This window comes from Macrotis lagotis, chromosome X (assembly GCF_037893015.1).
Source record: "Macrotis lagotis isolate mMagLag1 chromosome X, bilby.v1.9.chrom.fasta, whole genome shotgun sequence".
Lineage (NCBI taxonomy): Eukaryota > Metazoa > Chordata > Mammalia > Peramelemorphia > Peramelidae > Macrotis > Macrotis lagotis.
In genome coordinates, this window is record NC_133666.1 from 14,209 (window position 1) to 86,297 (window position 72,089).

At 39.6% G+C, this 72,089-nt stretch overlaps 1 protein-coding gene across 2 annotated transcripts; it reads left to right on the forward strand.

Moving 5' to 3' along the window:
* The first annotated feature begins 13,033 nt into the window (after positions 1-13,033).
* LOC141497951 (BRCA1-A complex subunit Abraxas 1-like) lies at positions 13,034-44,795 on the forward strand. Of its 2 annotated transcripts, none has more exons than XM_074200835.1 (9): positions 13,034-13,314; positions 21,679-21,769; positions 34,901-34,937; positions 38,745-38,811; positions 40,782-40,975; positions 41,647-41,766; positions 42,712-42,796; positions 43,394-43,508; positions 43,930-44,795. In XM_074200835.1, the coding sequence occupies exons 1-9, from the start codon at positions 13,087-13,089 to the stop codon at positions 44,499-44,501; spliced, it is 1,509 nt and encodes a 502-aa protein (XP_074056936.1). In that variant the 5' UTR covers positions 13,034-13,086; the 3' UTR covers positions 44,502-44,795. The 2 variants fall into 2 exon arrangements, with proteins under 2 accessions (XP_074056936.1, XP_074056937.1); XM_074200836.1 differs by lacking the exon at positions 13,034-13,314 and adding an exon at positions 15,205-15,359.
* Positions 44,796-72,089: the final 27,294 nt, after the last annotated feature.

Below are 72,089 nucleotides of genomic sequence, written 5' to 3' on the forward strand. Positions count from 1 at the left end.
ATGATTCCTTCCAGTCCTTATATTGTGCTAAAATCCCATTTCTTCAATTTTCCTACTCAATCTCTATCTCCCGCTTTTTCTGTTCGAGTGCTTCCCCCAAACAGACATTCCTGTTTCTACAATCTCATCCTGTTTAGGATTTCATGATTATATTGATTATATTTCAGGATTAGGATTAGGATATACTTATGATTCCAGAGCTCCATCAAACTTAGATATTTCAGGTTACAAGTCGAAGAGTTGTTCCAGAATTTGCAATTCACAGTCTATGCCTAATTGTTCAGAAGGCCTTAACAACTTGCTTTGAACTTCCAGCAGTAATCTTTACTGAATAAATAAATACATAGAATAGAATTGATGTGGGCCAGTGTTGTGATTTAGAGGGTTTGGTTTTGGATTTGGAGGGGGCAGTATTCTCAATCATTCTCAAATTGACTAATCTTGCAAAAGGGTCACTGAAGATAGAGGGGTTTGGGTTGTTGTTTTTAGTTTTTCTTATATAGCATTGATACTAAATAAAAATCATATTGAAAAAAAGAAATGAGCTATGGAAAATATCTCCCTTCTGTGTTTTTAAACCCAGTTAAAAATGACCAATAACTGCAGCCACAGAATAGGAAAAGCAATCCCCGTGAGTTGTAAGATTTTCCACTCTGAGGCCACATTTCCTGGTTGATTTCTGTTTCTGAATACCTCCACCTAGAGCACATCCAGTTTTCCAGAATACTGCAGCATCTGACTTTTGCTATCTTAAGGGCTCACTTTGCTCTGAGGTTCCCTCTTCTATGGGCACTATGAAGTTCCTTCCTTTCCTTTTCATGGCAATTCCCAGGCGTGACACTCTATGTGCTCCTGTTTGTGAAAGTGTCTGTTCCCAGTCCCCACACATCTACCCCTTCTCTCTTAGAGAAGATTTTCCACTCTCAGACCCATTCCAGAGCAGATAATTGATAGGCCGTATATCCCATAAAGTGAGTTTTGGGACACTAAAAATTCCAACCTTTGCTATTCTAAGAAATGACCTCTTTCTCTCTGGATATTCCTCCTTTTCATCAATCATTCTCTTTTCCATTGGCTCTTCCAGGTCTTGTTATTCTCTGTGATCAAATTACATTGCTTCTGACCATTTATCACCCCTTTGATAACTCTCTCTCTCTCTCTCTCTCTCTCTCTCTCTCTCTCTCTCTCTCTCTCTCTCTCTGCTAGTATGTTTTAACACTGACTCCCCATCTACTTCAGGGTTCTGGATTAGGTCCCTCCTTCTAGTTTAAACATACCAATTCCTATGTGCCTTCCATGATCTAATTCTTGGGTTTCACTTTTCATTCACAATTGGGACCTTCAGAAGGAGGCATGGAGAGAGAATATTTTGGAGTCTTAAGCTCTCAGTCACTTCCAACATCCACATTTAATTATAAGTGGAAGCCTGGATATACAGTGTTGTAAAGACCTTCCAAGTCCTGACATATTGATTTCAAAGACAGCCCTCTCCAATGATCTATAATGGTTTTTATTTTTAAAAATGGATAGCATTATTAATTACAACACAGAGAAGCATTACAAAGCTCCTGATTTTGAAATATATGTCTTATCCTTATTATAACACACCTGGTCTTTTTGTGGAAAAAATCTTACATTCATTAAATTAGTAATATCAAGAATTTGTTTTAATGTACAGGTTCTGAGAGTTTTTGATGTTGGGGTTGGATGGGGTGTTTAGAAGGAGGGTGTCAAAAACAATCAGTTTTTTCATGATATCCTTTTGCCTTATATTTAAAGATGTGAATTTTTTAAAGTATAATATCAATTCAATCAGAATAAAAGTTATCTAAGAAAAATCTAAAATTGCCTTGTTTCTTAACTTCCTTCAAACTGGTCAGTGCTTTAGCCAAGAGTATACATGATCATAAATACTAGAATTCATGTTGTTTTCCATTCTAAAGCCTCTTCCAGACCACATGATTTCTGTTCCCAGGACCTTTCCATATTTGGCATATAGAAATTGTAAGGACAGTCCACATGTGTCCTTTTATGTTCTCCTGGCTCTGATCTAACTTTTCCCCACTGTGGCTACTTTTCTTCTGCTCTTCCCAAGGCTACTTTCAGACCTGACATTCTGTGTACTGAAATCTCACTGTTTTGATATATTGCATTCTCAGTCTATGAATGTCTCTTCCCCCCACACACTCTTTTTTGGAGATAATCAGAGTTAAATGGCTTACCCAGGGTCACACAGTAAGTATCTGAGTTCACATTTGAACTCTGATCTTCCTGACTCCACGGTCAGTCACTGCTCTTTCTCCTGTGCCCATCTCCCATTTTTTTCTGATCACTTTCTCTCCATACTGACATTCCAAATTTGACAGCCTAAAAAAGTCCCAAATTCTGTATCAGGGCTGTCCATCAACATCAGATGCTCTAGGTTCTAAGTAGCTTCCCTGATCACATATTCTGGATAAAACAGTTCAAAAAGTTATGGAGTAGAAGAATGCTTCAAAAAGCAGAATGGGCCAGATGGAAAAGAGATAAGAAAACTCTCTGAAGAGAACGAATCCTTCAGACAAAGAATAGAATTCAGGGAGATTGATGAATTTGCCAGAAATCAGGAATCAATACTTCAACCCCCCCCCAAAAAATGAAAAATTAGAAGAAAATGTGAAATATCTCATTGAAAAAACAACTGATATGGAAAACAGACTTAGGAAAAATAATTTTAAAATTATTGGAATACCTGAAAGTCATGATCAGGAAAAGAGCCTTGACATCATTTTCAAAGAATTACTACAGGAAAATTGCCCTGATATTCTAGAAGCAGAGGGCAAAATAGAAATGGAGAGGATCCATCGATCCCCCCGAGAAAGAGATCCCAAAAAACCAGCCCCTAGGAATATCATAGCCAAGTTCCAGAACTCCCAAGTCAAAGAGAAAATATTACAAGCAGTCAGAATGACACAGTTCAAATATCTTTTCGCTGCAGTCAGGATCACACAGGACTTTGCAGCAACTACATTGGAAGCTCGTAGGGCTTGGAATATAATATACCGGAAGGCAAAAGTGCTTAGAATGCCACTGAGAATCAACTACCCCACAAAGCTGAATGTCCTCTTCCAGGGAAAAAGATGGACTTTCAATGAACCAGGGGAATTTCAAACGTTTCTGTTGGAATGGCCAGAGCTGAACAGAAGGTTTGGTCTTCAGATACAGGACTCGGGTGAAGCATAGAGATTGGAGGAGTAGGGGAAAATATGAGGGACTTAATGATGATGAACTGCATGTATTTTTGTATAGAAAAATGACACTGATAATACTCATATGAACCTTCTCAGTTAATAGAGCAGGTAGAGGGAGCTTTTATAGTTGAAGCACAGGAGAAAGCTGAATTCGAAGATAAAATATGGTGTAAAAATTGGAGTCAATAGAAAAAAAGGGAAATGTAATGGGAGAAAGAAAAAGGAGAGGGGGAATAGGCCAAGATATTTCATATAATAATATTTTTCTTTATTATAATGAGCTATTGCAATGATATGGAAGCGGGGAAGGCAATCCTCATTCCCCCATGAGGGAAACTTTGCTCTCATCAGAGGTGGTTAGGAGAGGAAACAGCATATATACTCAATGGGGTATAGACATCTGGAGTAAGAAGGAGAGGGGGGGACAGGGGGAAGGGGTGGGGCTGTGAATGATGGAGGAGAGGATGGACCATGGGGGGAGAGTGGTCAGATATAACACATTTTCTTTTTTACTTCTTGCAAGGGGCTTGCATTGGATGACCTGTCTGGGACCACAGGGCCATGTGGATGCTAGGCCTAAGGGGTGATATGTGGGCTCTGGGCCTCTTGGCCCCTGGGCCAGGGATCTGCCTGCTGTGCCACTCAGCTACCATACAGCAGAGTCAGAGTGAAAGGAGAGCAAAAATATAGTACATGGTAGTGGAGAAATACCAAAGGAGGGAGTTGCAATAAGCAAAGGCAACGGTGGAAAAATATGGAAGTAACTTTTGCCATGGACTTATCCTAAAGAATGTGAGCCACCCACGACAGAGTTGTTGGTCTTGGAACAAAGACTCAAGCACATTTATTATTATTATTATTATTTTGGGGGGTGCAGGGCAAATGGGGCTGGGTGGGCTGCCTGGGGCCGCATAGCAGGGGGATCCTTTGGTGTCTGAGGCCGGATTTGGACCCAGGTGCTCCTGGCTCAAGGGCCAGTGCTCTGTCCACCACCCAGCCACCCCTACTATTATTATTGTTTTATTTTATTTTGGGTCTTTTTTTTCTTTTGTTTGGTTTTTGCAGGGCAGTGGGGTTCGGGTGGCTTGCATATCACACAGCTTGGTGATTGTTCGGTGTACGGGGCTGGATGTGGGCTCAGGTGCTCATGGCTCCAGGGCTGGTGCTTCGTCCATTGCACCACCTGGTCATACCTACAATTATTACTATTATTTTTTTTAATTTTAATTTTTTTCTCTCCCCTTTACTTTATCACTGAAGCAAGTCTATATTTATGGGGGGAGGGGGGTATCACGTTTACTCTTAAACAAGAATATTTTACTAATGTAAAAATAACATTAATTGTACAAAATGAGAATAGATATTAAATTAAAAAAAATATAAAGGTAAGGTTTCAATGCTCAGCTAAGGTCACCCAGCTAATTGTGTCAGAGCCAAGTGTGAACCTGATTTCATTGACTCCAAAGCAAGTACTTTTTTGTTGTTGTTGCAAGGCAAGCAGAGTTGGGTGGCTTGCCCAAGGCCACACAGCTAGGTGGTTGTTCAGTGTCTGAGGTCTGATTTGAATTTGGGTACTCCTGACTCCAGGTCCGGTGCTCTATCCACTGCACCACCTAGCTGCCCCCAGCAAGTAGTCTTAATCCACTATACCATACTTTATTCATTTTGTTTTAATAATATTAATATTTCATTTAATGGTGAATTTTAATTTTTAAAAATAAATATACTAACTTTGACTGTTTCTTGTTGCCTCTGGGCACACAATGAAATCAGCTCTTTTCCAAGGAGAATCCATGAATCAACTTTTAGGGGGGGGCCCAAAGTTTTCTTTTGTCTTCTGGATTCATCAGTCAAGACAAAAACACATTCCAGTAGTTCATTTCCATTTGTAATATAGTGAATATTTGGGACGGCTAGGTGGCACAGTGGATAGAGCACCGGCCCTGGAGTCAGGAGTCCCTGGGTTCAGATCCGGCCTCAGACACTTGGCCTTAGGCAAGCTACTTAGCCCCTTTTGCCTTGCAAAAACAACAACAACAACAACAACAACAACAACAAAATGCATTGAATATTTGGTCCCTGGAAATATTTGACATCTAGAATTATAATTGTACAATTCTTGGCACCCTTTTCCATCATTCTGTCACCATCTTTGTAGCTGTAGGGATGTGGAAGCAGAAGACCACACCATGCAGTTCTTTCTCTATTTCTGCTTGTTAATGGATTGACATTAAGAAATTCACAACCTACTAGGCAATGTACTAGCAATAAACCTTTTTTATGTTTAAAAAAATCGTATTGGGATAGCTAGATAAAACAAGTCCTTATCCCAATCCTCTGAAGTAAGCCTCAAAATTATAACTCAATGTTTGCTACTTGTTTACCAGTTATGAAGCTTATGTGTGCAATCAGAAGAATGCTGACAAAGATGTTTTTACTCAAATTCCACATACAAGCCCAGCATGGACAGAATGTATGGAAAAGCCTCCTAAATATGCTTTCGTTCACTTGGAACTGCTCATACCAACTCCTCTTGCTCAACGTGAGTAGGAATTCATCTCTCTTATGACGGCAGAGTCAAATAGTCATTGGAGAGATCCCATGCTTTGCCCAACCTGTAACCTACCCACTGATGTACTATTTTTTGGCTGTTGCATCATTTTTGGCCCTCAAAACAAGGTCTATTAACCAGTGAGATTTCGCATTTCAGGTTGCCTCTCAAAGGTGTCAAAGCATTGAACGTGGTATCAAACATGATAAAAACAAGGTCCTAGGGGCCATGGGTATCTCACCTCATGAGGAAGACCTGAGACCGACTCTATTAGAGACGATGTTGGACCTTGTAAAAAAAGTGCTTCTTATCTGCAGCTTTATCTCAGTCTTGCAGAGTGGACAACTTTAATACTACATACACATAACACTACAAGAAAGCCATACAGAAATAGTTGGAGCATCCAATTAAAATCCCTCTACCCTGATCTATTCCAATGTGTGATGAATGGTTGAAAAGGGGATGTGGATTGATGAGAGGACACATACCACCAATGACTATCATTTCATAGAGAATTTGAACTTATTTGCCACATAAAAGGGACCAAAAGGGTCCCGAAAAGTGCCGTATTAGACATTTGACATACTTTCCAAGTGGAGATAGCTTGCAGCCAAGGATAAAACGGATTTGAACTTCTTTGTCAAACCTCATAGAGAGAAACTGAATACTCCCATATTATCTCTCTCTAGAGAGAGATCTATATAAGTAATTTATATTCTGTGTGTTGATTGCTATATAGCTGTTGCTCATCTATGCTCTCCCCATATTCATAGATAGCTAAATACTCACATAGTCTCGATTCCTTCGTATGAATGCTAAATGCTCTCTCTCTCTCTCTCTCTCCCTCAATATTCATAGATATGAGTACTCATACACGCTCCATAAATCCATAGGAGTGAATCCTCATTTGTCCTCTCACAAGGACACTAGAAAAAGGTTCAGGAGATGTCCAGCAAAGGGAAGTCACAAAGAGGAATGCTAAAGAGATTGGCAGAGGTGTGACTTTGATTCTGATAGCTACCCCTGGCAACATGACTTCCTTTTACAAACAGGCCTCTGGAATATTTGTTTTCAATTTCTCCGACATTTGTCAGGCCCCCACTGCATGCCAAAGTTTGTATTAAATATGGGAACATGTACCCTCCAGGACCTTATCTTCCATACATAACTTTAACCCCAGACTCTTTCCCTGAGCTAGTTTAACTCAACAGGGTTCTTTCAGGCTGAAAGGAGGATGGATCAGAGTAGGGAGGGACTTGGGGCAAGCAGATTTACCAGCAGTCTATTATTGCCATAGTGCAGGCTTGAGGGATGAGGGCCTGAACCATGTTAGTGGCAGGGTCAGAGGAAAGAAGAACACATATTGGAGAGATATTGCCAAGGTGAAATGGAGAGACCTTGACAGCAGATTGCATCTGGGGCATGCCAGAGCCTGAGATTATGAGCCTGGTAGATTGGGAGAATGCCCTCAACAGTAAGAGGGAAGTGGGAAAGGAAATGGGTGTAGGGGGAAAGAATTTAGTTTTGGACACATTGAAATTAAAATACCTACTCAACAATCAGTTGTGTGCAATAGTGAGATGGAGTTGCAAGATCAGAGGTCAGCACAGAGGTTAAGCCAAAAGAGCTAAATCTGACAATCATCAGATTGAGATGACCATTACGTCCATGGCAGTTGAGGATATCACCAAGAAAAGTAGTATGTAGGAAGAACAGAAGAGGACCCAGGACAGGATAAGAATGTCGTGTATGTGGTTTTTTTCTGAACCCACATGATCCCTAATGTAGAATTGAGGCTGCATATTAATACTTATGTAAAATTTCTCATTCTAGACCTCTTATTTATTTGCATCATTTTCTTGGGCTGGTCAGAGAGAGGACATAGGTTGATGAGGAGAGCATAGCTTCCCTTTTACTAGAATAAAATTCCTATGTTCTCTAGATGACTTCTATTTTCATATCTACAGTATATGTATTATAGTGTGATAGATTCAGAATAAAAGGAACCATCAATGCCATTGAGTGTGAGACTATATGGCTAGTAAGCAGCAGGACTGCGATTCAAAAGTAAATCGATGGCCCAATTCTGGCTGCCAGCTATATCCGCTGCCTTTCTGACAAGGCCAAAGCACTTCATGTGTCAAATTGCCATATCCTCCAGCCACAAAATATCACATTTTCTACACCGTGCTCTTGTGAGGTCAATCTTCATGTGTCTAGAAAAGGGGACTCTGATGGTGAAAGAAGGGATAGGCCAGACGAGTTTGGTTATGGCAGGTTACTGCTTATGTTGGCAAAAACCACACTGAAATTGGCTATGACATTGATTTTTTCTGTGACAAATATCTGGTCATTCCAGTCAGTATTTCTTGTACCCTAAATATATAGGAAGCTATACTGCATGAAAGGTAGTGTGATCTAGTGGGGTGGGAAGGAGGGAGGTCAAGACAGAGAGAGGGAGAGGAGAGAGAGATAGAGAGACAGAGAGAGACAGAGACAGAGAGACAGACAGAGACAGAGACAGAGAGACAGAAAGAACTGGTTTGGGGAACAAGACAACCTGAGATCAAGACCTGTCTCTGACTCATCCTGACCATTGACCCTGGGGCTCTCGGTGATCCTTTAAGAATCTCAGTTTCAGAGAAGGCCCTGACCTACATTGGTAGAAGGAGTTTCCTTCTCTGGCATTTATTTTATTCATTCATTTCTTTATTTTTTTCTTCCATATGCACAGGTGTATTTTTAAGTTACAAAATTTCCTTCCACCCTCCCTTCCCACCCCTTCCCCTCAGTAGTGACCAGTCAGATTAGCATTGTACATACATATTTTTGATAAACATGTTTACAGATTAGTCATTTCCAGCATGAGCAATTAGGATTAAGGGAAAGAGATACATAAAAGATAGTATTTATAAAGTTTTCATCAGATTCTGAAGAGTTGGGGTTTTTTTGGTTTTGTTTTGTCTATCTTCCTCTGGATGGGGGTCACATTGTCCATAGGCAGTCTAATAAAATTGTCATAGCTCTCTGAACTGCTGAGAGGAGCTGCTTCCATCAAGGTTGATCATCTCACAATGTTGTTGTTCATGAGCACATTGTTCTCTTGATTCTGCTCCCTTGCTCATCATCAGATCCTGTAACTCATTCCATGCTTCTCTAGAGTCCGACCATTTTTGTTTTGTTATATAAACATAGTATTCCATAGTATTCATGTACCATAACCCGTTTAGCCATTCCCCAATGGATGGACATCCCCTCAATTTCCAATTCTTTGCCTCAACAAAAAGAGCTGTTATGAATATTTTGGAATGTGTGTGACTTTTCCTACTTTTTATGATTTCTTCTGGATATATACCAAGAATTGGAATTGCTGGGTCAAAAGGTATGAAGAGTTTTATTGCTCTTTGAGCATAGTTCCATGTTGCTCTCCAGAATGGTTGGATCCATTCACAACTCCACCAGCAATGTATCAAAGTCCCAGTCCTCCCACAACCTCTCCAACATTGATCATCTTCCCTTTTTCTCATCTTGGCCACTCTGAAAGATGTGAGGCTATACTTCATTGCTGTATTAACTTGCATTTCTCTAATCAATTATGATTTGGACCATTTTTTCATATGATTATATATAGCTTTAATTTCTTCATTTGAAAACTGTCTATTCATATCCTTTGACCATTTATCAATTGGGGAATGACTTGTATCCTTATAAATTTGATACAATTTTCTATATATTATAGAAAGGAGACCATTATTAGAACTCCTAGTTGTGAAGATTGTTTCTAAGCTTCCTGTTTTCCTTCCAATTTTGGCAGCATTAATTTTTATTAGTGCAAAACCTTTTTAATACAGTCAAGATCATTCATTTTGCAGCTTATAATGTACTCTGATTCTTGTTTGGTCATAACTATGTCCCCTTTCTGATAGAATATTTTGGGGTCTATTAATGTATCTATGATATCATTCTTTATGTCTGAATCCTGTACCCATTTTGACCTAATTTTGGTATAGGGTATGAGATATGGGTCTATGCCTAGTTTCTGGCATACTATTTTCCAGTTTTCCCAAAAATTTTGTTCAAATAGTGAGTTCTCAGCTCAGAAGCTGGTGTCTTTGGGTTTCTCAAATATTAGATTGCTGTAGTCATTTACTGTGATTTCTTAATCCACTCTAATCCATTCCTCTATTTCTTAACCCGTTCCAGGCAGTTTTGATGACTGTCCCTTTATACTCTAGTTTTAGATCTGGTAGAACTAGTCCACCTTCCTTTACATTTTTTTTTCATGTGTTGTCTTGCTATTCTTGACCTTTTGTTGCTCTAGATGAATTTTGTTATTTTTTTTCTAGCTCAGTGAAGTAGTTATTAGGTAGTTTCATTGGTATGGCACTGGATAAGTAATTTAATTTGGGTAGAATTGTCATTCTGATTGTTCATATATAAAAATGCTGATGATTTATGTGGGTTTAATTTATATCCTGCTACTTTTCTGAATTTGTTAATTTTTTCCAGGAGCTTTTTAGTTGATTTTCTCTAGTTCCCTAGGTGTACCATCATATCATCCGCAAAGAATGAAAGCTTTGTTTCTTCTTTGCTAATTCTGATTCCTTCAGTTTCTTTTCCTTCTCTTATTGCTACAGCTAGCATTTCTAATACTATATTGAATAGTAATGATAATAGTGAGCATCCTTGTTTCAACGCTGATTTTATTGGAAATACTTTGAGTTTTTTCCCAATACATATATTTGTTGATGGTTTTAAAAAGATACTATTTATTATTTAATGAAAACTCCACTTATTCTCAAACTTTCTAGTGTCTTTTTTTAATAAGGAATGGATGTTGTATTTCATCAAAGGCTTTTTCAGCATCTACTGAGGTAGCCATATGATTTTTGTTGGTCTTGCTAATGATATGTTCGATTACATTGAGTGCTTTCCTAATATTGTATCATCCCTGCCCACCAGATATAAATCCTACGTGATCATGATGTATAATCCTAGCAATAACTTGCCCTAGTTTCATTGCTAAAATTTTCTTTAAGATTTGTGCATCAATTTTCATTAGGGAGATTGGTCTATAATTTTCTTTGTCTGCTTTGGTTCTTCCTGATTTAGGTCTCAGCACCATGTTGGTGTCATAAAAGGTGTTTGGCAGAACTCCTCCTATTTTTTAAAATAATTTAGGTAGAATAGGAATTAATCATTCCTTAAATGTTTGGTCGAATTGAAACGTAAATCCAGCTGTACTAGGAGACTTGTTCTTAGTGAATTTGTTGATGGTTTCTTCAATTTCTTTTTCTGAAAGGGTTTTTTAAGAAATATATTTCTGGGGCAGTTAGGTTGTGCAGTGGATAGAGCACCGGCCCTGGAGTCAGGAGTACCTGAGTTTAAATCTGGACTCAGACACTTCATAAATACCTAGCTGTGTGGCCTCAGGCAAGCCACTTAACCCCATTGCCTTGTAAAAACGTAAAAAGAGAAAAATAAATATATTTCCTCACCTGTTCATCTGAGTAGTTGGTATTTCTGTAAATATTCATCCATTTCACTCAAGTTGTCAATTTATTGGCACACAGTTCATGAAAGTAGCTCTGAATTAAGTCTTTAATTCCCTCTTAATTGATGGTTAATTCACCCTTTTCATTTTTGATACTAGTAATATGATATACTTCCTTTTTTCAATTAGATTAACCAAAGGTTTGTCTATTTCATTGGCTTTTTCATAAAACTGACTCTAAGTTTTATTTATGAGATCAATAGTCTTGTAGCTTTCTGTTTTATTAATCTCCACTTTGATTTACAGAATTTCTAATTTGGTATTAAATTTAGAATCTTTAATTTGTTCTTTTTTAGCTTTTTTAGTTGTATACCAAATTCACTGCTCTCCTCTACCTCTATTTTATTCATAGAGGCATTTAGAGATATAAAGTTTCCCCTCAAAACTGCCTTGGCTGTGTCCCAGAAATTTTGGTATGATACTTCATTAGTATCATTTTCTTGGATATAACTTTAGATAATTTCCATTGTTTGCTTTTGATCCACCTATTATTTAAGACAACGTTCTTTAATTTCCAATAAATGTTTTGTTTATCTTTCCATGACCCTTTAATACATGGAATTTTTATTGTATTATGGTCTGAGAAGTGTATATTTATTATTTCTGTCTTTATGCATTTGATTATAAGGTCTTTGTGTCCTACTACATCGTCAATTTTGGTATAGGTGCCATGTATTGCTGAGAAAAAAGTGCATTCTTTCCTGTCCCCATTAAGAGGACTCATAGGAGAAGTGTTGCAAAAAAGTAGAAATGGTAAGATTTGACAAGCAAGTCGATATTGTGAAGTGGGTTGGAGTGGGGTGTCGAGGATGTTACAGAAACTGATAGCCTGTCTGAGTGGAAGGATGGAAGTGCTCTCTGTTGTGATAGGGAAGTTCAGAAACAGGGGTTGAAACACAAAGACAACAATCCCTGCCATCAAGGGAATTTGCATTCTATCTGGGAAAACAACATAGTCATCTATAACATGAGTTGGCCAGCTAGAGTTCAAGGGCCAAATCTGGCTGCCAGAGTAGCTGGCTCACATCTTGCCCTCTCATGCCTTTGACAAGTAAGGTTCATATCCTGAAAATCCCTCAGAATCTTAACACGGTTCACTGAGATGCTGGGTTTCTTTGTAACAAATATTGTAGAATTAGGTTAAGTAAAGGGCAAAAAACAAAAGTCCCTGTGTTTTGGATCAGCCTTGGATGCACATTGACTGAGACGAACCTGAGCAAATTCTATGATCTCTATAATTGGCTTTCTTCTATTTGTGTGCGTAGGGGGAAGAGTGGGAGAGGGATGCCCTCCATTTGTTTTGACTTCATTTGAAGACTTTTCTGCTACTTGGTTGTGGGGATCTAAGCAAGACTGGGCTATTCCCCTCCCATCTTTCTGAAGCAGCTGCTCCTCACCCCCTTGATTCTTCCACCTCCTGCTGTGGTGAACTCCTGACCTGCCCCCACCCCACGGGTCAATTAGCTCTCTTTCTGTCTTTCTAGTTGCCTTGTGTTGGAAAAATGGCCCACTCTCATCTTTTGTCAATTAGGATATGGGGCTGCGTTGCATCTGCTGGCAGAGGGCTCTCTGGGCTTTAGGCCGCTGATCGCGCCAGTGTTTTCCGGGTTCTCGTGCACCTGCGCAGAACGGGTCTTGCTCGACATCACCCGGAAGAGAAGGGTGCAGGAGGCAGATCCTCGTGGGAGACTGGTGGCGCAGGAGGCAGGTTCCTGGCGGGAGGCTGGAAGGGCTAGACGGGGCGTGCCAGAATGGAGTCTGGGCAGGAAAGCACCTCCAAGCCCAGTGGAAGTCAGATATGCAGACAGCTCCACAGCCGGACAGGCGCACGCCAGAGTGGTAGAACCAAAAGCGCAGGCCGGAAAGCCAAAGATAAAAGTCGCTGGGAGCCCATAGTCTTGGAGAGCGAGAAGGCTATACTGTCGGGCTTCCTGTTCAGCGCCCTCACTTTCCAGAGCCTCAACTCCAAGGATGAGACGGTGAGTCCTGGAGGAATCAAGGTGGTGGTGAGCCATTGGCAAGCCGCCAGCCGAGGCAGTGGCGGGGGGGGGGGGGGGGGGGGGGGAAGAGACGAGCAGCGGGGGGAGGGGATGCGGGAAAGAAAAAGGGAGGCGGGGTGAGGAGATGCGAGAGAGAAAAGGGGAGGGCAGAGGGGAGGGGACGAGGTTGAGACCAAGGGGGATGTGGGACAGACCAAGGGAGGACAATTGTGGGGGGAGACGTCTGACAGACAAGAAGGGAGGGCAGGCGGGGTAAGGATGGGAAAGACCAAGGAACGGCAGCCTCCCCTCTATCTGGGACAAGTCCTTCTGCCTGGCCTGGGTCCTTTTAGTTAGGGTGTGTCCTGCTAGCTGGGACTTGTCCCTCTACCTGGGATAAGCCTACCTGAGATGGGTCCCCCTACCTGGTGTGGGTCCCTCTATGTGGTTGGGTCCTTCTATGTGCGCTGGGTCCCTCTACCAGGGGTGAATTCCTCACGTTGTAATAGATCCCTCTCCCTGGGATGGGTTCTTCTATCTTTAATAGCACCCTCTTCCTGGAGTGGGTCTCTCTACCTGGGATATGTCCCTCTACCTGAGATGGGTCCCTCTACCAGGGACAGGTCTATCTACCTGAGACGGGTCCCTGTACCTGGTGTGGGTCCCTGTACCTGGGATGGGTCCCTCTATCTGCACTGGGTCCCTCTCCTTCGGATGGGTCCCTCTACCGGGGGTGGATAGATCCCTCTTCCAGGGACAAGTTTCTCTACCTTAGGTGGGTCCCTCTACCTGGGACGAGTCCCTCTACTTGCAATAGGTCCCTCTACCTAGGACATATCCCTCTACCTGGGATATATCCCTGTATGTGGGCTGGGTCCCTCTAGCTGGGCTGGGTCCCTCTACCTAGGGTGGGTGCCTCTACCTGGGACAGGTCTGTCTACGTGAGGTGGGTCCCCCTACCTGGTGTGGGTCCCTCTCCCTGGGATGGGTCCCTCTACCAGGGTAAATTCCTCAACCTGTAATAGATCCCTTTCCCTGGGATGGGTTTCTCTACCTTAGGTGGGTCCCTCTACCTGGGATAGGTTACTCTACCTGGGATAGGTTCCTCTACCTGGGGTGGGTCCCTCTGCATGAGACGTGTCCCTCTACCTGGGACAGGTCTATCTACCTGAGACGGGTCCCTGTACCTGGTGTGGGTCCCTGCACCTGGGATGGGTCCCTCTATCTGCACTGGGTCCCTCTCCTTCGGATGGGTCCCTCTACCAGGGGTGGATAGATCCCTCTTCCTGGGACGAATTTCTCTACCTTAGGTGGGTCTCTCTACCTGGGACGAGTCCCTCTACTTGCAATAGGTCCCTCTACCCAGGACATGTCCCTCTACCTGGGATGTATCCCTCTACGTGGGATGGGTCCCTCTAGCTGGGCTGGGTCCCTCTACCTAGGGTGGGTGCCTCTACCTGGGACAGGTCTATCTACGTGAGGTGGCTCCCCCTACTTGGTGTGGGTCCCTCTCCCTGGGATGGGTCCCTCTACCAGGGGTCGATTCCTCACCTTGTAATAGATCCCTCTTCCTGGGATGAGTCCCTCTACCTAGGATGGGTCTCTCTACTTGGAGCAGGAAACTGGACCTGTCCGTCCCCTCACATCCAATTTTCCTCCTCTGGGACACAGGGAAGACACCCAGCAGGCCTTCAGGTCCCACCACGTGACCCGATCAAGTCAGATGACCCCGAAACCATTCTGGCCAAGGGGATCTTTTATCAGTCAGGACATTGGGCTGCGGCGCGTTTGCCGGCAGAGGGCGCTCTCGGCCTTGCGCCGCTGATCGCGCCAGCCTTTTCCCGGGCTCTCACGCGCCTGCGCAGAATGGGTTGTGTGCATCAGCCGGAAGAGAAGGGGGCGGGCGGCAGGTCCGTGGCCGGAGGCTAGAAGGCCTAGGCTGGGTGCTGGCTGGAGCCATGGAGTTCGAGAAGACATCGGCCATGCTCTCGGGCTTCCTGTTCAGCGCCCTCGCTTTCCAGAACCTTAACTCCAACGGGGACGCGGTGAGGCCGTGAGGAGTCAAGGCCACGGCCGGGGAGCCATTGGCGAGCCGCTAGCAGGGGGCGGGGAGGGCATGGCAGCGGGTGGGGAGGGGACGCGGGAGAGAGGAAGGGAGGGCGCGGGGAGGGGGACACGGGAGAGACCAAGGGAGGACAGCGGGGGCAAGGGACGCGGGAGAGACCAAGAGAGGGCAGTGGGGGGAGGGGACGCCGGAGACGGGAAAGGGGAGGGGTAGGGGAGCCAGGGGAGAGGTCTGGGGGGCTGGGGAGGTGAACCCAGCTCCACCCTGCCAGGCCAGGATCCGGCCTCTTCTCCAGATTGAGGAAGGCCCAGCCCCCTCAGGGGCGGACCTCAGGAGCCTCCTCTGCACACCCCCTGCTCAGTGGGTCTCAGAGGACTCTCAGCACAGCCCAGGGATTCCGAGGGCTGCTTATTGATTTCGAAACCACACATGAGTGTCCTCGATGATTGTGTGTCTGCGTGTGTACGTGTTCATACACGTCGGTAGATTTTCATTTTCTTAAATATTTCACAGATGATGAGGGGAGGGTTGGCCACAGCATTTCCACCCACAGGCCCTAACCCCCCTTTGTTGGACTGGGAGTGTTATTTATTCAGTTGACTAACATTTTCTCTGGCCACCTCTCCCCAGTCCCCCTAAAAGAAAGAAACAGAAAAAAAATTGCTTCTCAGGGAAAGAAAAATGGCATTGGCCATATCCCCAAGTGTATGTCTAGTTCTGCATCTCAATCCAGAGGATGGCTACCTTCATCTTTGGTCCTCTGAAATGTGGACATTGCCCTGTCAGGGAAAAATCAAAATGATTTTTCTTGATAATGAATAATGGTACAGTACAAAATTGCTTCATCCACTCATTTCACCCAGGTTGCTCAAAATCTCATACACACGTTATAATTTGTTCAGCAGTCCCTTCGTGTCTATTTCCTTGCCACAAGCTGCATCCTTTCCCCCTTTTTTTGACATCTTTGGAAGTGTAGGTATAGGAGTAACAGCTCTAGTTTATAGGTTAATCACAGTTACTAGTGACTTTGGGACCATGGGTCTAAAATCTTTTCCATATTAGCTGCACCAGCCCACTGCCCCACCCAATGGTTGATAGATAACTTTGCCCATTTTCCTACAGCTCCTCCAACATTTGTCATTACCCAATTTTGTCCTGAGGTAGACTCTCAGTTGCTTTCATTTCTGTTGATCCATGCAGTGATTAGGAGAGGGTTTTGTTTCTTTTCTTTCTTGTGACCCTTGATTCCTTGGTTTTTCTGCCTCTGAAAACTGCTTCCTTGCCTCCACTGACCTTTTATCAATTGGCACATGGTTCTTACCTCACCTTTGTCATAGTCTTCCAAAAGTATCAGCAGTTCATCATTAGCATTGTCTCTCCTTTGAAGGTGATAATTCTAAGCAGCAGTCCAAATCACTTGAGGCTGGCACTTAGAAATACTGAGTTTTTCTTGATTTGTCAAAGTGCTACTTTTTTTTCCTGTTGGACAATGAAGAAAAATGCTTAAATAATAAAGCTAAGTACCTTAGTGCTATGGTAAAACACTGGGCATTGTATAAGGGTGAAAAAGTTTTTAGACCTATATATACATTTATTTTAAATTTTCAGGAGTATGCCTGCCTCCTTGATTAGAAAAAAAAGCCTAAAGAATAAAAAAAAACCTTTTAACCCATTTAAAATAATTGACTCCCATACCCATATTTTCTTTCAGACAACACATTTCTCCCAATCTCACCATCTCTTCCTCTCTTCAATCCACATAAATTAATCTTCTCCATCACTTAATTCTGTCACACCACTTCTCTGCTAAGTTTGATTTTTATGTGAAGGGCACCACTATCCTTCCAATCAACCCAGATTTTAAATGTACTCTTCCTCACACCCAAATCTTGAGAGTTGATGTGGAAGTGGAAGCACATACTGACACATTTAATTACAGTGATCAATTATAAATGATTCAAGAGAAGAGATTCTTTCCATAGGGGGGGCTATAGAATTGGAATGTTGTATATGCTCTTGCCAAATTAGCTGGTTTTATGACAATAATTTTATTTGTTATCAGGGTAAATGTGGATGGAAATGACTGACTTCAAAATAAAAGATAATCAAAAAAAGGTTTTTTCCATCTTCTCCCCTTCCCTCCCTTCTCTCAACCCCACCCCTTCCCCAATTAGTTAAAGACCTCTTTGGTAGATTTCTTACAGAAATTTCAGTAGCCTCCTGACTTATGGCTTTCTCATCTCTAGTTCATTCAAATAGGTGTGACCATGACTGATGCTCACAAAGTTTCAGTGGGATTTGAAGTCAAAAACAAACTCTTTAGTTTGACATATACAGTAAACTGTTAATTGACTTGCTTCTTCCTTCTGTTTCAAATTCCCTCCTTACTTTCACACAACCCATTTCCTGTCCTACTTGGAAAACTTCTAAACATCCCCTCTCCTGTCTTCACCTTTATATCAGCTGTCCCTTATACCTGCCTCTCAGAACCCCTAGTGCCCTTCAAAGCTCAGCTCAATCATCACTGTAATGCTTTACACAATCTCCCTCCCCCCAGCTCCTAGTTCCTCCTTCCTCCAATGCCCCAATTTTATTTAAGGCAAATACTGAATTTTCTTAACCACCCCCAACACAAAGTAGGTACTTAATAACTAGTTGTTGATTGATATGGTTTGACAACCTCCAATGAACCCTCGTTCCTCAGAGAATAAAGTTTGAACTCCTCTCAGCATGCAGATGTCTCCACGTTTTTAATACCTTGTACCTATATGCCAGGAAATTATACTTGTAGCCACAGTAGGCATCTTACCACCTCCTGACCCTGTTATCCTCATTCTTGATTCCCAGCCTTTGCCCATCTAGCTTCTACCAGGAATGTCCTTTTCCCAATTAGACTGGAAAGTCCTTGAGAACAGAGACTGCTTGTTTTGGGTTTTTTTAAAACTTTATTTGCATTCTCAGCACTGAGCATAATGCCTGGCATATGGTGGCTTGTGATTGGCAGTGTTTGATACTATGATAAATGTTGATTGACTAAATCCTCCCTTCAGGCTTTCAGTTATGGTCCTGCTGCAGTCATTCGTTCAATAAACATAAAGAGCTTTCTTTATGCAAGCACTGTGCTAGGACAAGGAAAATCAGTATTTATGCCTTGGATTGACTTTTAGTTTACAGGATGAAGCTCCCTTCTGTAGGAAAAGCAGTGACACAAACTAACATAGATGTTCTCTTAAGTCTAGGTTACCTAGAGATTTAGTAAATAAGTATATTTATATGACTTTTATCTTTTAAAGTAGAGTAAGACCTATATCTTTGTAGGATTAAAACAATCATAGGTATAGAAGATTCTTTTTAAAGGCTAAGTTCCCCTTTTTGGCAGCTGGGAAAAGGGAAGGGGTGACTAAAAGTTAAGTTCCTCTTTCCATTTTAAGTGGATAATGTTTTTTTTTTCCCCTTTAGTCTTAAGTCAAATAGAAACTTCCAAGGTTAGCAGTTTGAAGATTGGGCCACAGGGAGTGGGGTGGGACCAGGACATGACTTATAATTTTCTGTTTCCCACTTAAACTTCCTGGTTACAAAAAGGCCTCACCTGTAGGGCAAGGACTTCTGGGATAATCTCACTTCGAGAATTTGGCTTAAGAAAACCTGGGTAAAGTAAACTCAAATAAAATGGCTTGCCCAGTTGAATTAAGCTCAAAACAAGTTTCCTAAATTTCTTTTTATTCCTTTTATCTGTTATAAAAATGGGCTCCATACATCACTCCTTAGTCACTATTTCCTGAGGAATTAGTTTACCTGACTTAATGGTAACTTGATAGCCTTTCTATGAAATCATTTTCACTTGGAAACTATACCTCAGGATTATTTTGTTTCAGATAATTAATTTTAACCTTTAGGTGCTGGGTAGTTACAAAGACATCCAAAAAGCCCCTACCTTCAAACAGTTCATATTCCAGTGCAAACAGAAATAAAATACAAGACAATTTGAGGAGAATGCTTAAAAACAAGAGGAATCAGGAAAGATTTCACAACATATTGGTCCCTTAGTTGAGTATGGAAGGAAGCCAATCATTCTTTTTTTCCACAATTGATATATTATTTTATTTTTCCAATTATATGTTATAAAAGTTTGTCAACATTCATCCACTTGCATATTCATATTTTTAAATTACATAATTTCCTTCCCTACCCTATTCCCATCAGCAGTGAACAGTCAAGTGAATATTGTATATACACATTTGTGTTTAACATATTTACAGATTAGTTATTTTTGGTATGAGGAATTAGGATTAAGGGAAAAGAAAGAAAACCATGAGATATGAAAGAAAAAAAATGTTTAAAAAGTGAATGTGGGGGCACCTGGGTGGTTCAGTGGATATAGCACAGGCCCTGGAGTCAGGAGTGCCTGAGTTCAAAACCATCTTCAGACACTTAATAATTACCTAGCTGTGTGGCCTTGAGCAAGCCACTTAGCCCCATTGCCTTGCAAAAACCTTACAAAAAGTGATTAGAGTTTTCTACTCAGATTCTATAGGGTTTTTGTTTTGTTTTGTTATTTTCGTCCTCTAGATGGGGATGGCATTGTTCATAGACAGTCTTCTAGGGTTATCTTAGCTCTCTGAATTGCTTGAGAGGAGGTGCATCCATCAGTTGATCAATCTGTTGTTAATGTGGACAATGTTCTCTGGGTTCTGCTCCCTTCACTCACATCAGTTCTTGTAATTCATTCAGGGCTTCTCTAGAGTCCAACCATTCATGGTTTCTTATAGAACAATAGTATTCCATAGCATTCATATACCATACTTGTTCAACCATTCCCCAATAGATGGGTATCCCTTAATTTCCAATGCTTTTCCATTACAAAAAGAACTATGAATAATTTGAAATATGTGAGACTTTTCCCATTTTTAATTCTTCTGGATATAGGAATTGGAATTGCTTGGTCAAAGCATTTGATCAGTTCTTTTGTTCTCTGGACATAGTACTATATTGCTCTTTAGAATGGTTGGATCACTTTACAATTCTACCAACAGTGCATTAATGTCCCAATCCTACAATCTCTCCAACAGTGATCATTTTTCCTTTTTGTCATCTTAGCCAATCTGATAGTGTGAAGTAGAACTTGATAGTTGTTTAAATTTTCATATCTCCAGTATTAATTTGGAGCATTGTTTCATATAATTCCATTATAGCTTTAATTTCTTCATTTGAAAACCGTTCATAGCTTTTGACCAATTAACAACTGGGGAATGACTTAGAAACTTATAAATTTGATGCAATTTTCTGTGTAATTTAGGAATGAGACGAAGCTAAGCATTCTAGGTATAAAAAATAGCTTCCTCATAGGCATGCAGGTGAGAGATGGAATAATGAGTTCAGGGAATGTAGAGGAGGTTAGTGTATAAAATGTGTGTGACCTAAATCTGGAAAGGTAGTCTGGAGCCATTCTGAAAGGTTTTAAATGTCAAGTTAAGTTGGCATTTTTCTTTGAGGCAGTGGAAAACCTTTTGAGATTTGTGAACAGGGATTAGCACGATTAGATTTGTGATTTGGGAAAATGATTTTGGCAACTCTGGGAATGGATTGAAAACAGGAGCAAAGGAAGGGCGGCTAGGTGGTGCAGTGGATAAAGCACCAGCCCTGGAGTCAGGAGTACCTGGGTTCAAATCCGGTCTCAGACACTTAATAATTACCTAGCTGTGTGGCCCTGGGCAAGCCACTTAACCCCATTGCCTAGCAAAAACCTAAAAAAAGGAGCAAAGGAAAAAGGAGGAGGTGGATTAGATTCTAATGTGAGGGGGGAAAATATGGATAGAAAAGATGGCTGAGATAAAACTGAAAAGCCTGGGTGATGGATTAGAAACTTAAGGGGTGGCAGAGGGGATCGTTGATTCCAAATTGTCAAGTGTGTCTGAGAGGAAGATTGGTGGTACCTTTAACAGAAATAGGAAAGTTTGGAGAAAGGGTAGGTAAAAGGGGAAGAAAATGGGGTTTGTTTTGGTTGTAGTGAGTTTTGAGTTGCTTAAGAACATTAGGGAGCAAGAAACATGATAATCTCCAGCAATAGAGTCCATGTTAATCTTCCCCTTATCACAATTTTGACAATACTTACTCATACCATTCATTTTAACATACTGGCTTCTGTTATTTAACTAATGCATGCTTTCTCTCCAGCTAGGCCAAGTGAGGTTTCTTTTGTATCCTCTTTTGTATTAGCACATTGTAGGTTGGAATGAATGAGTAAAAATATCTCAATATTAGTTTATTTCATGTATTGCTTCTTTTTTGTATCTCTCTAGGAAGGTTTTCTTCTTGGGGAAATAAACGGTGAATTAAGCAGCTGCCCTACAGACCCTTCATTGAGTGACGTTCAAGTTGTTCAAACAATCAGTGAGTCTATACTATGTATTATCTGTGTGTCTAATCAGTATAAATTTTATTTTAAAGCATTTGTAAGATAATTTTAAAAATATTTTCAATGGAGATTATAGATAAAATGAATACCTTCCTTTTCCCTCACATAAACGTATTAGACAGTGCTTGGCAAAAGTAGGAAAAAACTAAAGACAAAGGCACAGAAAGAATTACAAATGAAAAGTTTGAGAGACTGTTTCTGGGTAATTAATAATCAATTTTTGAATTGTACTAGCAAATAATCAATAAATTGGGGTCAGTGACTTCTTTTGTGACTGGAGAACCTTGAATGTTTTAAATACCTTTGGAAAAGGGAGGTGTGCCTGAGGGTAAAAATCAACTCAGTTTGCTTAATAGTTAATGAGAGAATGAATATTTTAATGAGAGGTGAGCTTTTTTTTTTTAATGAGAGGCTGGGGGAAGTAACTTTCATAATGTCAGCATTCCTAGATCATTCTGCCTCCAGTAGTTTATACAAGAATCTATTCTCCATCCAGTCCTAGTTGAATTTGAGTAGTGCTGAGGATGCAGTAAGAATTTCACCTAGATAAGGTGGTCTGGGTGGGGGAGATTTGGAGGCTAGGCCAGAAATGTCCTTGGACTTTGAATGAGCAAGCAAAAAGATGGCTTTTGGGGTCCTATATTTAAAATTGGTTATTAATATGAAAAAATTATCATGTTTGTAATATTTTATACATTTTGTGGTCAATTTAAATGGGATTTCTTTATCTCTTCCTGCTGGGCTTTATTAGTAATATATAGTAATGCTAATGATTTATGTGGATATGTTTTATATTCTCTAACTTTGCTGATGTTGTTAATAGTTTCAATTAATGTCTTAGTCAATTCCCTACTGTTCTTTAAGGAAACCATCATATGATACGCCAAAAGCAATCATTTTGTTTCCTTCTTTGACTGCGCTTATTCTCTCACTTTCATTTCTCTGTCTTATTGTTGGTCCTAGTACTTCTATCACTGTATCAAATAGTGGGGCTCCTTGTTTTACTCCTGATCTTATAGGAAAGACTATAGTTTATCCCTATGATATGTAATGCTCACTTTTGGTTTTAGATACAATAAGTAAGATCCCCTTACTCCTATGATTCTTATGTATTTTGACAGGAATAGACATTTTACCTTGTCAAAAAACTTTCTTTGTATGGTGATATAGGCATATGATTTGTTGTTGCTACTGTTGTTATTCTTGTCAGTTATGTTTCTTTTTTCTCTGTTTTTTTAAATTTAAATTTATTTTTTATTAAAGATATTATTTGAGTTTTACATTTTCCCCCAGTCTTGGTTCCCTCCCCCCTCCCCCCCACAGAATGCACTCTGTCAGTCTTTACTTTGTTGCCATGTTGTACCTTGATCCAAATTGGGTGTGATGAGAGAGAAATCATATCCTTAAAGAGAAGTCTAAGAGGTAACAAGATCAGACAATAAGCTATCTGTTTTTTTTCTAAATTAAAGGGAATAGTCCTTGTACTTTGTTCAAACTCCACAGTTCTTATCTGGATACAGATGGTACTCTCCTTTGTAGACAACCCAAAATTGTTCCTGATTGTTGCACTGATGGAATGAGCAAGTCCTTCAAGCTTGAACATCACTCCCATGTTGCTGTTAGGGTGTACAGTGTTTTTCTGGTTCTTCTCATCTCACTCAGCATCAGTTCATGCAAATCCCTCCAGGTTTCCCTGAAATCCCGTCCCTCCTGATTTCTAAAAGAACAATAGTGTTCCATGACATACATATACCACAATTTGCTAAGCCATTCCCCAATTGAAGGACATTTACTGGATTTCCAATTCTTTGCCACCACAAACAGGGCTGCTATAAATATTTTTGTACAAGTAATGTTTTTACCCTTTTTCATCATCTCTTCAGGGTATAGACCCAGTAGTAGTATTGCTGGGTCAAAGGCTATGTACATTTTTGTTGCCCTTTGGGCATAGTTCCAAATAGCTCTCCAGAAGGGTTGGATGAGTTCACAGCTCCATCAACAGTGGAATAGTGTCCCAGATTTCCCACATCCCTTCCAACAATGATCATTATACCTCCTGGTCATACTGGCCAATCTGAGAGATGTGAAGTGGTACCTCAGAGAAGCTTTAATTTGCATTTCTCTAATAATTAATGATTTAGAGCATTTTTTCATATCCCTATGGATTGCTTTGATCTCCTCATCTGTAAATTGCCTTTGCATCTCCTTTGACCATTTGTCAATTGGGGAATGGCTTTTTGGTTTCAAAATATGACTCAGTTCTCTGTATATTTTAGAAATGAGTCCTTTGTCAGAATCAGTTGTAAAGATCTTTTCCCAATTTACTACATTTCTTTTGATCTTGGTTACATTGGTTTTATCTGTGCAAAAGCTTTTTAATTTAATGTAATCGAAATCATCTAATTGGTTTTTGGTGATGTTCTCCAACTCTTCCTTAGTCATAAACTGTTCCCCTTTCCATAGATCTGACAGGTAGACTAGTCCTTGATCTTCTAATTTGCTTATAGTATTGTTTTTTATGTCTATGTCCTGTAACCATTTGGATCTTATCTTGTAAAGGGTGTGAGATGTTGGTCTAATCTGAGTTTCTTCAATACTAACTTACAATTTTCCCAGTAATTTTTATCAAAGAGGGAGTTTTTATCCCAATGGCCAGGCTCTTTGGGTTTATTAAACAGCAGATTACTATAATCCTCTCTTGCTTTTACACCTAGTCTATTCCACTGGTCCACCACTCTATTTCTTAGCCAATATCAAACATTTTTGATGACTGATGCTTTATAATATTTTAGATCTGGTAGGGCTAAGCCACCTTCTTTTGCACTTTTTTTCATTAAGCTCCTGGCAATTCTTGACTTTTTATTTCTCCATATGAAATTTACTTAAAATTTTTTCTAACTCGTTAAAGTAATTTTTTAGGAATTTTGGTTGGTAGGGCACTAAACAGATAGTTTAGTTTTGGTAGAATTGTCATTTTTATTATATTAGCTCAGCCTATCCATCAGCAGTTGATATTTTCCCAGTTATTTAAATCTAATTTAATTTGTGTGAGAAGTGTTTTATAATTGTTTTCAAAAAGATTCTGAGTCTGTCTTGGCAAATAGACTCCCAAATATTTTATATTGTCTGAGGTTACTTTGAATGGGATTTCTCTTTCTAGCTCTTTCTGCTGTTTCTTGCTAGACATATATAGAAAAGTTGAGGATTTATGAGGGTTTATTTTATAACCTGCAACTTTGCTAAAATTGCTAATTGTTTCCAGTAGTTTTTTGGATGATTTCTTGGGATTCTCTAGGTAGACCATCATGTCATCTGCAAAGAGTGAGAGTTTTGTCTCTTCCTTTCCAATTCTAATTCCTTCAATTTCTTTTTCTTCTCTAATTGCTGATGCTAACATTTCTAATACAATATTGAATAATAGTGGTGATAATGGGCACCCTTGTTTCACCCCTGATCTTATTGGGAATGCCTCTAGCCTCTCCCCATTGAATATAATGCTTGTTGATAGCTTCAGATAGATACTGCTAATTATTTTAAGGAACAGTCCATTTTTTCCTACACTCTCTAGTGTTTTTAATAGGAATGGATGCTGTATTTTGTCAAAAGCTTTTTCAGCATCTATTGATAGGATCATATGATTTCTGATAGGTTTGTTGTTGATATGATTGAGTATACTAACAGTTTTCCTAATATTCAACCAACCCTGCATTCCTGGAATAAATCCTACTTGATCATAACGTATTATCCTAGTGATGACTTGTTGTAATCCTTTTGCTAAGATTTTATTTAGGATTTTTGCATCTATATTCATCAGGGAGATAGGTCTATAATTTTCTTTCTCTGTTTTAACTCTTCCTGGTTTATGTAACAGTACCATATTGGTTTCATAGAAAGAGCTAGGCAGAGTTCCATCTTTCCCTATTTTTCCATAGAGTTTATATAGGATTGGAACCAATTGTTCCTTAAATGTTTGGTAGAATTCACTTGTGAATTCATCAGGCCCTGGAGATTTTTTTTAGGGAGTTCAGTAATGGCTTGTTGAATTTCTTTTTCTGAGATAGGGTTGTTTAGGTATTTAATCTTTTCTTCATTTAACCTGGGCAACTTATATTTTTGTAAATATTCATCCATTTCACTTAGATTATCAAATTTATTGGCATAGAGTTGGGCAAAATACTTTCAAATTATTACTTTAATTTCCTCCTCATTGGTGGTGAGTTCACCTTTTTCATTTATGATACTAGCAATTTGGTTTTCTTCTTTCTTTGTTTTAATCAGATTGACCAGAGGTTTATCAATTTTATTGGTTTCATAATACCAACTTTTGGTTTTATTTATTAATTCAATAGTTTTTTTGCTTTCAATTTTATTAACTTTTTTAATTTTTAGAATTTCTAATTTGGTACTTAATTGGGGATTTTTGATTTGTTCTTTCTCTACTTTTTTTAGTTGCATGTTTAGTTCATTGATTTCCTCTTTCTCCAATTTATTCATACAAGCATTTAGAGCTATATTATATCCCCTGAGAGTTGCTTTGAATGAATCCCATAGGTTTTGGTATGTTGTTTCATTATTATCATTATCTAGGATAAAATGGTTAATTCTTTCTATAATTTGTTTTTTGGTCCACTCATTTTTTAAAATGAGGTTATTCAGTTTCCAATTTGTTCTGAGTCTATATCTCCTTGGCCCAGTATTGCATATGACTTTTATTGCATTGTGATCTGAGAAAGATGTATTCACTATTTCTGCCTTTCTGCAGTTGATCATTAGGTTTTTATGTCCTAGTACATGGTCAATTTTTGTATAAGTTCCATGTACTGAAGAGAAAAAGGTATATTCCTTTCTATCCCCATTCAGTTTCCTCCATAAGTCTACCATATCTAATTTTTCTAACAATCTATTTACCTCCCTAATTTCTTTCTTATTTGTTTTATGATTCGATTTATGTAGATCTGATAGCTGGAGGTTGAGGTCTCCCACTAGTAGAGTTTTGCTGTCTATGTCTTCCTGTAATTCTTTCAGCTTCTCCTCTAAGAATTTGGGTGCTGTCCCACTGGGTGCATATATATTCAATATTGAAATGACTTTATTGTCTATGGTAACTTTTAGATGGATAAAGTTTCCTTCCTTATCTCTTTTAATGCTATCTATTTTTGCTGCTGCTTTGTCTGAGATAAGCATTGCTACCCCTGCTTTTTTTTTTACTTCAGCTGAAGAAAAATATATTTTGCTCCAGCCTTTTACCTTTACTCTATATGTATCTCTCTGCTTCAAATGAGTTTCTGCAAGCAGCAGATTGTAGCATTCTGGTTTTTAATCCACTCTGCTATTTGCTTACATTTTAAGGGAGAGTTCATCCCATTCACATTCAAGGTTATGATTACTAATTCTTTATTGCCCTCCATGCTATCTTCCCTCTGTTTGCATTTTCCCCCTTCACCCCCCTTTTATCCATATTCCCCAGTCTTTTGTTTCTGAAAACCACCCCCTTCAGTGTGTTTGCCCTCCTATATAACGCCCTCCCCTTTCTTTCCCCTTTCCCTTTTTCCCTTTTCCCTTCCCTTCCTTTTGTTATTTCCCCCACTCCCCTTCCCTTTCTCCATCCCCTCCCCTTTTCCCCTTTTAATACTTGAAAGGTTAGATGTTTTATTTATAAGTTAACTGAATATGTGTAGGTTGACTTTAAGCCAAGTCTGATGAGAAGAAGATTCAGGTGTTTCTCCTCTGCTCCCTTCTTCTCCACTATTACCATAGGTTTTTTGTACCTCTTAGTGTAATGAGATTTACCCCCATTCAGTCCCCTTCTTCCTCCCATCTCTTTCCTGTCCTCCTTTTTAGGGCAGTAGTGTTTTTTTTAGATCATTCTATCTAAGTCATAGAAAATTCTAAGTGTCTGTCCCTTTTAGTTCTGTATATTCTATCGAACAGAGTCAAAATTCCTGAGAGTTATTAGAGTATTTTTTCCAAGTGGGGTTAAAGCCAATTACCTCCCATTAGATAGTAGTATCATGGATAGGTCATGAATGTCCATCATTTCTGGCTAGGTGTATTCTCTCTGTGTTAGAGTTACATTTCTGAACGTTTATGAGAATCTTTTTTTATCCCCATGCTGAGATATAGCCAGTTTCAACTTACTGGATTGAAATTTTTTTCTTTTACCTCCCCCCTTTTTTTACCTTTTCATGTGTCTCTTGAACCTTCTGTGTGATGCCCAAATTTTCTCTTTAGGTCTGGTCTTTTCATCAGAAATTTTTGGAATTCTTCCATTTCGTTAAATGTCCATCTTTTTCCCTGGAAGAGAAGGCTCAAGCTTTGCAGGAAAGTAGATTCTTGGCTGCATTCCAAGCTCCCGTGCTCTTCGAAATATCTCGTTCCAGGACCTTCAATCCCTTAAAGTTGATGCAGCCAGGTCCTGCGTGATCCTTACTGTGGCTCCTTGATATTTAAATTGTTTCTTTCTGGCTGCTTGCAGGATTTTCTCTTTTATCTGATAGTTCTGCAGTTTGGCCACAACATTCCTTGGTGTTTACATTTTAGGATCTTTTTCTGGTGGGGATCGATGTACTCTTTCAGTAACTACTTTGCCCTCTGATTCCATGATATCAGGGCAGTTTTCCATCACTAGATCCTATAGTATTAAGTCCAGGATTTTTTTTCTTTTCAATGTTTTCAGGAAGTCCTATAATTTTCAGATTGCCCCTCCTCGATCTATTCTTGAGGTCAGTGGTTTTGTTGATGAGGTATTTTACATTTGCTTCTATTTTTTCTATTTTTTGATTTTGTTTAACTGACTCTTGCTGTCTCCTGGAGTCATTAGTTTCTGTAGACTCCATTCTTTTTTGGGGGGGAAGAGTTTTCTTCGTTAACCTTTTGCAACTCCTTTTCTAATTGGTCAATTCTACTTTTGAAAGCTTTCCATTTGACCAATTGAGGTTTTGAGAGAATTAATTTCTTTTTGCATTTGCCCATTTGAAGATCTGAGAAATTTGTTTTCTTGTTGCAGGGTATTAATTGTCTCCCCCAAGTATTCTAGTTGATTTTTAAACTCCTTTCTTATTTCTTCAAGGAAGTCTTTCTGTGCTGAAGACCAGATTGTATTCTCCTCAGAGGTTCCAGGTTTCTCTGAGTTAGTGTCTTTCCCTTCCAAGAATTTTTCTATGGATCCACCTTTCCGCTGACCCTTTTTTATTTTGCTGAGACCTGAGTTTTGGAGGGGCTGCTTCACAGGGACTTGGGATCGCTAAAGGCTTTACTCACTGAGTGCGGTTTCTCTGGCTGGCCAGTAGGAGGTGCTGGTTGCTTTCTCTGGAGTGCGTGTGACCATGGTTGAGGCCCTCTCCTTTTCCTTGAAGGGAGGAGTTGGAGCTATTGAATTCTTTTGCCTTCAATCAGTGGTGGGCTTTACCCTGGCCTGAGGTCATTCCTCAGCTGGGCTGGTTCTTCTGCTCACACACTTGGGCCTGAGGCAGAAGTAGTTTGCATTTGTTTGTTAGGGGAGAAGTCTGAGTTGTAATGGGACTCAGACCAGAGGAGCCCAGGGATGGTGTCCGCCACTCCCCTGCTCCAGAATTCTCCCCCCAGCCCTGTCCAGGATCTCCCAGGGGACAGCTCCAACACCCCCACAGACTCACGCCCCCACAGTCCAGCCCACCTCTGATCCAGCCGGTCTGGCTCTTGGGCCCTCAGACTCCCGGTTCCAATTCAGCTGCTAGTCTGGTTGATTGGGGCTGATCCTCCCTCTGGGCCCAGACTCACCCGCCTGAATTCAGCCACAGCTCCTGCTGGAGACAAATCCTGAGGTAGATGTTCTTTCGGGTTTTTTCTTTCTGGGTTTTTTTGAGTCGGATTTCTTTTAAGAGGTTTGTTTCATGTGGTAGATGGGGAAGAGATCAGGAGACTTTAGAACTGTGCCTGCCTTCTCTCCGCCATCTTGGCCAGAACCAGTTATGTTTCTAATATTGAACCAGATCTGCAGTCATCAATGTCTTTGGAATATGTTGTTCCTGTCATATTTTATTTAAAAATTTTGGGTTGTTATTTTTATGGTATTTTTTTCTCTATTCTAACTCTTGTTAAGGTAGAAGGCCATATTTGTAACATAGAAAGAATTTGCTAATTTTCTCTACAACATATGTAATATTGGAATTAATTATTAATTAAATATTTGATAGAACTAGCTTTTAAATCCTTCTGGTTCTTCAGGTTGTTTTCTTTTTGAGTTCATTTATGTCTTGTTTAATTTAATCCAAAAATGGGTATTTTGAGTACTTATACTTGTTATAGTAATCTGGATTTTAAATATCCATTTTATTTAACTTTTAATGTTATTGACAGATTGTAGGGGAAATAGTATTCTAATAATTTCTTTCTTTATTGGTTAATTTAATAATTTTTTGAATGTTTGACAATTTAAAATTAAGTTTAATTTTTTTGGGGGGGTTTGAAAGTCAGTGGGGTTAGGTGGCTTGCCCAAGGTGACATAGCTAGGTAATTGCTAAGTGTCTGAGGTCAGAGTTGAACTCAGGTGCTCCTGACTCCAGAACCAGTGCTCTATCTACTGTGCCACCTAGCTGCCCCAGTTTAGTTTAAACCGTCTGTTGATTTGATTAAAATTAATCCCTCCTGCCACTCTTAAGAAAAAAAAAACAAAAGAAAACTATCACCTAGGTTTGTTTATTAACCCAGTTTTTTTTTCTTTCAGTTTTATAAATCTCTTATGTTGATTTTCAGAATTTCCATTTTTGTGATGAATGGTATTATCGGGGGTCTGGTGCAGAAGGATCTTGTGAAAAAAATTTCACTGACAGACTATTTCTCAGTAGGATCCTTAAATAAGGAAGTGTAAACCAAAATGTTTTCTACAGGTGCAAGGATGCATTCAGTGGGATGGTTGGACTTTAGACACCTGAGGGGACCCAGGCAGGATACAAAAACATGCTTAGGGGATGCTGGACTTAGGAGACCAGAGGGGACCCCAGACAGGATGAAAACAAATTTGTTACAGGCTTGTAAACTTGTTCAAAACATGTTTTTTTTTCCCCAAACTAAGAAGTGTTGGGTTAATTGAACTCAGAGTAGACAAGGTTAGGAGTCACAAACTCAGAATGGAGAGGATTGCAGTCTCTTTAGTATTGTGTTTTACCAGAGGGACCCCAAAAAGGTCAAAAGCCCCTCAGTCAGGGGTTTCAGGTACCCTGGATGTAGCTATTTACCTGAGGAACCTTCCCAAAGGGGCTTAAGCCTCTCAGTCAGTGGTTTCTAGTACCTTGTCTAGTACCTTGGTGAGAGAACACAGAAGAACAAAGGATCCCCTTTAAATTTAGGTTTTTATGAATTTGCTCAGAAGCAGTAGGAAACAATTAGTATAGGTAACTGCCTACCTTAGGGAGAGCAGGGTAAGTTTAAATAAGAGATTCAGATACTCCCCTTCCCCCTCAGTCCCGGGTGTCTAGGTGTTGGGGTCTTTGATCTGCTAGGGTCCTAAGGGAAAAGGCTGAGGGGATGATCTAACTGTTCAAGTATGATCTTTGGGAGTCTCCACAGATCAGAAGGAGAACTATTCTAAGGAGAAAAGACTATTCAGGGGCTCTGGAAATGGGGACATATCTTCTCATGCCTGTTTCCAACCAAGCAAGGTCTAAGGACTAGGGAGGGATTCTCTCATGACTACATTTCTATGTCCAAAGGCCTTTTGTCACACTTAGCTCAGTCAGTTTTATTTCCAGCAGCATCACATTTACGACTAAATCATGTACCCATTTTGACCTATCTTGAAGGGCTTGAACAGCTTTCTTATTAATAGATTTTTTTAGGGTTAATTAGAGTTTACTCACAAGAGGCCAGTCATTCTGTGTGTTGTCAAATTACCACCATAGATCTAGTATACGGTTTGTTGTTTTTTGTTCTCAAGAGGTACATAATGTTAGGTAGGTAATTTCTTTACTTGCAAGAGAATTGGATTTAAGGCAGGGTTTTACAAAGTTATCACCCTCACTGTCTCCTTCAGAGCAATCTGGGTCCAGTGGCAAAAAACAGGTCAGGATAACTGGAGATGACCCCAGATGCATAGGGAGACCTTCGCTTTTGTAAGCTAAGGTCTTTCCCAGGTCTCAATTTGTCTGAGGCAATGACTATTCAGTGATTAAGGCTAGGAAAGAAATGAGGCAAAAAATGGCCTCTTTTGCCTAAAAAAAAATCAATCTTTTCCCTCAGGGTTTCTGACCAAATCAGAAAAATGGCTTATTTACACCCACTCTGAGCCATCAGAACCCAAATAATGACCAAGTGAGACTTGACAGGGACCTGTTGTTGACCAAACAAATGAAAGCCAGAGTAATTTGGGTCATGGTATTATCATTCAGCTCCATTTGAATCCCAATTTAGCAAAACCTGATTTTCCTTTATTTCAAGAAAAAATAAGTGAAACAATATGGGACAAAAGAGTTAAAAGTCCCCATTTTTTTTCTTTGTTTTGTTTTTATGATAGAATAAAAAAGTAGGGAAGCGGGGGGATCTAACCTGTAAATCCCAGGTTTCAGTGATCAAAATTTATATTCTTTTGGGCAAAACATCCACAGGTAAGGATTTGATTATGTGGACAGAGGGAATGAAGGGAGGGAGGGAAGGGAGGTTTTTTAGTTTTTTTAAAAACCTCTCCCTGAGTCTATTTTCCTTTTTATTTCCCTTTCTCCCTTTTCCCTTCTATTTCCCTGTTGAGAGAAGCTGTATGTCTGTATTATTCCCTTCCCTCCGTTGAACAGTTCAGATGAGAGTGGAGTTCACATGTCACATGTTCCTAGCACCCATTCCTCCTTGTTTTTGTAGTCTTCTGCCAACTAATTACATGTTCTAATTTCCCCTCACCCTTTCTATCCTCTACCCGCACCCTCAGTATATTTCTTCCTTTTTCTTTTTTTTTTTAGTCCATTTCAAAACTTCTTCCAGTTTCTCCTTTTTATTTGGCATTTGTTAGACCACTGATGATAGTAGAGTTCTGAGGGAGATCGTAGAACATCTCCCTCTATTAGAATGTAAAAACTTCATCCTTATTATTGTTCTCTTACTGTATTTATCTTTTTCTGTTTCTCTTGGTTTTTCTGTTTGTTTTTTCATAATTTCTACTCAACACAGCTTTTCTTCATGAAAGCTTAGTAATGCACCATTTCATTAAACATTTGTTCCTCGACCCTCCCCTCCAGGTTGTATTACAGTCAGTACAATGCTTGGGGATTTAATCTGAGTGATTTTGAATGTATTTTATTATGACAAAACATATCTTTTTGGGTGCACAGAATTTAAGCAAGGGTGCTCATTAGCTAAATTAGATGTAATTAACACTTTTCCTTCATTCTTCAAGAATACCCTGATATCAGGGACCATGATAAGCAAGTGAATTGGATTTGAGTGAGGGAGTGCTGTGCTAAGTCACCAGACTCACATTCTCCTCTGGAGCCATCTGGGTCCAGGGCCCAGGTGACCCTGGATGTGAGGCAATCTGGGGCTAAGTGACTTAACCAGGGTCCCAGAGCCAGGAAGTGTCAAGTGTCTGGGGTCACATTTGAACTCAACTTCTTCTGACTACAGGGCTGGTGTGTCTATTCACTCTACCACCAGCTACCCTAACAGCCATTAATTCCATCAGTGACTGTGCACCATGTGTTTGTGATTCAACTTGCAAGTAGATCAGAGATGGAAGCCATTGGGAGAATGTGTGGGTCTAGACTGTTGTGGCTTATTTTTATAATTCTATTAATTTTTATACTTCATCTAAATGTGAATGGTACATGGTAGGCTCTCATTAAATATTGAGTGATGATGAATAATAATCATTTATATAACACTTAAGGATTTACAAAGCCCTTCTTGAAATCCTGTGCAGTAAAATATCCCCATTTTGGGAAGAAGAAACAATGATCGTGACATTGTGTGTGGGTAAAGTTACCTTAAAAGAAATTCTCAGAGACTTAGTTGGAACAAAAGAAAATTGTTTATTTACTCCAGAGAGAGAGAGAAGGCATACTTACAGACAGATAGCCGTGCAGAAAGTACAAGTTTGGTTTTTATAATTTCTAACTGCAATTCCCCTGCCCCTTTCTCTCTAACCCCTTCCCCCTTCAGCCCATTGGCAGGATTGGGGGTATACTCTATTCATGGAAATTTATCTTAGATGCCAGGAAAGGAATATAATATTTTCGAAGTATATATCTCACTAGAAAGTGGGGTCCTAGTGACCTTATGTAACTTATTTTGACTAGGAACAGAAATAGTTATAACAAAGTTTTCAAGGTAATGATGTTGTGCCTCAGTTAGCAAAACAGTCTTATTGCAAAAACAGGATGTCCTGGGTCCCTTAGAATGCAGGTAAACACTTCTTTAACCCTAAGAGGACTTCAGAAATTTTCCACACAACATGATAGCTATTAAGGGAGCGATTTGTGATTAAACTAAGACTTTCTAATTCTAAGCACAGCACTCGTCCTATTGTGTAACTTCTCATGAATGGATGCCTAAGGAGATGAATACACACAGAATTGTCTCTTCTCTACATTTTCCTACCGAAATAGTTAACCTATGTGTTATTGAAAAGAGTTCATGCATCTTCTATGGGGTTCAAACTAGTGATCTGCCCATGAGGAAATGCCTTCTACCAATTGGAGGTGGTGATATTTCTGCACCTTTGAGTTTGAGAGCATATCTGGACCACTTAGAGTTTCAGTGAGTTAACAAGAGTCATGTTGGCAACATGTGGCCTGAGGTGGGACCTGAACCTCACTTTTATGGTCCCTGAGAGCAGTCTACTCCAGGCAGCTGTATTGCAAAATTTATGTAATGTATTTCTTAGAATGTATTAGTTTGTTATCATTGTAAAATTAGTTACTAAATATCAACAGATTCATGGCATTTCCTATTTATTAAACAAACACAGAATACAGGTATAGAGAATATGGAAAGGCCTTCCCTCATAATACAAACTATTGTATCTTGAATTTCCATGAAAACATAGCAGGCTAAGATTATGCCTTTGGGAAAGTGTTTGTAATCATTCAAGCATTGATAAGAATTTTATTTCAATTAAAATAAAAATATTCATCTTTTCCTTTCAGATATACAAAGGCACATTCCATGCCATCCCCTTTTCAGGTAAGTATTAGCATAGGTGAGGAAAGATTTAAAAAAAAAAAAGAAAACTCTTGCCCTCAAGAAGCTTACCAACCATCTCATAACAAAAAAGGGTTTTTTTTTCTGATTATCTGAAATGTTATTCATTTACTAATTCCACATTAATGTTCACATCCCCTATGAGATTTAGTTTCCGTATTTTTTCCAGACCTTCACATTCACCATTTGATTCACACCAGCCACCTGCTCATTTGTTTTAAGAATTCAACTACTTTTCTTCTTGCTCTACTAACTGATTCTGTTCCTTACCCACTACTTTCTGGGATCATTGCTTATCTTTTACTTGTTATATTTCTAAACCACTATAGTGGGTCTTTGCCCCATAGTCCACATAGTATCTAATGTATCTGAGACTGTTTTCCATTAACCACCTGGAAAACTAGCTTCATTGCTTACCATACGTTTATCTTCCTATAGTAAATCATTTATTCCACTTATATGAGAATAACTCTCCTAATAATTAAAACACATTTGTCAAGAAAATTTGAATCTATATGGACCTGTCATTAATTGTAAACCCATTAATATATCTTGATTTAATATTGAGCAGCTGCAAAAAAAATCCAAAACAAACCAGCTATGTATAACTCTGAGGATCTGATCAAGGAAGAATAGAGAATACAGCCACTTTTCTCGTGATACCAGGCCCCTAATGGAGGTAACCTCGGTGTAAACTATTACAATAGAAAGGCTAAAGAGAAGTTTCAGGATTACATGGCAGGAAAGGAGATTCTTAGAAGAAGACAGTACAATGGGTATAATGGTAGGCCTACTCATAGAGTAACTCATAGGGCAATTTGGGGAGAGAATTGAGGAAAGTGAAAAAAAGGTGACTGTTTTAATGTCACGTTCTAGGGTGTTTGGGGGTTTTCCAGATGTTTTGAATCATTTATTCAGAATCATGCAGTCACCTAGTTCAACCTCCTCATTTTATGTATAAAGAAATTGAGGCCAAGAGTATTTTTAGTGATCTCCCTAAGATGAATCAGTTGAGAAAATCAAGGCTAGAATAAGTCTTCTTCCTAAAGTTAGCTTTCCAGTGTGGTATGCATCAGTTGCTTCAATGAATTTCTGTTATTTTTTCCATTCCCTCATTGTTTCCCTTTGTCTCCTCAGGCTTACCACACAGGCTGGCTCTATGTAAACTCTTAATCAGTACTTGCTTATTGTGTACTGACTGGCTGATAATCAGGCCATACCTATTTCTACATCATATGTGCCTTGGCCACAGTATCATAGCTAGTCAGTGTCCAAGGAAGACTGGGAACCTGGCTTTTACTCACTCAAGTCTAGCTTTAGTCTGCTGCCTTGGTTTTTCCCAAGTATTGAGCTATAAAATATATAGCATTTTCAAATACTCTGGCTAGATAATCTTTCTCAGGAATGAAAAGGTATTAGAAAAATAATACATAATTCCTTGTCTTTAGAGAGTTGTTATTATAAAGGCATAGATGTGTGGGATTGACTATGCAAATTAGGAACTATAAAGATTCCTTTCAGAATTCCTTTTGGGCAGAGGGAGAGTAACTCTTCTCAATCTCAAATCTTTTTTCTTTTAAATGTGAAAGTCTAGGGAGGAGAGATAAGGGCAAATACACTCAATAAGGAGTTTCTCCTGGTAGCTTTTCATTACAAGCAGAACTAAAATCTGTTCACACAGAAACAAATATGAAGTCATTATTATTGATTTTTCACCTCCATACCCCATTGCAAACTGTCTTTCAGTCTTAGAATGCTCTCCACCTTCATCTTGGAATCCCTAAAGTTTGACTCAAATGCCTGTTTCCCACATGAGGACTTAACCATTATCCTGGTTGTTAAAGCTGTAAACTTTCCAAAGCCTCCTGCACATTGTTTTGTATGTATTTTGCATTCATTTATTTGTGGACATCTTGTCTTTCCCAGGGGAATATAACCTTTTGTTGTTTTTTTTTTTCTTGGTATCCCCCAGTTCCTGGCACATAGTAGACACTTAATGCTTGCTTAATGGAATGAGTTTTTGCATTGATAGGAGAAATAGATGTGTCGTAGCTTCGGTTGTGGGGTCATGACACTCATTTCTGACTTCAAAGTACTTTGTCTCTACCCCATCACATTTTATATCAAGATGTTTCCAAATATTTTTCTTCTTCCACACAGTACCTTTTGCTGTGGGTACTTGAGACATAGTAGATTGTCAAATTGGCACAACTCATAGAGAGTTTGGAATCCTTAAGTAGGTGAAGTTACTTTTCAATAAATTCAGCTTATTGGTTCCCAGTCTAACAAATGTTGAGGGTAATGAATACCTCTCCAAGACCAGTTTTGGTTATATTGCAAATACTGTATTATATATGTTGGGTATGATAAAAATTACTCATTAATTTTCTTTTGTCTCTTAATATAACATCCAAGAGGCTATCAGTCATCCAGTAAGTATTTATTAAGCCGTGGGCACAATGCTAAGTGCTGGGTTACAAAGAAAGGCAAAAGGCAGTCTGCTGTCAAGGATTTCAAAGCCTAATGGGGTGAGACAACATGCAAACAACTCTTTGCAAACAAGGTCTAGGCCCAATACAGTGGAAGTCATCAACAGAAGGAGGGCATGAGCTTCCTGTAGAAGGTGGGACTCTTAACTAGGACTTGAGGGAAGCCAGCAGGTAGAGATGAAGAGAGAGAATGTTCCTGGCCTTGGGGGATGGCCAATGAGAGTGCCTGAGGTTGCAAGATTGAGGGTCTTGTTCAAAGAGTGATAAGGAGGCCAATGCCATTGAATTAAAGATTTGGAGGTGGGGTGGGGGGTCATGTGGATGCTGTGTAAAATAAAAGAAGACTGGAAAAGTAGCCTTGGGGTCAGGTTATAAAAGGCTTTGAAAGCAGAAACAGATAATTTTATAGTTGATAGCAGAAGTCAGGGAGAGGATTGAGTAGAGGGACTAAGACCTGAGTTTAAGGAGCTATGTTTCTTTAATTGGATTTGTTGAACATTCTAATATCAGTGATTACTTTGGTTGGTAATCCACATATATTACTCCAGTGGAACCTGTTTGCTGTGCTGTAGGAAGGAAGAACTTGAGGTGAGCTTTTTATATTATAGTTTTGTCACCAGTAGCAGTTATTCTTCAACACTTCCTCAGTAGCAATTCAAATCTTCTACCCAGCTAACAAAAAGTATTTAAGGCCTTCTACACTAAGCAAAAGCAGAATCATCCAAAGGATACACGTATTAAGAGAAAAATAAGTGTAAGGCACAACCAAAAAAATGAAACCAAATGTTCATTATAATGGCCAAACTTGACTCTGCAAAAATGAGAAAATTGCTCCTCCCTCCCCTTCTTAGAGAAGTGATGGACTATGGGTATGGAATGCCATATGTGTTCTCAGATTCAGTTGATCTCCCTTTGTTTATATTCGGTTGCCAGAGATATGGGGGGGGGAATAGAAGGAATGTGTTGTAAAAACAAGATATAAATAATAATTTAAGAAATAATGCAGTTTGCTGATAGATGCTTATAAAGAACAGAATAGCACTTAGTAGACTGGGAATTGACCTTAATTGAAAACTTTACAAAATGATTTTGTATATGTCAAATTTTGTCACATAGACCTAGGAGGGGTGGTTGGGTCCAGTCCAGTATCAAGGCAGATGATGACTTTTGCCCACATAGCCAGTACTTAGAGACTTGCATTGTGGTACTTGGATTAGGACTCATTCCAATATGATACTGGCATTGAAGGAGTGATTCATTAAAGGATCTTATTGAAATATGTTTTCACATGCCTCTTTAGCTTTCATAACTCATCAGGTGAAATAAATGAGCAGGCACTGAAGAAGATCATCCCGTGCTACGAAAAGGTATTGAACCTTGCCCCCCCCCCCCCCCCACACACACACATTTCTTTCACTGATACCTTTTTTGACTCCTGACAACATTAATAGTCACATTCACTTTGCCCCCGTGGCTTTTTATTCTATTTATTCATATCGAATATCTTCCATGTTATCCTCCAAAATAGAAAGAAGTACTGAAAGGCAGTAGAGTCAGTGGAAGGTCATAGGCAAGTCCCGGAGCTTTTCTAATCCATTCCCTGATGTGTCTGCCAAATGGAGATAGAGTGTTGTACTGGAACAGGTTTGCATGAGAAGAAGCCTTTTCAAACTCTAAGGGGCTCTATCAACCTGAGTGACAAACACTTTACCACAGAATTTGAGAGGGAGACCCGAACTCAAAGGGGACCCCAGACTAGAAGGATTCTCCCTTTTTGCATGGGAAGAACACTGGCTCCAGAACCAGAGGACTTGGCTCCAACCCTTCCTTTTGACTGGGCAAGGCACTTCTCTCTGGGGCTCAGTTTTCTCATCTGCCAAAAGAGGAGATTGGACTAGAGTAGCCTCAGAAAGAGATTCTTTGAGTACTTGGGCAGATTTTGCTGGGCTACCTTGCTAACCCTCATGGAACCCTAGCCTTCCAAGGAAACCCATTCCACTTTGAGGTAGCTTGAATTGTTAAGAAGTCTTTTCTTACCTCAGTCAACTTAAACCCATTGCTCTTAGTTCTGTCCTTTGAGGCCAAGCAGGACAAGCTCCTTTCTCCATCATAGCTGACTGTTCTTGATAAATCTGACCTTCTCCTGGTTAAAGATCCCAAATTCCTTCAGCTAATCTTTCTATGGCCTGAATTCAAGACCCTTCATTGTCCTGGTTGCCCCACTCTGGGTACCCTTCAGCTTATCAAGGACCTTTCCTCAAATGTGGCCCCAGAATTGAAGAGAATACTCTTTCTGGTCTGATCAGGCTTGAGCCTCTCACCTTTCTGCTTCAATATTTTTATCTGAGTAAACATTTTGGGTTTTTTTTTAAGTCCTGGAGAATTTTACCTTTCCACTTAGTTTCATTAATCCCATATTTCAAAAATCACCTTATTTGAAATTAGAGGTTTGTTACAAATAAAAGGCCTGAGAGAGTTTCTGAGTAATTAATAAACAATTTATTAGTTAGACTCACAAATAATCAATAAATTGATGATCAGTAGTTTCTTGGAAGACAAAGACAAAACCCTGGAGATTACTGAAAAAGAAGTGTCCCAGGGGCGGCTAGGTGGCAGCAATGGATAGAGCACAAATCCTGGAGTCAGGAGGAACTGAGTTTACATCCGGCCTCAGACACTTAATAATTACCTAGCTGTGTGGCATTGGGCAAACCACTTAACCCCATTGCCTTGCAAAAAAACAAAGAGAGAGAGAGAGAGAGAGAGAGAGAGAGAGAGAGCAGTCCAGTTCAACAGTGGGAGTTTTCCAGGACTTGAGCCTAATGCTTTAGGACTAGAATTCACCTAGATTAGATTCTGTTTACACTTTAATTAGAAATGAACTTTCCTAATTGGGTGAGGTTCTGCCCAAGGTAGAGGAGACTATTCCAGAAGGTTCATACCAATCCTATCATCTGCCCTGCACTACAGAGGCTGACTGATGGACAAGGGCTTGTCCCTGAATGAGGAAATAGAAAGGCAAAGAAAACCTCAATCCTAATTTGCTTTATTCATTTAAGAAAAATAATCCCTTCTCTCAGGTTCTGGTCGGTTGTAGGACAAAATAGGAAAGTTGTTCTGAGTAGGACCTCTTTTGAAATTTTTTTAGTAAAGACTGAGGAATGCTTAAGAAATTCATAAGTATAAACCAGTATTTTGGAATGTACAGAATGCATATATGTAAATCTTTAAACTTGTCGGCAGTTTTTCTAAATGTTGATTGGTATTTTTCAATATTTTATTTTGTCTCATTGTGGTAGCACAGTTTTAGATTTGTTTGATTTCCCCCTTCCCTTAGAATGTGATTGGTTGGTACAAATTCAGATGTAATAAAAGCCAAAAGGTGACATCACAAGAGAAGGCTCTTCACCAAAATCTACAGCATCATTTTTCAAATTCGGGACTACTTCTTCTGTTGCTAACATCAAGCAAAGCCACAGGAAACGGCTCCACTCATGTACTGGATCATGCATTACATAGATTTCAGGAAGGGTAAGTGTTGGCCCAGATTTAGATTTGCTAGTAAACTTCATGGTGTGTTTTTTCAGTAGTTCTTAAATATTTTATAAAAATGTTTATATTGTTTTAACAACTTTTTGTACATAGTTTTTTTTTTCCTGAGATGAACCTTTCCCTTTCATATCTGGATTTTCCTGAACCCAGGGGTCATAATGATCCCTGGTACCAATAGGAGGGAAATCACAAATTTCTCCTATTCTCAATAATACTAATAAAGATAGAATTATCCTTATTTTTCCATTTTGTACATGAGAAACATGGATATCTGGGAAACAGGAAACCTTTTCCATGCAGCATCAAGACTTCTGTCAAAAATGCACTGACTTAATAGCTTTAGTCAAAATATTAGATAGAACTAATTATAGTTGAATTCTATTTTAAGTGAAGTAATCCTTGTAAAGTCAACAAGTGTTTCTTTGAAAATATTTAAAATAATAAACAATGTTTTAGATAAAAGCAATTGCTTATAAAGTAGATCAGTTTTAGCTGAACACTTAATTTGGGACAAGTAATCAAGGATCCTTGTCTCTCATTTCTGTAGGGTAGCCTGGTAGTGAATGGAAATGGCTGGAAAATGAAGCTAATAGAATGCCACTGCTCATTTTTAGCCTGGCTTTAACTTTTTCTCCAAAACTATTTTTTAGAATTTTCCTTAAAGTACCTTTAGTGCTGACCAACGTGGGTATGTCAGAGTTCCAGACATATAAGACTGTGTCAGGCGCCTCTAGATCCCCTGCCTTAGACCGAGCAACACACGCACATGGGTAAGACGGTTCCTCAGCCACTAACTCTCATCTTATCTTTCAAAGTTGCTGTTGTTATTCAGTCATATTTTCAGTTGTGTCTAACTCTTTGTGAGCTTTTCTTGTCCCAGGTCACACAGCTAGTCATTGTCTGAGGCCAGATTGGAACTCAGGAAGATGAGTCTTCCTGTAGTCTTCCTGACTACAAGCCCAGCACTCCATCCACTTTGCTACCTAGGTCCTTAAATTTCAAATATACCACTTTCCTAAATAAGGTCTTTTGTATTACAAAATCTAAAACCGATCTAAACTTGAACCCAATATACAGCTAAAATCACTATGAATCTAGTCTGTCTACAAAGTTATACTATCTTCCTTTAATCAAATCCTGAGGGCTCCTTTTATGCCTGTCATTGCTTCCCTAAAAGTAGATCAGTGAGCATAATTAATTGCTTCCTTTTTATGAGACCCTATACTAAGATACCATGAACCAAGTCCTGTTCTCAAGGAGCTTAAAATACTTTTTGTGGGGGGAGCAGCATATATATAGAAGGGGAAATACAAATTAATCACACACACACACACAGTATTTGAAGAGAGTGAAAGGCTATGAAATTATTTCCCAAATTGGGTCTGGGGCTCTGTTGAGAGACACAGCTTGACCCCAAAGAGTGAGATAGGACATAATTACCTTTACATTTACAAACAAAAAAAATCCATTTTGCCAAGGTGATATGATCCAGAGGGCAAAGGATTGTTGTGATGCCAAGCTCCGTCCACCACCTGCTAGCTGGACCTTAGCTCTGAGAAACAAGGAATCTCCAAATTCTTTTAAACCACCTTCTCATAGAATCTGTGTTTAAGGACTATACCACAGCTAGTCAAATCTTCATTTTACAGATGAAGAATAAATATCAGTTTTGCAAATCTATATGCATGAGAAAATATTTTGTCTTTCACCAATAGGGCAGAATTTTTTAATGCAGATGGAACTGTAAAAGAGGCACGCAGAATGAGTGAATTTTATGGCACTATACAGAAGGAATTAAAGGTAATTTTAACCAATTTGTATTTCTCTTGTGAATAGTGATTTAGTGGGGTTTTTCCCCCATAGGACTATAGATAGCTTTGATTTCTTCATCTTAAAACTACCTCTTCATATCCTCTCACTATTTATTTATCACTATTTATTTAAAATTTATCCAAATTTTCAATATTGTTTCTAGATTTAGAAATCGTGCTAGCTCTGCATGTTTAGTATATCTTCTAGATAAATACACAAATTTTGCCTGGAAGTGTTATCTATCAAAAAAACCTTAGAAATTTGTTATAGACTTACATTAAAGTTGTTTTTTTTAATTCAGAAAATTATTTTAATAAACTTTTCAAACCATAAACTTGACTTGGGTAGTAATTGGGGGGGGTATATTAAACTTCCCCACCCACCCCTAATTAGCCATATTGTTGTTAGGGAAGGAAGAAAATTGCCCTTGCAGAAATGCAGGAGTTAGTGTGTGAAGTGGTTAGAAATAGTTAAAATTTGTGATTGTTGCTCTGTTCTTTCCAATAGAATTACTTTTACTTAGTATAGATTACTAAAGTATTGTGAATTGGCATGTTGTCTGTATAAATAAATTTTCTTTTGTAGGATGTATGCATTCAAACAATCAAGAGTGAGCTACTAGTAAAAAAATCTATAGAAGAACTAAATAACCTGAAAGAAGAAATTGCATCCAAAAAGAGAGGAGAGGGTGATGAACCAGGTAAAAAGAAAAGTTAATGGCCATATTTTTACCTAGCTAGCTTTACCTTGCACATTCAGATGGCTAAAACTGTTATTTCCCAAGCAACCCCTGTACTCTCTGTGTTATGAGGAAAGCTCAGAGTGATGGCTTGGGTCCCTATAAATAATCAGCCAGGCAAAACTTAGAAATGACCTCAGTTTAACAAGTTCAGATGTAGTCAACAGTCTGGTCAGTAAAGGAAAAGGACTCTCTTTGATTGCAGTTCAGGAAGTCCATTTTGGCAGATGTAAGCCAAGTTTGCCAAACAGTCTAAGAAAAAGGCTTTTTGTGGATTCAATTTTGTGCTTGGACTCTTAGATCAGATAAGCCAGAAAAGGCCCTATACCCTCACCTTCCATGTCAAGCTACTGAATAATCATAATGATATTATTTGATTTAGGAGGAGGAAGAAAAGACACAAGAGAAAAGGATCTTGTAGTCTGCCAGGCTTTTCGTACATTTTTTCCAAGTCAGGAATTTCTTCATTCATGCACTGTGTGTGCCAAAGGCAAGAAAACATCTCGGAAAAGGCTTTGTAAGAGTAAGCTCAAGTCTGTGACTGAATTAACTCTGTTGGTGGAAAATCCTCAGTTTCCCAAAGATGATGAAACAAATGCCATAGCTTTGCAGGAATTTTTTGAAACTGAGAAGAAACGTTTAGATGAGAAAGCAGCAACAGCAGAATCAGAATTAGATTCAGAGTCAGACTTGGGAGCAAGAGCTGGAGCAGGAGTTGGAGCCGGAGCTGGAGCTGGAACCATAGTCGGAGCCGGAGCTGGAACTGGAGCTGGAGCCGGAGCCATAGTTGGAGCTGGAGCCGGAGCCGGAGCTGGAGCCATAGCTGGAGCAGGAGCAGGAGCAGGAACCTCGCAGCAAAGAAATGAGAAAGTAGTTGAAGTGATAGAAATACTGTCTGATGAAGATAGTGAGGAGAAGAACCTCTTTGAATATTCCTCATCATCAATTTTCTGAACCATTCATAGAAGTTTTTTCATTGTCCCAGCCGACTAACGGGAAATAGTTTACTGTGTTACTAATTGAATAAGTTTTGCTTGATAGAAAATATTTTTGGAAAACTATGTTAGGAATGTGGCAATATTTTTATTACAATATTCTGAGTATGGCAAAAATTGCTAGCCATTTTCTTTGTTGTCTTTAATTTCTTTTATTTTTCAAAGTTAAACACAAAATAAGAAAATACATTGTCATATGTGCAGCAATATATGAGCAAGTTCATAATGTAATGCAAAAATTTCCATTTCAAGAAAGCCCATATAATAAACACTACAAGTGATATTCCAAGTTGTCCATCTTTCCTTTGCTTCCTTGTCAATTTTCTTCAGTACTTTGCTGTGCACTGGGTTTTTTCCCTTCCCCTCCCCCCCAGGCTACAGTTAAGCATGGATATGTGTATATGTCTACATATATTTGGTAATTGTCTCCTAAATCTTTTAAACCACCTACTCATAGAATTGGTGTTTTAAAGACCCAACCACAGCTAATCAACTCTTTATTTTGCAGATGAAGTAGAAATATCAGTTTTGAAATCTATGCACAAGGAAACATTTTGTCTCTCACCAGTAGGTCAGAATTTTTAATGCAGATGGAACTGTAAAAGAGGCACACAGGGGTGGCTAGGTGGTGCAGTAGATAGAGCACCAGCCCTGGAGTCAGGAGTGCCTGAGTTCAAATGTGGCCTCAGATACTTAATAATTACCTAGCTGTGTGGCTTTGGGTAAGCCACTTAACCCCAGTGCCTTGCAAAAAAAGAGGCATGCAAAATGAGTGAATTTTATGTTACTGTGCAGGACTGTTGAACCGAAAGAAGCAAGATGGAGACCAAACTATGAATTTTGGGGAGTACGTTTTATTACCAATGACTATGTGGGGATACCTCTTCAAAGCACATAGCCCTGATTGTCCAGAGAACAAGGTTTTTATAGTATTTTGGGGGGGTGGTATTGTGAGCAAGCAGGATACAGAAATAGAAACAGCAGTTAGATATATATTTTCTTGTCATACTACTACAAACATATGCAAACATGATTTAATATAGATAGGGGTCAAGACAAGGACAGAAAAGGCTCAGGGTCTTGTTTTATGTCTTAACATGTTTCCCAAGTCAGAGGGAGTCACATATTCACGGGATTCCCGCATGTTTAAGGGAGTTGAATTTACTATCTTAGGGTTCCAGCCGCATCTGGAGAAGGGGAAGCGGTCCTGGGAGGAAGCAGGAATTTTACAGATACAGCAAAATGATTCCGCTAACAAGGGGGCTTTGTGAATCTGAGACAAATTTATGGTCTATTGGTCACCCCTAGAGCCAAGCATTTGGGTCCTGTCCAATGATTTCTCAAACCCAAAAGCACCTAGCCAAGTTTATATTTCTGATGAGTTTCTCAGGACCCAGAAAGGTGTCAAGGACGACTTCTATACAGGAATTACACAAATATGGATATTGTCCTTCAGACAAATTAAAGGTATTGAAGAATTAAAGATTAGATTTTCAATGTACAGAAGTAACAAATAAATGAATGTATATATTATAGATACCTGTTACATATGCATATTTAGACATGCATGCTCACCCATATATATATATATAATGATATACGCATATTATAGATACACATACCTACATGCAAATATATAGACATATATTCATAGATATTTGTGTCTCTCAATTTTATAAAGTATAAAGAAAGCCACAACCCCTTTTCACTTCTCTACTTTACTTCTACTTGCTACTTTGCCCTCTAGCTCTTGATCTGCTGCCTTTCCCAGAACCCCTCCCTTACTCTCCTTCTATACCCTGTCTCCATTGATCTTCTATTCTACTGTGTGCCTCCTCCCCAAGGTCTACATACCCTTCAGTAAACCTCCTTATCCTATTCCTTCACCCTCTAACTCAGTATCCTTATCTGCACCTCCTATTTCTTTCTGAATTCAAAAGACCATTATACATACATGTATTTAAAGATACACATATGCACATACATATTCATACAAATACACAACTAGAGGATCTATATTCCATATGAGAATAAGCTTCCAGACATACCACTTCTCCTTCACCATTCAATTTGTCTCAATTATTCCTCTCATATCTCACATGTATAAGATGATAACTTGAAAAAAATCTGTACCTTTTTACTTTTTAGCATCCCATGCTACTCAGTTCTATTCCAGGTTTTCCTTCAAATTTCCCAATTACTATTAACAATCTGGGACATGGAGTTTATATTTCCAGCCATACATAGTAAACGATTTGTCCATTATCAAGTCATTTCAAAGTAGTCTTTGAGATTTACCTTTTACTTTTATTGAACTTGGTATGAAAAATTTTCAAACAAGTTCAGGTCTTTTTGCAACAAAATTCTGAAAGACTGGCAAGTCACTGAATATCCCTTTCCCCCCTTTTAGAATTATGCTTAAGTTTGCTGGGAATATTTTCAGCCTTAACCGCAGTATTTTTGCTCTTCAACAGGTAGGTGTTCCAAAACCTGAAGCGTTTTAAATGTAGGTGCTGCTACATCTTGTGGCTCTGCCATATTTGAATTGTTTTTTTCTTGTTGCTCTTACATCCTAGAAGATCTCAAACTACACCACAAAACAGTGGTTAGGAAACAATCATTGCTGTTGTTTAGTCCTGTCTGACTTTTCCTAACCCCGTTTGGGGTATTCTTGGCAAAGATACTGGAGTGGTTTACTGTTTCCTTCCTCAGTTCATTTGACAGATGAGGAACTGGGGCACATGGGGAAGGGATTTGCACAAGGCACCGTAGCTAATAAGTATCTGAGGCCAGATTTGAACTCAGGAAGATGAATCTTTCTGACTAGGTCCAATGGAAAACCTAGCTGCCCAGAAAACATTTGGAACTTGTGAAAAATTGAAAGGCTAATGAATGGAAATGATTAGATATGCGATGTTGAGAAGTAAAGAAATAAATTAAAATAGTGTTTGATAAATCAAAAGAAAACTGGGGTGGGGGGGGAGTAGGGGAGGATGCATTTTTGAATAAAAAGAAAACAAACCTAGTTGGAATAAGAGAAAAATAGTTTTGTAGAAATTTGATAGGATATCAGCACCTCTCATCACCTATCAAATTAAACTGTAAATGGATATATGAATTAAGTGTAAATGGGGAATGAATTATAAATTAGAGGAGCAAGGAGGAAATTGCTTTCCACATCTATGGATGGGGAAGAGATGATGACAAAAGAATAAAATGGATAACTGCTTCTATAAAGTTGGAATGTTTGTGAACAAAGATGAAATACAATTAAAATGAGAAGGGTAGTTAAGCCAGGAAAAACAGCTTTGCAATAAAGTTCTCCAAGAAGTTTGGCATATGTAAGACGTAGAAGGAACTGATTCCAATTTCCAAGATCAAGAGCCATTCTCCAATAGATCAAAGGAACAGGAAGGTTTTAAAGGAAAAAAAAAATTCACACTAGCAATAGCCCTGTGACCAAATCTCTCAGTATTCGAGAGACACATTTAAGCAGCTTTGTTCTTACGGTCTGTAAATCTTAGAGACCCACAGGTTCAGGGACAGACTCCTCTTTCTGTTCAGGAACAAAGTCCATGGAAAGGAAGCTTTTACCAGGTGCAGGTGGATACCAGAACAAAAACGAATATAGCATTGAATGAAATGACACGCAACAAAAGAGATGATGTGAAGGTGAGAAGAGTTCCTACACTGTATCCTCTTCCACTGAACCCCAGACCATCCTATGACCCGCAGACACCAGACAGCACCCTGGACATGAAGGACCAGGCATACTCCGGTTCACCCCTGAACACAGACACCAAAGTATCCCCACATCCCCACATAAACAACACGTGCACAGACAGATCCTACCTATGTCCACAACACGCCTATAAACAACATTATTGATACTCCCAGGACCCCACACATATCCTCCTGATCAGAACAGAAGCCAGTTGGGGAGAAGGGGTGGCTTCATGAAAAGGTTGGGGGTTGGGAGGGAGGGGAAGGGAGGAGAAGATAAGGAGGAGAAAGGGAGAGACTAAGGCAGGAGCAGGGAAGGGGCATTTCCCTCACTCACAGCCACTTAGGCACTAGCGGGATCCTCCAGGTAGGTCAATCTAGAACAAGGGGTGGATGGGGGGGTGGGGATGGAGCAGGGAAGTGACTGCTCTCTCCCACTAACTTCTTTCTGCAAAGACCAAGAAAACTTACCAACTCAGTAGAGGGAGGGAGGGGGTGGGACCTACAGGTCACTGCAGGGTGGGGGAAGGGAGGAGGGTGGGGAAGGAACTGTGTGACATCAGTCACAAAGGAATGAGGAGCCCCCCACCCCCAAGTCATTTCCCTCAGCCCTCATCAGCCAGCCTGGTTAGGGGAGGGGGCCACAATGTTTCTTCCACCTGGAGTGGGCTCTGGGTCTGACTAGGGACTCAGGTCCTTGAGAGCAAGCTTCTGGGGCTGCAACTGGGGGGGGGGGGGCACAGCAGCTCAATTTAACTTGGGGTTATGGAGAGTTGTGGGAGGGGGAGAACAAAGATGGAGGGAAGTTGGTAGAGGTGGGCCTTGGGCTCCCCAAAAGGGAAGGACGGACCCAAAAGCTGCTGCATGCCCCCCAGCCCTTGGTTAGACATTGGACGGCTCCCAAGCTTCAGAGCAGAGGAGAAAGGGGGAGGTTTGGGAAGGCAGTGGGGTTCAGCGGTCTTGCCCCAGGCAACAGGAGATCAAAGTCAGGTCAGGCCAGGAGGGTTGGGGTGCCCAAGCCCTCACGAGCAGCTGCCCTTGGTGTTTAGGTGTGGGTAACTAGATCTAAATGCTATAGAATGTAAACTCTCCCTAGCCTGTACAAGAGGGAGTCACCCTTCCTTTCTGACTCAGTCTCCTCTACCAAGTGACTACATAAATTTTTCTATTCTATTTAGGATTTGGGTTTGATTCTCTGAAACACCAGCCATGCTGCCGCTAGTGAATTGGTACAGTGAAGAGGCAACTGAGGCACAAGCATTGGAGTCACAAGACCTAGACTGAAATTCTGCTGTCCTCAGTGTGTGACCAAAGACAACCTCAATTTTCCAACCAGTAAAATTGGAGTGATAAGAAAACATATGCTGAGGAAATAACTGGGTGGTTGTAAGATAAAAATAAGATGTTTGCAAAGTGCTTTTCAAAGCATGTCATAGTATAGAAGTGTTTATTATCATTATTATTATTATGTAAGTCTTTTTGATGGAGTTTATATATTGTGCTAGTAATTCTTTAGATTTAATATTCTTCAGATCATTGCACAGAAATACTGTCTTTTATAACTGAATAAAAGCATTAGGATGTTAACTCATCTATTACAGGTTTCATGAACACACCTTTAGAACAATTCTAGGAGAAAATGGGGATCCCAAGTTCCTTATGCTGTTCTCCCCTGGTTTTCAGTTCTTCTACTAGGAGTTCTTCCCATAGGTCTCTATACATCGAAATCTTTTCATCCATACCACTTAGAGATTAGGAACTCTTGGTTTGCTATTAAAAACATTCTTCTTGAATTTTTATGGATCAAAGTTATGATTAGGAGTGAGGATGATATCTTTGCTCTATATCAATTTTCCAGTTTCAGTACAATTTAATTTTGAATTCCCAAAGATATCTTGAGGTCTCCATTTGAACCATGAACATCTGTCATTTGTAAATTTAAAAAAAAATTTTTGCAAGGCAATGGGGATAAGTGACTTGCCCAAGGTCACATAGCTAAGTAACCTTCAAGTGTATGAGGTCAAATTTGAACTCAGGTCCTCCTGACTCCAGAACCAGTGCTCTATCCACTGCACCACCTGGATGCCTCCCATCTGTTCTCTTTTGGAAGATATTGAGCTGCTGATTGGTAAATCATGTTGTTAAGGATAATACATGCTGAAGCTCTTTCACCCCAAATAAATAATGAGAGCAGTAGAAGGCTTTGCATATGGTATTTTGGGTAATCGCATTCAGCAACAGAACATTCTAGCACCCTTCTGGTTAGGATCATCCCAGAACTTGAAGTTTGGCCCCTTTTTGTCATGATTCATAACTCCAGCTAGTGTGAACATTTTGAAAATTCCTGCAATAATAGTAAAAATGACTTACCTGGATGAGGAATGGGACAAGATGTGACTGAGGATTTGGTAGAACCAGATTTTTAGAGTGGGGTTGCTGGCATTATTTCATTCAGTGTAATGTACTGGGTTAGTGTATCTGTCATTCCCTTCTTTCCACATCAGATGCAGAGACACCCCTCCCTGCAGAGAGGCCCTGACTACCTTCCCTGGAAGGACATGGAGGACTCCAAAGGAGGGTGATATTTTCCAAGAACAATTGGGAGGAGGAGAACCCCAAGCCTGAACAACACTTTGTAAGGGACAGCTCCATGCAGCTGAGCCCTGGTGACCCAGCACACATTTGCTGAGAGGACACCATTTGGTGAGAAACTGAAGGGATAGGAAGATTTCTTCATCTCTCCAGCCCTGTGCAGGAAGTTCCAGGGGAAGCAATTGCTTCAGGGGAGGGACAGTGGAGATGCACTGAGGAAGTTCCTCCAGGCTGGGATGTCAATGAATGACCTGAGGGAATGGGCTGGGTGCTGTGCACAGAGCAGCAAAGGAGAGGCAGGGACTGCAGTAAGATCCCATCCAGGTGCCTGTAGGCAAGACAAGGTAGAGCCAGAGAGGAACATGAACATGACAGAGTTGGAATCTTGGACTGTAACTGTTGGGTTTTAGATGTGTGACCTGAAGATTGCTAGATGCCTCTTTATTACCAAGATCCAGTAAATGCTCCCAAATACACCAAGTTCTATACCCAGTTATGAAATTTTCCCAGTCAAACCCAAACATGAGTAAAGTGAGATAGTCATATCTGAGAGTGTTTTTGATGAAAGCTGAGAGGTCCCCCTGCCCCTTAATAGCAAGTAACTAAGAAAGAAGCATTTATTAAGCACTTACCGTGGGCCAGACACTGTGCTAGGCACTAGGGATACAAAACCTCAAGAAATCCTTTCTTTTGAAGAGCAATTATTCTATTACTGAAGTTAAAATATACATGTATACAGCTATCCACATACTTAAAAATATATGCATAGACAGATAGATATGGTAGGTGGGTGGGTGGTTGTGAGAGAGTGGGGGTCTCTGTTTCTGAGGTTTTGTGTCCATGTGTATATAAAATATATTCATTTCATATATACAAATTAAATAAAAAGTAAAAACAAATTATAGGGCAATTAGGTGGCGCAGTGGATAGAGCACCAGCATTGTCAAATCTGACCTCAGACACTTGATAATTACCTAGCTGTGTGATCTTGGGCAAGTCACTCTTTTTTGTTTCATCTTTTTTTAATGTTTTTTTAATTCTCATTTCGTACAAATTTTTTTACATTAATAAAATATACTTGTTTACAAGTAAACAAAATACCCCTCCCCCCATGAATATAGATAGACTTGCTTGGGTGAAAAAGTAAAGGGGAGAGAAAAAAAATTAAAATTAAAAAAAATTATAGTAATAATTGTAGGTATGGCCAGGTGGCGCAATGGACAAAGCACCAGCCCTGGAGCCACGAGCACCTGAGTCCATATCCAGCCTCGTAAACCCAGCCATGTGACATGCAAGCCACCCAATCACCACTGCCCTGCAAAAACCAAAAAGAAGAAAGAAAAAAAAAGACCCAAAATAAAATAAAATAGTAATAATAGCAGGGGTGGCTGGGTGGCAGACAGAGCATTGGCCCTTGAGCCAGGAGCACCTGGGTCTGAATCCGGCCTCAGGCACCCAAAGATCATTCTGCTATGTGGCTCCAGGCAGGCCACCCAGCCCCACTTGCCCTGCACCCTCCCTCAAATAATAATCACAAAAAATGTGCTTCAGTCTTTGTTCCAACACCATCAACTCTGTGGTGAGTGGATCACATTCTTTATGATAAGTCCATCACAAAAGTTACTTCCATATTTTTCCAACGTTGCCATTGCTGATCGCAACTCCCTCCTTTCTTATTTCTCCACTACCGTGTACTATATTTTCTCTCTCCTTTCACTCTGACTCTGCTGTAGGGTCGCTGAGTGGTGCAGCAGACAGATCCCTGGTCCTGGGGCCAAGAAGCCTTGAGCCCCCATACCACCCCTTAGGCCCAGAATCTACCTGGCCCTATGGTCCTGGGCAGGCCTTCCAATCCCAGCCCCTTGCAAGAAGTAAAAAAGAAAATGTGTTGTATCTGAACACTGTCCCGCCATGGTCCATCCTCTCCTCCTTTATTCACATCCCCACCCCTTCCCCCTGCTCCCCCCCTCTTTCTTACTCCAGATGTCTATACCCCGTTGAGTATATTTGCTGTTTCCTCTCCTAGCCATCTCTGATGAGAGCAAAGGTTCCCTCATTCCCCCTTGCCTCCCCCTTCCATATCATTGCAATAGCTCATTGTAATAAAAAATCTTATTATGTGAAATATCTTGGACTATTCCCCCTCTCCTTTTTCTTTCTCCCTTTCCATTTCCCCTTTTTCCCTATTGACTCCATTTTTACACCATATTTTATCTTCAAATTCAGCTTTCTCCTGTACTTCAACTATAAAAGCTCCCTCTACCTGCTCTATTAACTGAGATGGTTCATATGAATATTATCAGTATCATTTTTCTATGCATGCAGTTCATCCTCATTAAGTCCCTCATATTTCCCCCCTCTCCTCCAATCTCCATGCTTCACCTGAGTCCTGTATCTGAAGATCAAAACTTCTGTTCAGCTCTGGCCATTCCAAAAGGAACCTTTGAAATTCCCCTGGTTCATTGAAAGTCCATCTTTTTCCCTGAAGAGGACATTCAGCCTTGCTGGGTAGTTCATTCTTGGCTGCATTCTAAGCTCTTTTGCCTTCCGATATATTGTATTCCAAGCCCTACGAGCTTCCAATGTAGTTGCTGCTAAGTCCTGTGTGATCCTGACTGCAGCTCCACGATATTTGAACTGTGTCCTTCTGGCTGCTTGTAATATTTTTCTCTTTGACTTGGGAGTTCTGGAACTTGGCTATAATATTCCTAGGGGTTGGTTTTTTGGGATCTCTTTCTCTGGGGGATTGGTGGATTCTCTCCATTTCTATTTTGCCCTCAGCTTCTAGGATATCAGGGCAATTTTCCTGTAGTAATTCTTTGAAAATGATGTCAAGGCTCTTTTCCTGATCATGACTTTCAGGTATTCCAATAATTTTTAAATTATCTTTCCTAAGTCTGTTTACCATATAAGCATTCTTCTCCTCAATAACTTTTTGAACTGTTTTATCCATTTGACCTAAGCTGGTTTTTAGCATGCTATTTTCTTCAGCATTTTTTTGGATTTCCTTGACTAAGCTCCTGACTTCATTTTCATGTTTTTCCTGCATCTCTCTCCTTTCTTTTCCCAGTTTTTCTTCCAACTCCTTCATTTGATTTTCAAAGTCTTTTTTGAGCTCTGTCATAGCCTGAGCCCAATTTCTGTTTTTCTTGGAGTCTTTAGATGCAGGAGCTTGTGCTTCCTCATCTTCAGACTGAGTATTTTGATCCTTGTTGGGCTCATTTGCAAAATATTTCTCAATAGTCTTCCTTTTGTTTCTCTGCTTGCTCATTTTCCCAGCCTGGGCCTGGTTTTGGGGTGCTTCCTGAGCTTTTGGGACACTCCCACAAGGGACTCAGTGTGTGAGGCTCTGTCCTCCCTCCTGATCTGTGAATGACCATAATCTCCCCCCTCTGCCACAGGGCTGAGGTGGGGGGGCTGCTGTTCTATGGGGGACCTAGACTGGGATCAGGATCTGAATGTGGTCAGAGCCCCAGAGTCCTGTTCCAGGGGCAGAGGACAGAGCTCACAGTTTCTCTTCACTCCCCTCCCTCAGCTCAATGGGCTCATGCCCTGAGGGCTCCTGCTTACTGGTTCCGCCTGCTTCTGTTTCCTGCTCTGGGCTGCAGTAAGACCAAGCTGCTCCCTGTGTGCCCCGAGGGCTGGGCTCCACGTGCTTGCTCTGGCAGAGGTCCCCCGCAGTTCCCCCAGTTTGTGCCAGATGCTCCTCTGGGTGCAGCTCAGGAGACTCCCCCGCTGCTGTGAGCTGAGACTCCCAGCACCCTGGGGCTGCCTCCGGGAGGCTGAAGTTCTTTGGCTCTGGCGGGCCACCCCTCTGGCAGGCTGCCTCTCAGATCCCGGGGAGCAGAGCCTTTCTGCTCTTTTCCAGGTGACCTTGAGTAGGAGAACTGCCTCACTGGTTCCCTTTGTTGGTTCTGTCTCTCAAAAGGTTAGTTAGAGTCCTTAGCTGATGACTTTTATCAGAGAGCTCCTAAGACTCTATCCCTTCTTGTCCCCATCTTGGCTCCACCCCTCAGGAGCCCCCATTTTACTCTACTGAAAAGACTTGCATGAACTGATGCTGAGTAAAGGGAGCAGAACCAGGAGAACATTGCACACACTAACAGCAACTTTGTGAGATGATCAACTGGGATGGACTCAGTACCTCTCAGCAGTTCAGTGATCAAGGCCAATCCGGAGAACAGCTATAGAAACTGCCATCCACATCCAGAGGAAAAAACGAGACTCTGAATGCAGACCAAAGCACACTCTGTTCACTTTTTTTTTAACTTTTAGGTTTTGCTTTCTTTCTCATGGGGTCCCGCCCCTTAGCTCTAATTTTTATTTCACCACATGAGGAATATGGAAATGTATTAACCATATTGTACAAGTGCCACCTGTTTCAGATTATTTGCTGCCATGGTAGGTGGGTGGGGAAGGAAGGAAGGATGGTAGAAAAATGTGGAACTCTAGGGGCAGCTAAGTGACAGAGTGGATAGAGCACTGGCCTTGAATTCAGGAGGAGCTGAGTTCAAATCTGGATTCAGATATTTAATAATATCACACTAGCTGTGTGACCTTGGGCAAGTCACTTAACTCCATTGCCTTGTAAAAAGTAAGAAGCAACGTGGATATGAAAAGTTTGCAAATGGATGAATGTTGAAAACTATCTTTGCATGTAGTTGGAAAAAATCAATGAATAAAAGAAAAATATTTATCACAGTACTTTTTGTGATAGTTAAGAACTGGAAACAAATTAGATGCTCATCAACTGGGGAATGGCTAACCAAATGGTTGAATTTAATGCAATGGAATACTACTGTCCTATAAGAAATGATATATTTGATGAATTATAGACAAGCATGGAAAGATCTTTATGAACTTATGCACAATGAAGTAAGCAAAACCAAGAAAACAATAGACAGGACCACAACAATGTAAATTGAAAGAACAGTGACACACCAAAATTGAAAAAGAAATGTAATACAGATATAAAGATCAAGTGGAACTCATGTGAAGAGCTATGAGAAGATGACCCCAACATCTCCATTTGTGGAGGTCAGAAGACAACAGGTGTCACACATTGTTCAAGTTTTCATAATGCATTTATTAATTATCTTGACTTTTTTCCTTCTCTTTAAAAAATACTATTTAGCATATGAAATGACTGCTGGAGAGGGGAAAGGATATGCATGTGACACCAGAGTGCTGTTAACAAACAGGAAGAAATCATAGAAATACTTAAGAAATCAAAGGCATTTAAAGAACCATCAGAGTAAGATCTGCAAGAGATCATTTCTCCATAGTATTGGTAGGGCACACTCTCCCATAAATAGATCCCCATCTATGTGATATGGGTGGGGATTGAGTAGCCATAGTAATCACACAAGAAGACCCCACATAAGGGGACAGTTGTGGAGAGTCAATTCACACCTCCAGTGATGATTTTAGTGATGGTGTCAAATTGCCTTCACTAGGCCAGACACCTGGTACATTGCTCCAGTGGACTCACCCCACAGTTGGTTCTGTGAATGACTGTATTTCTTTGTTTCTATCTTGTCTACATATTTTTCTTCATAGCCAGCTAAGCCATCTCAGCTCCAGTCACTTAGGGTATGGTGGCTAGACCTTCTCCAAGATAAGGGAAGGCTGACAATTCTTGAGTCACAGCCATCATATCTCAGCCCTCCAAAAAGAAATATAGGCAGTGTCCACAGGTAAGATTAGGTATCACCCTATCAACCCCTTTGGATTTAAGATAAAGCATTATTTTTTTTACTGTTAATTATCTAATTTAGAGTTCAGTCAGACTGACACACTTACAACATTCTGCATTAGCTGATATTGAACTTAAGCCATAATAAAAAGTTTTCTGAGCAGTCAAGTTCATGGATCTCCTTCCACCTCAGCCCCCAAACTGCCATTATTAAGCATATCTGTCAGCTGCAAAGCTGCTTTGGTACTATATTTTGGTCACTGAAAGCACCTGTCTCTCTACAAATATCTTCTAGAATGGTACCCAGAAAGCAAACCTGACGTTCATTCACCTATAATTTAGAGGTTCCATTCACTTTTCCTTTTTGAAAATTAGGGCAATTTCCCTTCTCCAACCTCTTCATGTATTTTCTTGAAGCAGCAAGTCCCACTGAGGGAGAGACAGGAGGCAGCTTGTACCAGCAAGTCAAACTACTAACATCATCTTAACCACTACTTTCTGCAACCATTTTTTAATTTACAGGCTTTTTTAATGTCAGCTGCATTTTTTTTTACAAAACCATTTGAATTTTGTGTAGTTTTAGTGATCATTGTTAACTCCTAGAATCCTCTCTACCTCTTATTTTTTCTTGACCCCTTTCTCTGTAGATAAGAAAAATAGTTTCCCAATCCTAGAATTTGTTTGGAATATCTTCCTTTTGTGTAATTCATGTATTCATTTCAAGCCCATCTTGGCTTATGTTGTAAGATGGTGATCTATACCAAATTTCTGCCACACTTCTTTTCAGTGTTACAAGAAACTTTTGTGAAAAAGTCAGTCCTTACCCCCCGTGGTTAGGGCTTTGGGATTTATGGAACACTCAAATACAAGATTCATGAACTTTTCAGTCTATGATCAGGTTGTCTCTCCTTTATCATAAACTCTAGGACTGAGTGGTCACATTCTCCCAGCATTCCAATCATTTCCATTCCAGGAACCAATCCCTCTCTATTTGTGGGAATCAGATTCAGAATAGTCAGTCAATAGATATTCGTTAAGCACCTTCTGTGTGCTGATCACTGAGCTAAGTAAATGCTTGGAATAGGCCAAAGGTCTAACTAGTGGAAAGGGGCTAGGATTAGGGGGCGGGGAGGTATTAAGGAAGACTTTCTGAGGAAGGTGAGTTTTTACCTGGTTTGTGAAGGAGGCCAGGGAAGGCCAGAGATAGAAATGGAGAGTGAGAGCATCCCAGGTATGGGAGGCAGTCAGTCAAAGTGCTCAAAGTTAGGGGAAATGCCCATTTCCTTGTTTTGGTTCCAATACTTCATGAAGGATCAAATGGTCACTAATGCAATTCAAGGAGTTATTAGCTACTTAGCAGGTTTTTGCTAGGCAATGCGGTTAAGTGGCTTGCCCAAGACTACACAGCTAGGTAATTATTAAGTGTCTGAGGCCAGATTTGAATTCAAGTACTCCTGACTCCAGGGATAGTGCTCTATCCACTGCACCACCTAGCTGCCCCTTGTTAAAAGATCTTAATAAAAACCATTTTAATCACGCTGGACTAAGTATTCTCAAGCCATTTATAACAATTTGGGGGTTTGTCTTGAGATACTAAATGTAAATTTTTTTCCTAGTATTCTGCAGGAAGAACACAAGAAAATAATCCATGGAAATGGTTTGATTTCAAGCCCACTTTCTTGGTGTTATTTGCTGGGGAAATATCTTAGAGATTTTTCAGAAGATTGACCCAGGATTTGAATGGAGAGTGATTAAAATGTCTGGGAGTAGAAGCTCAGTGAAGGGGCAATTTCCAGGGTGGCATCAATGGCCAGAACCACCTTGTACTTGCTGAGAAGTCCTCCAGGTGGGAGATCTTTCCTGAAGGAGAGGCCAGAGGATGTCAGGGTGCCCCGAAGGAGGGGTATTTGGGTTCCCTCTGGAAATTTCCACATGGCTGGAAGCCAAGGAAGCCAAAAGGAAGTCAACTGCATCCAGTGATTTGTGAGTGAGTTCGAATGTTCCTGCAGGAGTGTGTGTGTTTATTCTATGTCCTGTCTTGTATAAGTGTCTGTGTTAGGCATTTCTGGGTCTGGGGACTCAATTTAAGTTTTAAGCTGTGAGAGCTGGTAGTTGGGCCAAAGAGTTTCAGTAAGTGAGGGAGAAGGAAGTAGGTGAGCAGTATCACCCACGTGGAGATCAGCCCCTCGTCACCGAGTGGTAGCTGTCTTGGTGTGTAAAGAGAAAAGGGGAGGGGGATTCCTAAAGAGAAAAAGTTGTAGTTTGGGGAGAGTTTAGAAGAGAGAAAACTTTTAAGGGAAAGAGTGAGAAATTATAAGAGGGAAGATTTCTTATCTGGGAAAGATCCCATGCTTTCTCCCTGGGTTGGGGGAAGAGGATGGTGGGTTGGACATGTAGTTTCTGCTTGTGTAAATCCTTATCCAGACATCCTTCTTTTTATCCACAAAAAATGGGAAAATAGCAGTTGTACTTCTTTATGACAGGCTCCAAAAATACAGGGGCACCAAGAACAACTAAGCTGCTATAGGGTGCCTATTGCTGAAAGCCATAATAATAATAATAATAATAATAATAATAATAATAATAATAACAATAATAATTAGTCCCTATTGATAAAACCTTAAGTAATATACATCAAGATGAAAGCACACTGGCCAGGACATTACTGGGACATGACCAATTTATATTCAGTTCATTGTCTTGTATGTCCCAGACTCCACCCAAACAATGCCATTTCATATGGAATGCAGGTGTCTGGGACCTGAGCCCACTGTTGAGCAAAATAAACTAAAAAATATCAGCCAAGTCCTACTGGCATCCTCTATAACTCCTCCTACCTTTGTCAGATTCCTATAATTAACTGCAGAGCTATTTTTTGGAGGGGGGGGGTTGACAGGACTCATGGGTTCCAGAATGTCACATATATAAGCAACCCACCTTTACTATTAAACTACTTTATAATCGATATGGAGCTCCTGGACTCTTTTCTTGATATCATGATGGACCCCTAATTTGGGGAAGCCTTGCAAGGAAAATTCTTGGCAAGACAGATACCTTAAACTCTCATAGATACTTTCTTACAATCACTCATATGGGTAAGGTGTCCATAGTATTTTCATCTCCTGGAATCATTAATTTTCCCCCAAGCACCTGAACTAAAACTAGAGGAACCCACAGGGAGCAGAGAACTAGTCAGGATGTCCTTGTTCATCTACCCATAGAGCTGAGTGGACCAATATAATCTTTGTCCTTCATTTTTTTAAAGAAGACTACAATATCAGGGATGCCATGACAAGCACATGAATTAGATTTGAGTGAGGGGGTGCTGGGCTAAGTCACCAGCTGCACATTTTCCTTAAGAGCCATCTGGGTTCAGGATGACTGGAGATGGCCCTGGAGGCAAGGCAATGAGGGTTAAGTGACTTGCCCAAGGTCACATAGCTAGTAAGTGTTAGAGGCTGGATTTGAAATCCTGTCCTCCAGATTCCAAGGCCAGCGCTCTATCCACTGCACTATCTAGCTGCTCTGGATCAAGATACAGGATATATGATAAAATAGTGGTTCATGGGGGCAGACAATATACCACAACTAATGAAAGAAAGGAAAGAAATAGATTAGTGGGACAGGAAGCCACTGGACTCAGAACATCAGAGATAGATAAGGAATTGGGGTGGGGGGAGAGAAAGAGAATATTATTATTATTTAGCCACTTAATTAACTTATCAATTAAATCGATTAATTAATAACACCTGCCTCCTAGTCTGCCTCTTGATGATTTTCTTGATTTTTCTGAGTTGTGCCGTGACCCATTAGTTCACCACTAGCACCTGCTTCTCACCTTACCATGAGTTTAGTATTGAGGATATTAATAGTCCTGGTCTGAGTTATCTGGAGGGCTCCAGGAATGCCTGCTGGACAGATCAAGTTGTTCCATTTAACTTATCCAGGATGCTCAGCTCCACAATCACACTCCTAAACTCTACCCTATCATCAGAGGAATATTTAACCTGCGGCTTATGACTTTTGAGTGGAGTCAGAATTTTAATCCACCACTGGATGGTTATCCAAAAATTAGTAGATACTTTAATGGCAGTGAACATCACTTAGAAATTCTCTTCTACAAATAGCACCTTCAAAATATTAAGTAATGTCACAGATCAATGCATACCCTTTGCTTGACTCATGCTTCCTCCTCAGCTTTGGGGGAAATACTCACCAGAAATTAAATGCTCTCCTTGTAACTATACAAGTATTCCCTCCCAGCTCTAAACTTAGAATGGTTCCTTTATACAAATTAAACTTAAAGGCTTAATTATTTCCAGGTATAATAAGAATAGGCTGCTGAAACTGTGCCACAAGCTTACCAATGGGTCACAGTTCTAATTCTACCTTCCTAAGAAGACCTTCCTGGTTAATATTGAGGGACCCCTCTTTAGCTTACAAATCTATATTCTCATGTGACTGTAGCCATGGCTGAATTGCTGTTCATAGAGTCAACAAAACATTTTGAGCCATTCTAGGGTTGCTGAATGCAGTATGCAATTCAAAGGATCACTTAAAAGTTTGCTCTAAATTTGCATGACAGACTCCACCTCCCTTCCTGGTCACTTGTTTTATCCCATGATCTTCATTATCCTTAACCCCCCCCCCCCAATCCAATCACTTGTCAAGTTTTGTCATCACCAGTACCTCCGAATGTCTTGCATCCATTCACAAAATCTCATCTTTCACCTGAACTGTTTTCAGACTCTCCTAAATGGACTTTCAATATCAAGTTTGTCCTCTCCTGTGATCCATGATTTCCTCAGCAACCAAAGGACCATTCCAAAAGTCCTCTTCAATCAATCTGTTCAATAAATTTCAGTGACTCCCCAATACATTTAACATCAAATAAAGACGCTTCTGTTTGCCATTTAGAGCTCTTTCAGCCCTGGCTACATCCCACTTTTATAACCTTATTATATACTATTTGATCATAATACCACTAATCAATAAACCTGTTTTTAGTGCCTACAGTGTTTCAGGTATTGTAGCTCCTGCTACAAAGGAGCTCCAACTCTAAGGGTGGAGACTACAAGGCAGCACATACAAAAAAACTATATACAGAAAAAAATAGGAAATAATTAACCAAGGGAAGGCACTAGAATGAAGAAGGGTTAGGAAAGTGTTCTTAAAAAGATGGAAATTTAGTTGGGACTAAATGAAAGCCTAGGGAGAGATGAAAAAGAGCATTCCAAGCAAGGGGGACAGTAAATGAAAATGCTGAGAACAGAGAGAAAGAGGGGGGTCCTGTTTGTGAAATAGCCAGGAGACCAGTGTCTCTGATTCAAAGACAAAGAAACAAGAAGACGGGAAAGATAGGAAAGGGTTATTATCTTCAGGAGCTCTATTCAGCCAGGTTTGCCAGCTTACTGTTCCTCACATGTGACACTTCATCTCCCATCATCACTAAGGCTGTCCCTCATTACTGGGACAAAGTAGTAAATGCTTGTGGATCAATTCTTTGCCACTGAAGAACAGTCATTTGGGGATTTTTGAGGTTGCAGTTTAGGAAAATGTTTGGAGCACTTGTCAATAAATGTGTTCAATAAACTCTGGTATCTCTTCTATATATCCAAGATCAAACACAGACACATCTCTTTGTCATTTTAAAGCCCTTTACATTTTAGTTACATCTTAATTTGTTAGTTTGGGTATTAACATTGTCATTCATGTACTATATTGTAATAAACCACTTAATTTCACATGGAAGACAGAGAAGAATACACCTTTTTCCTCTACACCAAAACTGACCATGTACTAAAGGCATACAAACCTTCCAATCAAATGCAGAATGACAGAAAATAATAAATGCATGCTTTTTAGACCATGATGCAATAAAAGTACATGTAATAAAGGACCAAGGAAAGATAAACCAAAATTAATTGAAAAGTAAATAGTCTAGGGCAGCTAGGTGGCGCAGTGGATAGAGCACTGGCCCTGGAGTCAGGTGTACCTGAGTTCAAATTCAGCTTCAGACACTTAATAATTACCTAGCTGTGTGGCCTTGGGCAAGCCACTTAACCCCATTGCCTTGCAAAAAAAATGAAAAAAAAGAAAAGTAAATAATCTAATTTTAAAGAACAAGTGGATCAAACAGCAAATCATTAAAATAATCAGCAATTTCATCCAAGAAAATGACAGCAATGAGACATCATACTGAAATTTACACGATGCAACCAAAGTAATTTTGAGGGGAAATTTTGTATCTCTAAATGTTTAGATGGATAAAATAGAGAAAGAGGAGATCAATGCATTGGGAATGCAACTTAAAATGCTAGAAAAACATCAAATTAAGAATCGCTAATTAAATATCAAATTAGGAATTCTGAAAATCAAAGGAGAAATTAATAAAATAAAAAACAAGAAAATCCATTCCTTCACCCTGCAATTGCTTATGATGACTTCCTCCTTACTACCTGAAGGTTGAGAGGGTTACTCTCCCTCTTCTATTCAGATCCCCAAAATGTCATTATAAATTCTGCAGAATATCCTCACTCTACCTCTCAAAATATTTTCTTTGTATTTCCAAACTATCCTCCTTAGGTCCTTCCAAGATGTCATTTTGACTAAATGCCCTCTTTTCCCTCAAAAAAACCTTATCATTTAATGAAACCAAATAATATTGTTTCATGGTTACTTGAGGGCTGTTATCTTGTGACCAACTCCTAATACTATACTCAGAAGAATTCCAGTCTACTTTTATTGAATTTTAACCTGTGGGACAGTTTATTTCTGGTTAAGGGTTGGGGGTGGAGAGAGTTAAATGAAGTCCTGAATTTATGACAGGAAGTGACTGATGAATTCTTTCAGTGCAAATGGGAATTCAATATCAAATTTACCTATGAAACTCTTCACTATAGCAAAGGTCATGTGATATAGGACAAGAATTCATAGCAGTGGAGACACCACTGAGTTGGTTTTAGTCTTCTTCGGTGTACCAGTTAGAGAAGACATTGATATCACCCACTCACAAGAATAATATTCAGAGAAAAATATAAAAATATGAGTGATTTTAGTTTTGAAGCACATTTATGAAAGAAACATCCAAAGTTTGAATGATCATTAAGAAATCAGTCAAATACTGCTGCTGTTGAACAGGGCTAATAAATTAAGGAACCAATACAAAATCAGATAGTAAGTGAGGTCACAGCTGTAGTCATTGTCCTCATTAGAAGGACTGGGATTCCAATCTAACTTTTACTTCTAAAGGCCACAATGTTCACCACTGATTTTCCAATGTTATTGCTCCAACTGAACAAAGTCATGTCTGTTTCTGTCTCTCTCTCCCCTTTCAGACACTGTCAAGCTTATGTGCTTCAGTTGTTCCTTCATTGAGTCCATAGGATCACAGGACCCTAGATTTAGAACTGAAAGAGATGTCAAAGGCCATCTAGTTCCATCCCCCTTGTCTCACAAATAGGAAAACCTGAAAATCACAGATGCCAAGTGACTCTTCTGAGAGTGCACAACTAGGAAGTGTCTGAGGCAAAAACCTGGGTTTTCCTAACTTGAAATTCAGTGCTGTATCCACTTGATCCTGCTGCCTTCTATTCTCTTATCTCACTAAGCTCCTCTCATCTCTCTAGAAGATCTAAGACTAAAGGCATAAGGAAAAGTTTGAGGTGTTTGATGTTAAAAGGAAAAAAAAACTTTCCCTAAATGGTAAGGTTCCTCTAGTAAGTACTCAGTAGATCCTTATTGGACTGAATTGGATTCTTTGGCTCCCTGGCTATATAATACTATTTCCTAAAGGTATCATTTCCTTTACCCCAGCTTTGACTCTTGGTGATATGAGAGATTTGAAAATATTTCTACAGGAGTTGGGTCATGGCACAGTAACAGATATAAAAAACATCATTTCAGCTACAAAAATGAAATAACTACCCCATAGACAACCTATTATGGAAACAAGTGAATTAAATAATATTTTTTTCTGCATCAGAGGGGGGTCTATGGTGACATGGTAGATCATGAGTCTCAGGAAAATATTCAGTTCACCACAATCGGATGAGAATGCATCATCCCCTCACCCAGCTTCACATATTTGAGGATGACTATAGACATTACTATATCGAGTATTGTCATCAAAGAGCAAAAAGCCATGTTATCTATAAAACCCTGTGTCTGGGGTGATTGCTTCCCAGAAAAACTGCTTTTTTCTACAACTACTGTGCCAGTAAATGGAACAATGCAACTTATGAGCCCAGTTAATCTCTTTCTACCAGGTGAACGGTCTTGAAATACCACAGAGCCATTGACAATGAATCTACTATTCTTAGACAAGAACTGATGTGAATTTCCACAGAATATTTAGTCCTACTTTTCATTCCAAGGGACAGAAGGGGAAGTCAAATCTTTAAGAACTTTTTCCTACATAAAAGAATTGGGACAATTGCCAAAGACTTCTTAGGGTCAAAAATTTTCAGAAAGCTCTGAGTAGATGATGACAAAAGAAAATCCAAGTTATCAGTTCCTTGTTCTTTGACTTTTAAGTCAATTAACTCTAGGAAGAAACCAATTTATTGAGCCCTTAATGTCTGTCCAACATAGGGCTAGATTCTGTGGAGAGGGAAATATCAAGAATGAGACAGAAGAAAGTGAAGATGAAAGGATTAGCATCCCTGGAAAGAATTGTCTCAACTTGACATTAAGAACTAAACTCCTTCCCATTTTTTCCCCTTATCTTGGAGTCAACAAAAAGCAACATTGGTCTTTGATAAACACTCCTCACCTGGACACAGAAAGAGGAAATGGAAGCAAAGGGGCCATTTTGTGGTAGAATGAAAGGAGCTTAGATTTGGAGTTGAAGAGACCTGTGCTCCATGTAACCCTGAACAGGTTTCTCTCTCTCTCTCTCTTTCCCAAAGCAAATCACTTAAGGCCTCTGAGCTTTTTAGTTCCCGGATCAGTAAAATGAGGTTTCATTACATAGCCTCTTTCTGCATCAGATCAATATTCTAATGTGACTTTAATCAAATCACTTCTTTCTGTGTCTCAGTTTTCTCCTCTATCAATTGCATAGATTGGATAGATAGCCTCTGATATTTCTTTTTTTTAGGTTTTTTGGAAAGGCAAATGGGGTTAAGTGGCTAGCCCAAGACCACACAGCTAGGTAATCATTAAGTGTCTAAGGCTGGATTTGAACTCAGGCACTCCTGACTCCAGGGCTGGTGCTCTATCCACTGTACCACCTAGCCACCCCAACCTCTGATATTTCTTAAGGCTCTTGATCTAAAATCTTGTGCATGACCTTGGGGAAATCACCTCTGTAAAATGAGGGGATTGGACTAGATGGTCTCTGAGATCCCTCCCATATCTATATGGAGGGTCATATGATTCTGTAGCCCCATTGAAGACCTTAAAGGAATGACTGGACAGAGAGAGAACTAAGGCCAGATATATATGCCTTATGTTTGAGGATGTTGGTAGTGCCTAGAAGGATAAAGATGACTTTTTTTTCTGAATGGAATGAATCCATTGAAAGGGATGGAGAAAATGGTTCAGGGGCAATGAAAAAGTCAGAGAGGCAGAGTTACTGGGTAACTAATAATCATTTATTAATTAGGCTAGCTGATAATCAATAAATTGATGGTCAGAGGGTTCTCTCTATAACCAGACATAACCATCGAGATAACTGAATACCTTTAGAAAAGGATGTGCCTCTGACTGAAAATTGACCTTGATTGGTGAACAATTAATGAGTAGTGGAGTATATTAATATGAGGAGATGGGCTTAAAGTTTTCAGTCCCTCCTGCTGAGAACATGGCTTGCTGATGAGACTCCATCTCCTCCAGCAATCTGGAGAAAAGCATACATTTCTATCCAGACCTCTTTGGTTGGTTTTCTCTTTGCTGGGCTACCCCAAACCATAATGGGAGGCTGAAGGGCATATACTTTTTTATTTGAATATTTTTATTTATTTGTTTTCCAACAACATGCAATGGTAGTTTTCACCAATCATTTTTTTTGCAAGGTTTTGAGTTTTACATTTTTCTCCCTCTTTTCCTTTCCCCTTCCTCTGACAGAAAACAGTCTAATATAGGTTCTACATGTGTAATTATATTAAACAGAGATGCATGTTATTCATGTTGTAAAAGAAGAATCAAATCCAAATGGAAGAAAAAAGATTAGAGAGAAATGACATAATACATAAAACAACTTTTAAAAATTGAAGATAATAATCTTTGGTCTTTGCTTAAACTCCACAATTCCTTCTCTGGATACAGATGGTATTCTTCATCAGATATCCCCTAAAGTTGTTCCTGATTTTTGCACTGATGGAGTTAGCAAGTCCATCAGGGTTGATCATCCCACTCTATGTTGTTGTTAAAGTGTACAGTGTTTTTCTGTTTCTGCTTATTCCATTCAGTATCAGTTCATGTAAGTCTTTCCAGACTTTTCTGAAGTTCTGTCAATCATGATTTCTTATAGAACAATAGTGTTCCATCACAATTTGTTCAGTCAATTGATGGACATCCCTTCAATGTCCAATTCTTTTCCTCTACAAAAAGAGCTGCTGTGAATATTTTGGCACATGTAGGTCTTTCCCCCTTTTTTCATCATCTCTTCTGGGTATAGACCCAGTAGTGGTATTGCTGGATCAAAGGGGATGGACATTTTTATTACCCTTTGGGCATAATTACAAACTGCTCTTCAGAAAGGTTGGATCAGGTCACAACTCCACCTAGAATTCCCTCCTATATTGATCATTTCCTTTTTAGTCATATTGGTCAAACTGATAGGTGTGAAGTAGTACTTTTGAGTTGTTCTAATTTGCAATTACCTAATCAATAATGATTTAAAACAATTGTTCATATGACAATAGATTTAGTTTCTTCGACTGAGAATTGTGAAGGGCATAGACTTAATGCTTTAAGACTGGAATTCACCTAGATTAGATTCTGTTTTTATTCTAGCTAGAAGTAAAGTCTTAGTTGCTTAGATTCTTAGCCAAGATCAAGGAGCAAGTTCCCCGAGGATTTGAAAATCTCATTTATAAGGATTATCCTTCAGAGATTGATTGGTCCCAGCATGAGAAAAAAAAAGAGAAAAAATCCTTAATCTGAATTTAGTAGTTATTTGTTTATATAATAGAAAAAAATCACTTTTGTCAACAAAAAGATGAGATCTGGAAGTAGAAAAACCAGACTGGATTCCTATACCTACTACTGAGGGCAATAAAACAAGCTATAGCCTCACCACCTAATTTTATATACTCTCAGTACTATTGGTTTTTGTTTGTTTGTTGTTTTACTAATGGTACAGTGGCTAGAACACTTAGACTTGAAGCCAGGAAGATTTAAGTTCAAGTCTGACCTTAGACACTTACTAGCTATGGTGACCTGGGAAAATCATTTAACCCTTAATTGTGTTACTTCCTCAGTTGTAAAATATGAACACATTGAGAAAGAAATAGCAAGCTATTCCAGTGTCTTTGCTAAGATAGCCTCAAAGATCCATAAATGTTCATGATATCACATAAAGTCAGACATCACAAGAAGCCCTGGGACTCAGGGCAAATAGGTACCTCAATGTGTGATTTCACACTAGTAAAATTTCATTCAAATTTGATATTTCTTTCATAAAATTCCTTCAAAAGAAAGATCAGTCATTTTTTGATGCATTTATTTCCCCGAAAATTTTGTCTCTTTTGATCAGGCAACTTGTTAGTTAGATAGTCATCCATCAAACCACAATGGAAGGTAATCAGTGTATCAGTGTATCACCACTGATACAAAGTGCCATCCTGTTTTCTTTTCTAATTTTTACTTAAGGCAATGGAGTTAAGTGACTTGCCCAAGGTCACACAGGTAGGCAATTATTAAGTGTCTGAGGTGGGATTTAAACTCAGGTCCTCCTGACTCCAGGGCTGGTGCTCTCTCCACTGCACCACCTAGCTACCCCTATCATCCTGTTTTCTTTTGCGATGATGGAGAATTTAATGGATAATTTTTATGCTAATGATTTATTCTGAATTCATATTAATGCTGAAGGAATTCAAAATTCTTTATTTCATAAATTTAGGATATTATTTAATTCCATTCTGCCTTTTGAACCAGGAAGAAGCTGTAACATGAGCTAAAATTCAATTAAAATGAATCACAGACTTAGACATGAGATGGAGGAGTAAAAATGTAAAATCTGCATTGGCCACAAGACAGGTTCTCAATTGTATAATTGAGAAATAATTAGTCCTCTCTGGTCTAAAACTTTCAATGTAATATTCCATCTAAATGAGGCAATATTGAGGTGGAGCTGAGATGGCAGCATGAAGGCAGCATTCCCTACCATTCCGACCCCCCACTCCCTCAAAAAAAGAAACAAATGAGGGCTCTAGCCAAACTTTAGAGGGGCAGAACTCACAGAAAGACTGAGTGATAAATTTTCCCAGTCCAAGATAACTTAGAACCTCCACAGGAAAGGTATGCTTCACCAAGACCTTGGGTGGGGAAAAAAGTCACTGCTCAGCAAAGCCCAGTCCAGCCCAGCCCAGAGATCACCAGCAACAGCTTGAAGGGCAGAGGAGAGAACTCTGCTGCACCTGGGTGAGTGTGGAGTGAGGAGCACCGACCACAGAACCTGCAGAGAGAATCGGGAGAAAGCATCCTGCACCCCCAGAGAAGAGACGTGCTTCTTTAACACGAGAAAAAGAGAAATTTGTCCATGAACATCATGAAATGATAAACCTTGAAGACATTGTCCGAGAAATAAAGCCAACTGTCCTCATAGGAGTTGCTGCAATTGGCGGTGCTTTCACAGAACAGATTCTCAAAGACATGGCTTCCTTCAATGAGCGACCCATCATTTTTGCCCTAAGTAACCCAACAAGCAAAGCAGAATGTTCTGCAGAGCAGTGCTACCAAGGAACAGAGGGACGTGGCATTTTTGCAAGTGGCAGTCCATTTGACCCTGTCACTCTTCCAGATGGTCAGAAGCACTATCCTGGCCAAGGCAACAATTCCTATGTGTTTCCTGGAGTAGCACTTGGTGTTGTAGCATGTGGATTGAGGCACATCACTGATAAAATCTTTCTCACTACTGCCAAGGTTATAGCTAAAGAAGTATCAGATAAACATTTGCAAGAGGGTCGTCTATATCCTCCTTTGAATACCATTCGAGATGTTTCCTTGAAAATTGCAGTGAAGATTGTCGAAGAATCCTACCTTGATAAGACAGCTACTGTCTACTCTGAGCCCCAAGATAAGCAAGCATTCGTTAGCTCCATGGTATACAGCACTGATTATGACAAAATTCTACCTGACTGTTATCCTTGGTCACAGGAAGCAATACAGGCTATAAATCAGTTCTAGAAACAACACAGTGCAGCAACAAATATTTGTGATTCTATTAATGACATTTTGAAGTATTTTTCCTTTGTCAAAGATGAACACTTTTTATGATTGCTTAAGCTCTCAAATTAATATAATAATTTTTGTTTTGTAATTATCTCTTGATTGATTGACAGTCATTAATCCAATTTAGGATATACAGCCCTTCAGACAATAGTCCTGTATTTGCATTGTTTGTTCATATTTTCGATTTAAATCTTTCTGTCCCAAGTTCTTTCTAAAAGTTGTTGTACGTACTGAAAATCTCAGCATTTTTACATAGTACAATGAATAGTGACACTAAAACTAGCAATAAATGAATATAAGCAACTTTACAATATGTGATTCTTTTGTTAATCATTTTGTTAAGCTATGCTTTTTTTTTTATAAAAATAAGTTTGGGGAACAGAGCTTTTATACTTACAACAGAAACTGCAATGTCAGTGTCTGCAGTTTCTAAAGAAAGTGACTTCTCAGGTTTTATCAGTAGCCCATGATTAAGTTGATTCGATTTATGCAGCTGATTAAAATTTTTTGAGAAGGCTCAATCAATACTGTTTACAATGCTTTGTACAGCTCCATGTTTGTTTATTTCCTTTCCTTCACCTTAAGCAGCCCTACTCCACTTTATCCACTGCATTCCCTGCCTTTGAACTTCACCTCCTTAGACACACCTTCCCCCTCTGCAGCTGTCACGCCATAGACCTGGAAAGGGACCATTCCCCTGTTTCCATTGAAGACCCATTCCTAGTCTCTGTGGTGTAACAACTGGAAGATAAAACAGGAGACACAGAGATTAAGCAGGATGCCCTGGTATGCTCCTTTTAACAAGACCCCTGGATCTCATTCTCCATAAGAAATTGTCTTGCTACATAATTCCAAACCAGGTGACCAGATCATTCCCTCTTTTCCATTATCAACTATAGTGCTTCTCCATTGTTAACTCAGGCAATTGAAAATTATCTGTATTGTAATAAAATAATCTACCTCTGCAGTTCAGAGGGAAATTATAAGTGAAAAATGTATATAATAATATTCTCAGTAAGTACCATTATCTTTTTTTTTAGTTATATTCTATTAAAAAAAGGTCTGGAATCAAATGTAAGCTATCATTTTAAAGTTACCATGACAACTGTAGAAGAGCATGCCATGTTTTGCTGAAATGAGCTGTGATAGTTTTACTTTAACCATCAGCAGTTGAGCCAGTGACATAAATTCTCAAGCTCAGGTTTAACAATCATTTATTATTTTTCTATATAATTATTTTATTAAGGAAATTTATTTCTTTTGAGGTCATCTTTGGAGATGTACTTAAAGATAAAATATATTAGAAAAAATATTTTCTGTGGGGTTGAAGATTATAACAAATTTTGTTTTTAGGGACTAGAAAATTGGAGTGGTAGTGGAGAAGTAGGAGTTTGGCGGGTACGAGTCAACAGCATTGTCTAAGTGTAATTGTTTTGGAAAAGCAGTAAAACGAATTTCATAACTTGTCTATTTCCATGTTTTCTTATAGCTCTATTAAAACTTATTTATCTATGCAAAAAATTGTAATGAACTATAAATGTAAATGCTTAACTAAAGAGTGAATTAATAAAAAATAAATAAATGAGGCAATATTGACTTTGACCACTAGATGTCACCAACAACCATGTTATAATATTCAATTTCATTTTGTTGATCACCCCAGATAAGAGTAAAAGATGGTGACAAAAACTTCAATGCCATTAAATTGATCAAAAAAATTTTATTAAATGCCCACTATGTGCCACACTCTGCTCTGGGTGGTAGGAGTCTGAAGAAAAAAGGGAAACAGAGGATTAAGTCAGCAAGAGGAAGAAGCCAAGTGTCCCCATTACTTTCCCAAGGTGAAAGGTCCCCAGGGATGGAAGCATGAATTTATTTTCTGTTATTTTCAATGTATTGATAAGTTTTACTGAATTTTTCTTCAATTTTATTTTCTTCTGTAGGCTGGCACTTACTTTTGTTGTTCAGTCTTTTTTTAAATCATATCTGGCTCTTCATGATCCCATTTGGAATTTTCTTGGCAGAGATACTGGAGTGGTTTGCCCATTTGCAGGTTAGGAAATAGAGGCAAACAGGATTGAACAACTTACACAGGGTCATACAGCTAGTAAGTCTGAGACTAGATTTGAACTCAGGTCT

Excerpts from the sequence above, each read along its gene's own strand:
- LOC141497951 (XM_074200835.1), top strand. The coding sequence starts at position 13,087 with ATGGAGTCTGGGCAGGAAAGCACCTCCAAGCCCAGTGGAAGTCAGATA. Across the intron at positions 21,770-34,900 it reads TCAAGTTGTTCAAACAATCA|ATATACAAAGGCACATTCCA; the intron begins GTGAGTCTATAC and ends TTTTCCTTTCAG. Across the intron at positions 42,797-43,393 it reads CTATACAGAAGGAATTAAAG|GATGTATGCATTCAAACAAT; the intron begins GTAATTTTAACC and ends TTTCTTTTGTAG.